Source organism: Mustelus asterias, chromosome 19 (assembly GCF_964213995.1).
Source record: "Mustelus asterias chromosome 19, sMusAst1.hap1.1, whole genome shotgun sequence".
Classification (NCBI taxonomy): domain Eukaryota; kingdom Metazoa; phylum Chordata; class Chondrichthyes; order Carcharhiniformes; family Triakidae; genus Mustelus; species Mustelus asterias.
Window position 1 is genome coordinate 44,991,905 of NC_135819.1, and position 72,089 is coordinate 45,063,993.

Here is a 72,089-nt window from a genome sequence, read left to right on the forward strand (position 1 = left end):
ACAGAAAATGCTGGATAAACTCAGCGGGTAAGGCAGCATCTGTGGAGAGAAACACAGTTAACGTTTTGGGTCTAAATGACCCTTCTTTTTTATGTATATTATATATTTTACAAGCCAGCCTCTCATCCTGATTCTATTCTCTCCCTTTGACTATTGATAATGCTTCCCATTTCTGATGTTGCCTATCTTTTATGCGATCCCACAGACTCCCTTTATCTTTTCCTTGATATTGCTTTCTGGGCAAAGATGTACATGCTTCTTTTGTTTGCATCAATAAAAGCAGTATCCCAATAACCTACAGTACAAAATGTGATGCAGAAACCACTAATGGCCAGATATATTCATTCATAGCTGTAAACAAGTTGATGTTTCTACAAGGACCTTAAGACAAAGCTGCCACTAGTATTTTTTAGAAGAACCGTGCATGTTGCTATCAGTTTCGCGCTACTAGGGGGCTGGTGACACTCCTCCAGCTGACAGGAATGAGAAAATAAAACAAATACAAGACCTCTATTGAGAGAAGTGTGTGTAAGCTTCTATTCTTAGTAATACAGTCCATGTATTGTCTGGCTTTTATATCCCAGTGCCATGAAAGGGTGGAGTGCAGTGGAAAGCTCTCCCAAATATAAACCCTTGAATTAATTCAAAATAAAGTCAGCTTGAATCTAGTGTCCATATGCAGTGACAACAACCAGGACATTTCTTTCCTGAATAGATGGTACAAGTTGTACAGTTCCATAAACAAGCGTGTGGTTTTGTTACTATTCAATGCGCATTTCTTGTGTGAACTTTAAGTAAAAACAGAAAAATGCTGGATAAACTCAGCAGGTCAGGCAGTATCGGTGGAGAAAGAAACAGAGTTAATGTTTTCAAACTTAAAACGTTAACTCTGTTTCTCTCTCCACAGATGCTGCCAGACCTGCTGAGTTTTCCCAGCATTTTCTATTTTTATTTCAGATTTCCAGCATCCGCAGTATTTTGCTTTTATGTTAACACATAGGACAAGATGAGGTTATGATCTAAAGTTGTTGAACTCAATATTGAGTCCAGAAGGGTGCAGACTAGAGTGGTGAGATGAAAGATGAGGTGCCGTTCCTCAAGATTTTGCATTAAGCTTCATTGGAACACTGTAGCAGGCCAAGGACAGAAAGGTCAGAGTGAAAGCAAGGTGGAGAATTAAAATGACACACGACAGGGAGCAGTGTCATGCTTGCTGACTGAACGGGCGTGTTCGAACAAGCAGTTATCCAGTCCAGTCATGGTCTCCCCATTGTAGAGAAGACCACATCTTGAACAGCAAATACAGTATCATAATTGAAAGAAGCACAAGTAAATTACTGCTTCTCTTGGAAGGAGGGTTTGGGGCCTTGGATTGTGAGAAAGGAAGAGGTGAAAGGACAAGTGTCGCATCTCCTGTGCTTGGATGAAAGATGCCATTGGGAAGGGACAGAGAAGGAATTCGAGGTAACTGAGGAGTTGTCAAGGGTGTCACTCAGGGAGTGGTCCCTAGAGAACAACTGATGGCAGAGGAAGATGTGTTTGGTGGCGACATTGCGTAGAGGTTGGTGAAAATTGGTGGGATGTTCCTTTGCTTACGGAGGCTGGCGGAGGTGAGGATGAGGGGAATCCTTGGATGGTTCTGAGAGGGAGGAGAAGGTATGAAAGCTGAAGTGCTTTCTGAAGTGTGACAAGTGGCGTTCCTCAGGGATCAGTATTGGGACCTTTGCTGTTCGTAATATATATAAATGATTTGGAAGAAAATGTAACTGGTTTGATTAGTAAGTTTGCGGATGACACAAAGGTTGGTGGATTTGCGGATAGCGATGAGGACCATCAGAGGATACAGCAGAATATAGATCGGTTGGAGGCTTGGGCGGAGAGATGGCAGGTGGAGTTTAATCAGGACAAATATGAGGTAATGCATTTTAGAAGGTTTAATAAAGATAGGAAATATATAGTAAATGGCAGAACCCTTAAGAGTATTGATAGGCAGAGGGATCGGGATGTACAGGTACACAGGTCACTGAAAGTGGCAATGTAGGTGGAGAAGGTAGTTAAAAAGGCTTACGATATGCTTGCCTTCATTGGCCGTGGCATTGAGTTTAAAAATTGGCAAGTCATGTTGCAACTTTATAGTACCTCAGTTAGGCCTCACTTGGAATGTAGTGTTCAATTCTGGTCGCCACACTACCAGAAGGATGTGGAGGCTGTGGAGAGGATACAGAAAAGATTTACCAGGATTTTGCCTGGCATGGAGGGCATTAGCTATCAGGAGAGGTTGGAGAAACTTGGTTTGTTCTCACTGGAACGACAGAAGTTGAGGTGCGACCTGATAGAAGTCTACAAGATTATGAGGGGCATGGACAGAGTGGATAGTCAGAAGCTTTTTGCCAGGGTGGAAGAGTCAATTATTAGGGGGCACAGGTTTAAGGTGCAAGGGGCAAGGTTTAAAGGAGATGTACGAGGCAGGTTTCTTACACAGAGGGTGGGGGGTGCCTGGAACTCGTTGCCGGCGGAGTTACTGGAAGCAGATACAATAGTGAGTTTTAAGGGGCGTCTGGACAAATACATGAATAGGATGGGAACAGAGGGATATGGTCCTGGGAAGGGTACGGGGTTCTGGTTAAGTCGGGCAGCATAGTCGGGTGCAGGCTTGGAGGGCCGAAGGGCCTGTTCCCGTGCTGTAATTTTCTTTGTTCTTTGGATGGCGCACAGTGGAGGGTTCTGTCAATTAGCTCTGGTGAACGATAGAGTGTGATTAATATAGCAATGACTGTACAGGGAGTGGCTGATGGACTGTTAACGGTAGGCGGCGGCGCTTTGTTGGATGGGCTGCGGTTTGCTGAGCGCTGGGGGAAGCCGGGCGGTGTAGCATTTGTCTGTTACCATGGAGACAGGCCAGCCCGGGGCTGTCATGTGACCCTCTCTCCTAGCAACAATGTAACCTCCTCAAGCCTCACGTCACATCCGTCAACAAACAGGCCGAGCGGAGGAGCTGGCGGGCCGGGCAGGGGGAGCGGGAGCAGGAGCAGCAGACTGAGTGGCAGCAGCCCGCACCGCCAGGGTAAGAGGGAGCGGAGCAGACCAGGGGGGCTGAGAGCCAGGGAGGGGATTCCCCCAGAGACAGGCAGCAACAGCGGGGAGAACACTTTCAACCCGGAGTGACAACCCAGAGTCCCCTTAACCCGGAGTGACACAACCCGAGTCCCCTTAAACCCGGAGTGACACAACCCGAGTCCCCTTAAACCCGGAGTGACACAACCCGAGTCCCCTTAAACCCGGAGTCCCCTTAAACCCGGAGTGACAACCCGAGTCCCCTTAAACCCGGAGTGACAACCCGAGTCCCCTTAACCCGGAGTGACACAACCCGAGTCCCCTTAAACCCGGAGTGACAACCCGAGTCCCCTTAACCCGGAGTGACACAACCCGAGTCTCCTTAAACCCGGAGTGACACAACCCGAGTCTCCTTAAACCCGGAGTGACACACCCCCCTGTCCCCTTAAACCCGAAGTCCCCTTAAACCCGGAGTGACAACCGGAATCCTGGTCTCAACTTTGTCCAGCTACCTGAACCGGGATTGGGGTCTGTGTCCCTATTTTTGCAGCAGCTGCCTCGACTCTAACCCGGGACTGCAGAGTTTCACCGGCTCCGAAAGCAGAGGCTCTGTCCGGGGAATGTGATTTGTGTTTGAAAAGTGAGTTTAAATCCCCTCGGGTTAGTTAGTGGATGATTTCCCCTCCCTTGCCCAGTCTATGGAGGTGCTGATCTCTCTCTGTGTTTTGCTTCTTGTTGTGGTCGCTCTGATCACATGAGAGTCTACGTGACGTGGGAAAGAGGAGCTTTAAATGCCAGCATCAACTCTGCCGAGCCACCCATCTATGGCCGTGTTATTGTGCAGGAAGCGGTGGGCGAGTGCAGTCTCTCTCTGCTAACCTTTCTCCGGTTACTCCAGGATTGCCTCCTGTATTGGAACAGCCGTGCTGTAGCAGTGTGTGAGCTCATCCGGACTGCGGCGTTCTAGAAGTCGAATTTCTTGAGTTTCTACCAAGAGATAAAAGGTCATGCATGACTGAGTGAAAGTAAATATCTTTAAACGGCGGAAAGTGGATATTTCTCATAACTGCATGTATTTACTTTGTTTGCGTTACTCGAATTTCAGTGAAGTGCAGTAATGGACATGTTTCCTGTAGATTAGCACTGAGTGTCAAGGCTAAGTGTGCTTCTCAGATTAAGCATGGGTTACCGGGACGGAGAGTAAAGGGACCTGGGTGTACAAACACACTTCAGTGCCCATTTTAATGTCCCTAGGAATTTATAACATATACAACTAACATGTTTATTATCCAGAGTGTCTTGTAATTGCACACTCCTGCCAGTGGCTGCACTCTAGCACTTTAACTAGGAGGAGGGTCCAATTGCAGAGTGACATTTTCATAGGCAGTTAAATATATAAACATGGGAATCTATGATGGAAAGTGTATAGAGTGAGTGCGTGCCGATGCAAGATACTTCGTTCAGTTTCTACAACATGGATTCAGTACTATTAATAAACTCCAGAGGCAAAACACTTGAATCAGATAATTCTGCAGTTGAAATGACTAGATATGTCTAGTGAAAAGAGTTGCATACAGAAAGCCTGTTTGGGGGAAATGGTGTTGGGTATTCATGCTCAAGTGAAATTTGAATTGCGGTTTAAGCGTGCTCGGAAACATACACCCAGGACTAGAATAGTAAGCTGTCACTCCCTTTTTTAAACTGGGTTTGACCTTTTATCGTCACTTGCATATAAAGTCTGTTTAGAGTCATAGAGGTATACAGCACAGAAAAAGGCCCCTTGGCCCACTGTGTTTGCGCCAAAGACAAACCACCCAATAATTCTAATCCCATTTTCCAGCACTTGACGCATAACCTTGTATGCCTTGACATCGTAAGTGCACATCTACTTAAATACTTCTTAAATGATATGAGGGTCTCTGTCTGAAAGGGTGGTGGAGAAAGTCAGTTTCAGACTCCCACCACCTTTTGGGCGAAAAAGATATTGCACACATCCCCTCAGAACCTCCTATGTTAAATCTGTGTCTCTTGGTCATTGATCCCTCCACTTAGGGGAAAAGTTTCTTCCTGTCTACTCGATCTATGCCTATCATAATTTTTTACATCTCAATCGTGTCCCCCCTCCATTTCCTCTGCTCCAAGGAAAACAACCCCAGTCTATCCAATCTCTCTTCATAACTCAAACTCTCCACCCAGGCAATGTCCTGGTAAATCTCCTCTGCATCCTTTCCAGTGCTATCACATCCCCCCCCCCCCCCCCCCCCCATAGTGTGGATTCAAGAACTGCACACAATATTTTAGCTGTGACCCAACCAATGTTTTATATAATTCCAGCATAACTTCCCTGCTCTTAAACTTTATGCCTTGGCTAATAAAGGCAAGTATACCATACCATATGCCTTAACCACTTTTATCCAGCTGTCCTGGTACCTTTTAAACTATTGTCACTATTAAACTGAGACGTGGGATATGCTGTCTCCCAGTTCCCTCTTAAAAGATGAGGAGAAAAGTCAGTGGTTGTCTTATAAAAATAGAAAGATTCCAAGCTTGATTCCTGATTACTGCTTTAATAACTGAGTTCAGTGAGGCAGCAGTAAAGATCATACCATTTGCCTTCATGCCCATGGGGTGGCCAGGAAAGGATTGGCAGGGTATTGTTTCTGATTGATGTTCTGTGACCCTATTTGGAAATGTACAGATCTCAGTGGAGAACATTGTGAGATAATTATAATGCCTCAGTGGTTGAATTGTGGGTAAATCTGGTTTGCCTTGATGCTTCCATAGTGAAATAGAGTGCTAATGTTCATGGTCAAAATTCATGCATGACTGGTGTTTGTGGAACATTACTGGAAATTGGGAGAAATTTAGTATCAAGATCAATGCTGAGACGACAGAAAATGTACAAGCCTCTAATGAAAACCCAGTTCTGATGGAGATGGGGGTGTGACTGAGGCATCAATATATGACAGATGCTGCCATTAAATTATTATTGCATAATCTAAAAATTAAAAAAACTTGCATTTATGGTAGCACTTTTTATGATCACAGCATCCCAAAGTGTTTTTCAGCTAATTAACGTCTTTTGAATGCTATAATGTCAAAAACACTACAGCTAATTTGTGCAAAACAAGCTCCCACAAATAGAAACGTGATACTAATTGGATAACCTGTTTCTGTTTTGTTGAGTGAGAGATAAATATTGATCAGAAATAACTCTCCTCTTCTTTGAAATGGTGCCATGGGGTCTTCCATGCCCACCTGAGAGGTGTTTTAACGTCACAACCAAAACTCACTCCATCTGTACTGCACTGGAGTGTCAGCCCACATATTTGTATTGAAGTTCTGGAGTGCTGCCAACTGATGCACAGCTGCCACAGCTTAATCTAACAGACAACTATATCCAATCATGAATTAAGCTGGACACAAACATGGTTTATTTAAGATCTTCCTGGTTTCTTCATTTTTCATATTTTCAAGAGTCTTTCAAATCCTACCCATAATTTTAACTTATTGGAACTCATTGAGTAATTCTCCAGTCCACACTTAACAGTACTGTGTACGGTTTTAGTCTCCTTTATATAAGGGATATACTTTCATTGGAGGCAGTTCAGCGATGATTCACTAGGTTGAGTCTTGGGATGAAAGGGCTGCCTTACAAGAAAGGTTGAACAGGTTGGGCCTATATTTATTGATATTTAAAAAATGAGAGATTATTGAAACAGACGCTTCTAAGGGAATTTGACAGTTGGATGCTAGAATGATGTTTCCCTGCATGGTGGATGTGTCTTGAGTGGCATAATTTCAGAACTTGGGGTCACCCAGTTAAAGACAGCGATGAGGAGGGATTTTTTTCTCTGATGATTGTGTATTTTTGAAATTCACTAACCCAAAGAGCTGTGGGGACTAATTTCAATTTCATCGTAAATTATAGGGGAATCAAGGGTTATGGGGAAAAATAGTAAAATAGAGTTGAGGCTAATATCAGATCTGCCATGATTTTTATTGAACCGCAGAGCAGGCTTGAGGGACTGTCGGGCCCCCTCCTGCTCCTATTTTGTTATGTTCTTGTGTTGTATTCTCTATGGTCAAATGCAATATAAAAGTAAATCCTCTAAGTTTGATTTGTTTCAAAAAGCTTGCAAGTTTGATCAATTTTTCATTTATTTTTAAGGTGCACTTCAATTCATACACTTGAGTGATTTGCGATCCTGTTGTAAAGCTACTAAATTTGAAAGGTAAACAATATTTTTATTTTGGAGGGGAAAGGCATAACAGATCGTATCGCACAAATAACTTTGTTTTTCCTGCATCAGGTGTCCCTCCCACCATTGAGCAGATAAATCATAGAATGATCACAGCACAGAGGCTATTCAGTCTATTGAGTCCATGACAGCTCTCTCTGCAAGAACAATTTAGCCAGTTCTAACCCACCCCCCTTTCCCTAGAGCTTGTTTTTTTTTGTCTTTAGGTGCTTATCCAATGCCGTTTTGAAAGCCCTGATTAAATGACAGTGCATTCCAGCCCCTAATCACTAACGTGTTTAAAAAATGTATTTTCCTCATGTTCTGTTTGGTTCTTTTGGATCTGGGTCAGAAAGAGAAGTTAGTTTTTGGAGAGTTGTTGAGCCTGCTTCCGTATTCTCATGAAGAATATGGGAACTGATGAATCCATCTTTCATCCAACCACCCCTGTTCACCACGTGCACACCTATTAACTGTGTGTCATGGATCCCTCTTCAATTCTGACACTCTGCTGCTTGCTTTCTTGTGTGACTCTTTAGTCCCATCTCCAATCTTTCAAGATGAGACAAGTGCTATCTGCCACAGACCCATTGTGAGAGAAAAGAAAAGCTGTGATGCTTGAATCACACTTGCAACATTATTTTGCCCCAATCTATGCACCTGAGAAGCAAGCGTGGAAGTGTTTTTTAAAAAAAAATCATGACTAATATATACCAGAATGAAATGGGAGAATGACTGAAACTGACAAATAGCAGGAGTGACAATTACTTCACTTTCACTGTTACAGCCTCTTTATCAAATATCATGTTATTAGATTAGCCAGGACTGCTGCTGCTTGGAGATGAGATAAAATTAGACTAGACTTGTAGGTGGGGAAGGGGGTGTGATGGTGTCAATGTGAGGAGAGAGCGAGCACAGTGTTGTAAATGAAGATCAACAGAGAGGGAGATAGGTTTTTTTTATTCATTCATGATACATGGCTGCCACTAAGACAAGCAGTTATTGCCCATCCTCCAATTGGTGCAGTCCTATCTTGGAAGGTCAGTTAGTTTTGTCAAGAAAAGTATAGTTTTACATTTTCTTGTACTTTTGCCCCTCTTTGACTTGGGGGCATGTGATCAATTTTCTGTATTGCTACACATTTTTTGTTTGTATACTGCTCAGGTTTATTCAGGCTTTAATTTGTTTTAGATTTAGAAGTCTACTAACACCCCTGGATCCGATAGGAGATTGCTTGTTTTTGGCTGAGGACCACACAAAGACACTTGGCATTTTTGTTCCTACGTTGGTCTATTATTTCAAATGCTCACTGTTTCTTTCAAGTTATTCTACAAAATCCCAGTGAAATGTATTGAAGATGAACCCAAAAGACCAATCGGCAGTTTCCAGACATGGACTTCAATGTTAGTGCATTTTGTTTTTTCAGTGAGAAGATGCCTTTCAGTAATGAGAAACATTCCTTGAATGATGAATCGTTAAACAGTGACACTGAATCTTGCGAGCGATCGGATAGTGTCAACTCTTCCAGCGACTATGAATATGCTCGACAAAGCTTCAGCAGTGATTCTTCTAGCAAACCCAGCTCTCCAGCCTGTAGGTCTTTTGAACTTTCTTTTTCTTAAAAAAAAAAGTTACATTACCTATCACAGAGTAGATGTTGTACCTTAAGCCATCATACCACTTTCTGCACAGTATTTGGTGGAAAGCAACCTTGCTTTATTTTGCTATGCAAGAAGCTCCTAATGTTTGGCTTAAGTACAACCGAGTAGTGTCTGCTTACCAAAATGTTTTTTTAAATGTTCAAATTAATAAGATTGACATAGTATCTACATGACTACTGAAAGACCCATTTGGATTGGATGGTTGCATGTTCTAGCCATTGGCATTATTTGCATCAATTAGTTCACATGGTTTTAAAATAAATTAAATTTGAGCAGGAGTTTTGACTTGCTTCTCCAAAATACCAGCTCGGGGTTAAAATATTCTGTGACTGGGGTTAAAGGAACAGTGAGGTGGCTAATATTAACATTTTTTTTTTGAGCACCTGTTTACTTCAGAAATTTACCCCACTTGCTTCAACCCAGTATTGGTCACCAAACCAAGAAGCTGAAGGCAGGCACAAAATACTGCAGATGCTGGAAATCGGAATGGAAACCGAAAATGTTGGGAATGCTCGGCACATCGAGCAGCATCTATCGAGAAAGAAACACAGTTAACATTGCAGGTTCACGACCTTTCATCAGAACTGCATGAACGATAAAAGTAATTGACCTGAAACATAGATGCTGAGTGACGTGCCGAGTACCTCCCACATTTTCTGTTTTTATTCCAAGAAGCTGACTGCTTATTTGTCACTGAACAGCATTCAAAGTCCAAATGCTGACTATATCGTCATAACAAAGATAATCCATCAGTTCTTTATTTGTCTGTCTCTCTTACCTCTTGATGGGCAGGTGGTGATGCCTTCTGCAGAGCAGTGTTCACTGAAAATGCATGCATGTGGTTAATGATGTCTGCCACATTATTGATTAGGATAGTAAACTAAGTATATTTACCTAAAATGTACTTGAATATGTGTAAAGTAAAATGAAGGTTTTCTTTGGTCCAATGTTTACATCGTCCTGAGGATGTCATGCATCTAATTAGTTCTTTTACAAGAAAAGATCAATTTTCCTTTCTTGGTCAGAATGATGCATGCCAGTAAAAGTGTCAAATACCAAGGGCTGCTGCTGTGGTTTCTACGAGATATCAAGAGATGTTTCTATACTATGAATTTGAGAATAATAGTCAGTGGTCAGACTTGCTCTTAATCCAAACTGGCAATAGAAGGTGATTTTATTTCAGCAAAAGTTTCTTTTTTCAATACAATTTCTTTGGACTTTGGCACTATTGTCTGAAGATTAAAGGCCAGTGTCATTAAAAGCATGAAGTTGAAATCAATGGAGAAATAAAGAACTCAGACAAACTAAACATAGGGTGAGGGAGGCGATTTAAAAGTAAAGGCTAATTCTTTAGATTGAAATACTGCCTTCTCAATGCTCTGAGAATATTTCATACCTTCTGAAATGAAATCCAAGTTTGAACATTGAATGATTGTGTCCAATCTCTTCTAAGCGGTGAATTCATTCTCCTGCTCATTAAAGTTTATTTATTATTGTCATAAGTAGGCTTACATTAACACTGCAATGAAGTTACTGTGAAAATCCCCTAGTCGCCACAGTCTGGCGCCTGTTTGGGTACACTGATGGAGAATTTAGTATGGCCAATGCACCTAACCAACACGTCTTTCAGACTTGTGGGAGGAAACCGGAGTATCCAAAAGAAATCCATGCAGACATAGGGAGAACGGGCAAACTCCACACAGACAGTGACCCAAGCTGGGAATCGAACCCAGGTCCCTGGTGCTGTGAGGCAGCAGTGCTAACCACTGTGCATGATAAAGGATATCCAAAGTTTCACCTTTTATAGCATTTGCCAAATACAAAATGAAGTGCCTTTTATTTCAGTTCAAGATGCCTCAACTTCAACTTTACAGGAGTAGCATATACTATGCTGGTGTGATATTTATTTCTCATATCAGTGTGGCCTTGTGGTCTTTTTGAACAATATTCATTTTACATAATTGAGAGCGGTCTTCTGATATGGATAGCTAGCAGTTAGTTACTGCATTATTTCTTAATACTCATTTAAATTGTGACTCCATGTAGGTGGGATTCAGATTCCTGTTCCAAAGGAAAAAGGATATTCCTTAATCCACCCAGTTATTCAGCCTCCTTGTTTTTTAAATTAGATTAGGAAGATGAGCATTTCAGTATAAAATGGTCATTGCTGACACTGAGTGGGAATAGAGCTTTGGGAAACTAGGGAACATGGGAAGAGTAAAGATCTATCTGTGGAATAGTGAATGTAAACTGGTATGTTGGCACATGGCAGGAAAATGTTAGTATGTAGTTTTGGAAGAGAAAAAAATAAGCTTGAATTTTGACCACACTTTCCTCCCCACCTGACTTTGATGGTAAGTACTAAATAATAGATGTGAACAGGTGAAGTAAGATGTCTCTTCACTAATACAAGTGGTAATTATGAACAGTTGCATATCTCTACTGAAGACTTTCCTGAGGATGAGTTGCCAAATCTATTATTTGTTTTTGTCACTCCAGCAAGTCCTCCTAAAATGGTTTCTTTTGATGACCTGATGGAGACTGCAAAAGGATTGTCAAATATGAGTCTGGCTCATGAAATAGTCATGAATAGCAACTTTCAAATGAAACAAATTGATCTTCCTCCGCAAAGGTAAGAAAAATTACCAGGTTTCAGTGAGTTGGGATGATAGATGTATAAACATGTTCATGACCTCCACTTGTGTTGTAATTCAGCAGGTAAAAGATGGAGATTAGTTATGTTCAATGTTTAGTCTGTCCAACTTGCCAATGTTGATTCAGCTCTTCACTTGCAACTGATTTTGAATGTCGGGCACAGCTCGCAATGTTTCAATACAGAAAATCAGGCTCTCTGTTTTTGATTTTAAAAATGCCATCAAGAAAGGACAATCAAACTTCAATGTACTGTTTCTAAATTTGTTCTCTCAAAATCAAGACAGTTACAAATGGAACAGGATTGGAGGGAGGGAAACAAAATGAATGAATTTTTTTAGTTAACTGGAGTCTAATTTAAGGTAGAAATGCACTTCTGTTCATGGAAAAAGAAGGGTATTTATGTTGCTCTGTCTGCTTTATAATTTGATATGTGAACACTGGGTTATGACAACTCATTTAAATGATGGAGTATTGGACTCCTGGTCAAAAAGCCAGATTCATATTTTGACTCTAAAGGTTAATATTTCAAGTAAGCTGAATAAATAAATAATTTCTAATGTGAAGTACATCCACCCCTCAAGTATATATGTTACTCTAAAAATCTTCTAACAGTGAGGTGATACTTGCAATCCAAAAATAAGTTGATCGAGATGATACGTTCCTCAGGAAAGGCAAGAGTTTGGAGGTAGTTATTACAGCCCATTCCCACAAGTGTGGGTCTCATGCAACCAACTTCAAGCAATGTTGAAATACTGCAACAGGCTAAAAATGTGCTGTCTGCCTGGCATCCAAGTTTAGGGCACCCATATCTGTTTCTCCCTGAGCTTGTTACTGACCACACAGGGCGCACACTAGTGTCACCTGGAGGCGTAGCTCTAGTGAAATGTAAAATAGAGTATAATTTTTTCCTGAAAAAAAAAATGTCTGGAAGATTTTAGAAAGTTGTTTTGTGATCTATTTGAATTTAAATCCCTTGCATGGTAAATACGTTGGGTTTTTTAAGTACTGCTCTCCTGCTAATGGAGCCTGTTTCATTTTATTGACTTTACTTTTTAAGAGGACTGAGTACAAACCTTTAAACCTAACAGCATGGAACAGTTTCACTTCATTTGTTTAGCTTTATGATGCAATGAAGCTAAAGTCAAGTTTGAATGTACATTCTTTGAAAACAACACTTAGAATAACAAAATCTCGAGTGCGTTGGAATACTCACTTGCTGAGATTGTTGAGACCTGAACAATACTCTTAGCTTGGTACAATCCACAACAAATGCATTATTAGTGTCTCTCACTACACCCAATATTCAGCTCTTGCCAGCAGCACACTGACTGCAGTATGAAACAGAACAACTCAATAGGACTACTGTAACAAAACCTCCTAGCCACACAATTGTAACCACCACGGATGATATCATGTATCAACAACATCATGGGAACACCAGCACCTGCAAGCTTCCTCTACGTGATATTCAACATTGAGCAGTACAAATTCATCATGAGGAGCAGAAGTGATGGTGGGGTCGGTATAGGCTAAAATTTCTAATCAGTAGGTGGTTTCCTAAACTTCCTTTGATTTGAAGCTGTGAAACTCCACGAGGTCCAGAGTATATGCTGAGGGCTCCTACCAATCTTTATAACACTACCCTCACCTTTGAGTCTATCCTACTAATGGAGGAGGAATATATCTCTAGGACTCTAGCATTTACTGATGTGTATGTGTTTAAGACATCAGACCTTTGCTTGACTAGTCTGAGTCAGTTCTCCTAACTTTAACATCAGTTCTCAGATGTTAGGGAGCAGGTCTTCGCTGAGTCATGTACTGATTAGTGCCTAGGTTGCAATTGATGAGCTCCATCTACTATTTCTTTGTGTTCTATAGGAATTGTTTTACAGCTGAGTGACATTGACTGACTGTCAACTGAATATTGTGGGACGCAGACCAGATAAATGCCTTCATGGCCACTTCTACGGGTGCTAGATTTATTAGCAAATTTATCATAATGCAACTTGCCATGGTGAAAATTTGAAGTGGTCACCACCACATGGCTAGTCCAGTACCAGAGCGACTACACTATACAATTGTGTGTTCCTACAGGAACTTGTTGCGAACATTAATAAGAGGAGGGTTTCGTATGATGGAGTTCAATGCCTCTGTAGTGTCATTCCTTTTTATAGAAGCTTACAGAAGCAATTCTTCCTTGGTTCTGAGCCAGCGGACACCAGGGATTAAATGTCTCTTCTTTCTGATGACCTTTCTGGGCTTAACCAGTAGATAAACATAGTTCATCCTCTGCAACATTCTTGAGATACATGGCTGGGTGCCTGCCTGTAAGACCACAATCAACAGAATTAAATGAGTAACCAGGTCCTTTCTCCCTGCTGACGAATTAGGTAGCATATTTTCCCTCTACACTCAATTTTTATTTTTACTTATTCGTTTGTGCGCATTGCTGGCTAGGCCAGCGTTTATTGCCCATCCCTAATTGCCCTTGAGAAGGTGGTGGTGAGCTGCCGCCTTGAACTGCTGCAGTCAATATGATATAGGTACACCGACAATGCTGTTAGGGAGGGTGTTCCAGGATTTTGACCCAGCAATGTGGGTGAAGGCAAATCAAGAAATCGACTCTCTGCTTCCTGTCTATTTACCAATCTCTGCCAATATAATCATCCATGATGTGGAGATGCTGGTGTTGGACTGGGGTGGGCACAGTAAGAAGGGACCCGGGTTCAATTCCAGCCGCGGGTCACCGTCTGTGTGGAGTTTGCACATTCTTCCCGTGTCTGCATGGGTTTCCTCCGGGTGCTCCAGTTTCCTCCCACAGCCCCCGGGTGTGGGGGTTAGATTGATTGGCCATGCTAAATTGACCCTAGTGTCAAGGGGATTAGCAGGGTAAATATGTAGGGTTACGGGAATAGGAACTGGGTGGGATTGTGGTCTGTGCAGGCTCGATGGGCCGAATGGCTTCCTTCTGCACTGTAGAAATTCTATGATTCTGTAAGATGGCAGACTGGTTTTCAGTATAGCAAGACAATACAACTGGTTCTCCTGGGGTGGGGGTGTCGGTGTCATGCCACATGACTCCCATCTCTCCACTTTGGCTTCAACAAAGGATGTATATTCTTTTGCCTGAGTTCCCAAGATTGTTAATGTTCCAACCATAAGCATTTGAAAAAAGGTTGCAAAGTTCTTTGTCCAAGCAACTGACTCAGCTCCAGCTGGCCAGGTTTGGTTTATGAAATGAAGATGGCCTTTGTATAATTCCCTTTGAATTTGGTCTCTGCAGTCCACCAGGGTCATTATGGCTCTTCAGAGATAATGAGATACACATTTCTCTGATACTGCCAGACGTGGTTTGTCATTTTGAAAGGTCTTGATGATTATATATATAATATATATATTATTTTATTAGCATTTTGGAGTATAGTGGATAAATGGGAACCAGTAATTGTAGTATATATTTGAATTTCTCAAAAGCATTTGATAAGGCACCATACTAAAGGTTAATACACAGGATAAAGGCTCACGATGATTATATTGTAAGAATTGTCACAACGCCAGATTAAAGTTCAACAGGTTTATTTGGAATCACGAGCTTTCGGAGCACTGCTCCTTCCTCATTTGTTGAAGGAGCAGCGCTCTGAAAGCTCGTGATTCCAAATAAACCTGTTGGACTTTAACCTGGTGTTGTGAGACTTCTTACTGTGCCCACCCCAGTCCAACACCGGCATCTCCACATCATGGATGAGTATATTGGCAGAGATTGGTCAATAGACAGGAAGCAGAGAGTGGGGATAAATGGGTTTCAAGTTGACAGGCTGTGACTTTTGGAGTGCAGTAAGGATCAGTGCTCGCGTCTCCGCTATTTACAGAGAGTAATATATCTGAATTTGTTACATTACAAAGCTAGGTGGATATATCAGTTGTGAATAGGGTGCAAAGAGCTATAGACAGGTTCATGCTGGTCTTTATTGCAAGGGGACTGGAGTACAAGAATAAAGAAATCTTTCAACAATTGTGCAAGGCTTTGGTGAGACCACACCTAGAATACTATGTGAAATTCATATTTGAAGAAGGATATACTTGCATTGAAGGCAGTACAGTGAAGGTTCACTAGATTGGTCCTTGGGATAAAAGGGTTGCTCTATAATTAGAGGCCAAGTAAATTGAATCTACGTTCTCTGAAGTTTAGAAGAATGAGAGGTAATCTCATTGAAACATATAAGATTTTGAAGAGGCTTGACAAGGTAAATAAAAATACATTGTTTCTCTTGGCCAGGGATCTAGATCAAGGGGTATTGTTTCAAGATAAGGGGCTGATCGTTTAGGACGTGAGAAATGAGAAAAAGTTTCTTCACCTCAAAGGATTCTGGTTCTTTGGAATTGTCTACCCCAGTTGTGAAAGCACTATCATTGAATATATTTAAGGCCAAGAAAGACAGGGAATCAAGGGATGTGGGGGTTCAGGTGCTAAGGTGGAGTTGACGCTGTTATAATTCAGGTCCGAAACTCCAAAGTGTTTTATGAAGTCCGCCTGGATCATAAGTTTTGCAATTTAAATTTGGCTAGGATAAGCATGAGATGTTTCACTTTGGGTATGATTCAACTGACCCACTAGGGAGCTTTTATCAAACAAAGTTTATTTAAGAATACAGTTAACATGTATAGAATGAAAATTAGCAATAACATTTAGCAATTACAAACAAGAAACAAAAACATGATATTGTTTAAACCTTAACAGTTAAATACCATTCCAACCAAACCAAATCCCATAAACAAAACCCTTGCCACAGGTTTAGCACAGAAAATACGAATGCTCACGTGATGCTGGAACTTACATCTTTAGTTGGATGCTGCAGTTCTCTTAGTACACACACACAGACAAGCTTGAAGTCAGAACAGCTTCGCAAAACACCAGGGGGAGAGAGAGAGAGACTCGCCAACAGCAGGACTTTCACTCCAGGAAGGCAAGAATACCTGCTTCCAGCTAGGCAGCTAGAATTTTCAATTCCAGGAAGAGAGAGAAAACCTACCTGCCACTTGACAACCAGAATAGCTTCTGACTCTAAACCAAAACTGAAAATGAATCCTTGGATTCTTCTGGGGAGGAACCACCTGACTTTGACTTGTCAATCAATTCTCCTCCACCCCCCCCCCCCCCCCCCACTAGCAATGCAGGGTCATTAAAAAAAAATCCCAGAAGTACCTGAGACCCTGAGTAAAAATAAATGAAATTCATTCAAGCCATTGAGGCAGCAATAAAAGGACTTCTAATCAGACAGCCCAGTAATAATGAAAAAAAAACCCAAAGCTGCTTAACTGCAGAGAATTTGATTTAAAAACAAACATTTCTTAAAAGCACACTAACGTCACAAAGCCTATGATCATACTGAATCGTAGACCAGGCTCAATGAGCCATATGGTCTCCCCCTGCTACTTATGTTCTTAACACTTGCTACTTAAAATAAAAACTTCAACTCTAATTTCCATAGTGGATTCCATTTTTAATAGTTCTTTAGTATTCAGACACCCCATTTTTGATTATTTTCTGTGGTGCATGCCACTATTAAATCTTGTACATGAGAGGTTGTGGATCTATTAATACCCTCCAGATATAATAATTGTCTTACGACACTTAAACAAAATCATGCACTAAACATTTGGCCCATTATTTGAATTTGACTTTGAGCAGGATATCTTAAAACCATTTTTTTCTCATCAGTATTCTCTGGGTCGTTCCTGAAGGTGTGACTTGTGCAACGAGTGAGTTGCCTATCGTGTTCCAAATTGCTATCTTTTATATTGTCATTTCTGTTGTGTCTGATGCTTCTCAACATGCTTCTACTATTATAGCCTTCTACTGTTATCATATTTAGTGTACCATTGAATAATTAAAGTGTAATGTTTAAGTGTTAACTAATCCATCTGAGACCATCCTGATTTTTAAAAAAATATAGTTTACAAAGGAAAGTGAAAGAAATAGTTCACAAAGCATTTTGGGACTGCCTGGAGGCTCAGTTGAACCAGGATCCTCCTGAATATCACCACGCTCTCGTGCTTTTGGGAGAAATTAAAGAGGTAAAAGAATGAATGTTTTACTACAACTTGTAATTTTTAAACTTGGGTTGTATGCACCACATTGGTTTTAGTCTTTTTGTCTTTTTTCCCCTCCAGATCTTTGCACGGGATATTGTTTGTAATAAAGATGAAAAAAATTAATAATTTTTTCTGTAATTTGCTTGCATGTTCTTTTTCCTTCTTCCCTTTTAACAGTTCTATCAGACTGAAATGGAAATGTACGGACTTTTTGCATTAGTAGACCATTTTCTTTACGTTTCAAGTGTATCAGTTTAGTCACTGTTTCTGGAGTAGCTACTCTAACCCGGTTATGGTTTTTTGCGATTTCAGCCACTTCGACAAGACATCTAAGATGGTGATCATTTAAATTAACAAGTGCAATGAGTTATACAGTAATAAGGCAATGTGTACTATAGATGTATGGTGCCTCAATCTTTTAGAAGCAATGGACAAGATTTTAACTCATTCAAAACTTGCCTACTTTCACAGAGTTAAAATCAACACATAAAACGTGTTGAAAATTTCTGATGCTTTGCTCTTGTTCTGCACTTTCCCCTTGAGTTCTTTATATATATCCTAACTCCAGAATTATATCCTCCCCCCTCAGAACTTGCATCCCTTTTTGTTTCTCCCAGACCCTCTTTTTCTCAATGGTTTTTCATGACAGACAAACTTCAGAAAATTAAAGTTTAGGGTTGTAAGTGCATCCAATTAATTCACCAGTCATCATCCTGTGTACTCTGCCGGATGGAAGGTCCTTGACTCAGTGGGTTTTCCATTTCTCTCCATCCCTTTTCATTTACCAATAACTTCCTTCAATTTTCCTTTCAAGCCATTCAACAAGGATATTCTCCTCTTTCCCCTTCCTCTTTTTTTCTCTCCCTAAAGCCTCTTGCAAGTTATTTTCCCCTTAAGATGTGCCCTGTTTGTCCCTAATTATGTTAAGAATTTTCTTTGTTCGCGCACTCTCCACAGCATTTCATCAGTTGTTACTTTTTCTATCCAATTGACCCTTTGCCCCTCCAAATCCTTATTTTAAAGCTATTTAACCAGTTGGTCTCCTTTCCATAAGGTCCAAGTCTAATGCTCATGCAAAGTAACACTCCTGATCAAGTTCTTTTTATGAATTGTTTCTTGAGTTGTTTAATCAGCTTTCTCATTTAACAGCCATCTCTTCTTGTCAGACTTTTCCCATTAGTATTCTTATTTCTTTGTGCCTTCTATCTGCAGATATTATGTTTCCTAAATACATTAACTCTTGCACCTGTTCTAATTTCCTTTCTACACACATATATGGAATATTTCTTGGTGAATATGGGCTATGCACCACTTTGGTTCTGCCAAAGTTCAATTTCATTCCAAAGTTCATGGCTGCTGTGATTAATCTGTCTACTAATCCTTCTGTGCTTGCTACAAGTGTTAACTGATGTTATTCATTCATTCCACTCCCCAACCTTAATACCAGATTCTATGTTTTCAAATGCTTTCTTGGTCATTATTTTCTTCAATATCGATGCAGAAGCAATGATAAACAACAGCCATTCAAACTCCCCTTCCCATTATACATGGTTCACACTCCCCATTGGTTACTTTCACTATTGCTGTTTATCCCATGTACAGATTTCTTAATATAAATATAATTCCTGTCCTAATTCTAAACTGCATCTCTCATCCCTCTTTCTTCCTGGAATCCAAACTGGTTTTCTCCAATGTAGTTCTCTACCTTCCCTCCCACTCTCTTTTTTATTACAATTCTCAACATGTCAGCATGCCTTTGACTTAATTCTTTCTCACAGTGATCATTATTGTCTGCACAAAGTCCTCTGACCATTTTTATGATAAGTAAATACTTTTATACAGCTAAGTCATCAAGTCTGCAGGTATTTCAGCCACCTTTCCAGTTTTTATCTCATTCATTGCTGCTATTATCTTGCTCTCTGTGACGTCAACATTACTTTCTTCTTCTATCTCGATCATTTAGTTTTTTTCGCTTTCTTGCATTTGTTTTTCAATATGCTCTTTCCATCTTTTTCTTATTTCATCAGGATTTGTAAAGAAACACTTCCATACTTTTTATATTGCTGTTGTTTTCAATCCTTTTATCCTGAATACCATCAGGTCTACCCTTCTTACACACTGGCCTTTTAACCATTGTTCTCATGCATTTTCTGCCTCTTTACTCATCGTTTGAGTGTCTGTCTTTCAGCTTGCCACCTTCAGTACTGATATTCTTCCATGTTTTCCATTTTTTCCATGGTTTACAACTTTGCAGTTGTAACCCATGCTTTCTTAATCCTTTTTCCTCTTTAAAATCCATAGACTATTTGCCCCTCCTTCCTGGTGGATTGTTTAATCTGTATCCATTGCTCATTTGTGCTTGTGGTATTCCTTATCTTCTCCAGCTAGTGTTTCATTTACTTAATCTACTTCTTTTAGTTTCTCTAGGTTCCACTGTTTTCTGTGTATTCCATCTTGGATTTTTTCAGTTGGTATTCTATTTCTGTTTTCACCAAGATTATGATTGACTTCTGCCTGAGCTTTTGCATTCTTAACACTAATTCCTGTATCTCTTGTCTCACCAGCATATAGTCCAGTTGAAATCTCTTCCGTATCACCAAACGTTTTCCATGTATAATATCTTCTACTTATGATGCCTAAACCATGTGTTTTATCGTGTCTTCTGCAAAAATAGACCTGTTTCTGGCCTTGCTCATTTCTTTTTTCTAGACCATATCATCCTACTTCTTTGTAATCTCTCTCTCCTCCAACAATACTGTTCCAATTTCGCATAACAATCACATAGTTCTTTCCACTCTCTTGGTTGATTTTGTTTTTCAATTCTATCATGCGTTTCATTGACCTCTTTGTCTACCTAGGGGAAGATGGTAGCACAGTGATGATGTCACTGAACTAGGCTAAATATTCTGGGAACAATGTGAGCTAGTGGAATTTGAATTAAATTAATTAATAAATCTGGAACTGAAAGCTCGTCTCTCTAATGGTGACCATGAAACTATCATTGATTATCATAAAAATTCATCTGGTTCACTCATGTCCTTTAGGGAAGGAAATCTGCCATCCTTACCTGGTCTGGCCTATGTGTGACTCCAGATCACCGCAATCTGCTTGATTCTCAACTGCCCTCTGAAATGGCCGAGCAAGCCACTGTGTTCAATTAGGGATGAGAATAAATGCTTGTCAGCATCGTCCACATCCCATGAAACAGTTTTTTAAAATGTTCACTTTTGGACATTATATACTTGAATGATGGTGCTGTTCACTCCTTTAATTTCACTAGCATGAGTCCGTCTGAATTTAATTTCACTTTATTCATGCATTTAGCAACCACCTTGTCTAGCATTACTGTTGCTTTTAATTTCCTCATGAGTATATCATTCTCCTGTCACTCATGAAGTGTCCCCCCCACTTTGTCCACTGCACTTCATGTAACCCTAGCATGTTTAATTATTTTTCCTATTTCAATTTCATGCGTTAGGTTCTGTAGCTTTCCTTTCCTGTTCATTGTTTGTCTATTCCATGTTCCTATTCTAAACTGACACCATGATGCAAGCCAATGGCAAACCAGCACTAAGTATACGAACGTGGAACAAAAGTATTAAATCTCAGTTTAATTGTCAGGTAAGACACTGAAGACACCTAAATGAGCCAAAAAAAGTGCAGTGTCTTATCAGTAAATCTAATATTGCAGATGACACGATACTAGAATGCAAGCTTTTTAATTTGTGTAACTTTTGTTGCCATTTAGATACTACTTTCATTTCTGATACCTGGCCAAAACAGACTTCGGAATCAGATCTCCGAGGTCCTGGATTTAGATCTAATCCGACAGCAGGCTGAACACAATGCTATTGACATTCATAAACTGGCTGCTTACATAATCTCATTAATGGGAAAGTTCTGTGCCCCAGTTCGGGATGATGATGTCAAAAAATTAAAATCGATTACTGAGATAGTGCCACTGTTCAGGTAAATAACTTTCCTGCATGGTGGTTAAACAGCAGAGAGATTTACAAGCTGCTATTTTTGAAGTTGCGAAGTTTCTTTAAGAAATTGAAAACCTTCATCTTTGCGATTAGTATATAATGAATTTTAAAATGAGGACCCAACCCTTTATACATTTGTGAGCAGAATGTTACTTTTTCTGGCATACTTTATATATAATAAAACATTTTCAGTGCACTTTGTATTTCTTCATTAGAGAATTATTTCATGTCCTTGATTTGATGACTATGGATATGATAAACTTCACCATTCAAAATATCCGACCTCACATCCAGCAGTGTTCTGTTGACTACGAACGAAGCAAGTTCCAGGATTTTCTCAACAAACAGCCCAGTAAGTTTGGTAGATTTCATGGCATTTAAACAAGTAAACTTTTAATCAACAGTTTTTTTTTGTTGTAAGATGCAAATCAAAAGGCACACTGCCTACTCTGGCTCTTACTAATATCATGCAGAATTAATTTTTCATTCTCTGGGAGATCAAGCAGAATGAATAAATTTGGGATGTGGCCAGATTCATCCCAAGAACAAGGCATTTGACATCCTCCGGATATGAAATAGCAGCTGCCTTTTGAATGTAAATAAATTTTAAGGTAATACGGAATGAAATTAGAAACATCTGGGGTGTTAATTGGTAAAGGTGTAAGTGACAATATCCCACAGAATGCAATAATCTCTGTGCCGCCATGAGGTGCCATTTCCGATAAAGGATGATAGACTATATTTGAGTAACGAGGACATGGGATGTATAAATATTCAGAAAAGTTGTTTTGAGCTTTCCCTTGAGATTAAATTGTATGGAGTCTGTGATGGTGTAAATTTTAAACAGTTTATAATCAAGTGAATTTTAGTTGAGTGGTTTTTTTCGTATTCTATTTTTTCATTTATGTATAACTTGGGAAATGCAGAAATTGGCTGAGGCCCAGTAAAAAGAATGGCTGTATTATTAACCCATTTGAATTGAAATGGTGCTCGTATTTATGAAGCTGGAAGATTTCTTTTTACTTTTTAAAAGTAGTTTCAATGCTGCAGGATATGACATATATTTAATAACTAGCCTATTTTTGGACAAAACTTTACTCTTCTAAAAACATGAATGTTTCTGTTTATAGATGCTCTTGATTATACAACTCAGTGGCTAAAGGAGTCTATTGCTGAAGTTTCAGCCTCCGTGCCCTCCTCAGACACATCACCCTCTGATGCTGACAGGAGTTCCAGTCTTTCCCTAAGCCCATCTTCTGTGCTAAACAATGGTTATTTAAAATTCTTGCAGTGGGACTACGACAATAAGCCAGTGCCTGAGGTAAATGCTAGATTTTTGTACAAAGGATCCTGAAATTCCTGTAAGTATGGCGATTCTTCTCCCAACTTGCAGCAAACAATTAGGTTCCTCCAACCAAAGTGGAACTCTGGAGTTCTCCAGGAACTTTCCAACTGAGGTTACTTTTTAGGGTCTTAATGATTTAAAGTGGGTTGGAGGGGGATGGGAATAAGTTCATTCCGACAGCTACTAACTCGTTCTTCTGGAGAGTTATTTCAACAAATTGAGTACCCAAGTAGTTTTGGGAAGAAAAAAACTGAGCAGCTGAAGAGGCTGCTCTTCTTCTGACAGCAGAGGTGCAATGGTATTTTGAATGGGATAGAATCTGAGAGTCTATCATTACTCTTGGATTGAAAGCAAAATAAGTTAATGTGGAAAGAATCAATTGTCATTAGAAAATATTCTTTCTGATCTGTGGTGTTGCAGGAACTGGACTTTCTCCTTACTGTCTTTTGTGTTAGCACAACTTCACCTATAGTCATCTTCCATCCATTACAATATGGGAACAAATTGTCAAATCTTGACCTGATGGAATGCATCCTAAATAGAAACATTTTACCGATTCACTCTGATGAACACTCTGCAGAGAGAAATATCTCATCCCAGGCCAGTGTATTTTGAAAACGTTGGATCCTCAGCCAGTTAATTCATTTGCACAGGTTGTAATCAAATTGAGAAGTAGAATAGAATTCTTTCCCTCCACACACAGCAGATAACATTATGGATTAGAAATTTGTCTCTGACATATTAGATCAGCCACCCATTGTACACAGCACTTGATATTCAGTTCCATTACGACCTGTAAATTAAATATTGGGGCTGTATACAATGAACAACTGATTCGATATGTCCTGTTTTGTGCCATTGTCTGAGATGAATTTCTAGCCCTATAAGTCTGTTGAATGTTAGATTTCTGAGGAAGAGAATAAAGATTTAGTTATTCCACCTGTTGAGATTTGAAGATTCTTCAGAATATCCGCATAATTAAAGTAATGCTGACTCCATTTACAAAGGTACAACTCATGCCAAGATGGTGAATTAAAAGTAATTTGCCTTTTATGTAGAAAACATAAAATAGCCAAGCATTTCTTGACACTTCATTGCAGGAGACAAGAAAGGGAATGACAAGGGAATCTTTGCTCTTCAGAGGCTGTTTGCATTTTCCTTTGTATTACTTTGTGATGTCTTTGTGTTTACAATGGTAACTAACCATGATTGTCATCAAATCTGAATGCCTCAGACTATCATTAAAAATCCAACAAATTTATTTGATAGTTTGGTGGTGTATATAGTTATTAGGCCTCACCCAAATTCACACTAACTTCTGTTGCACTCAATTTAATCTTTCTATTCTACTACAACAAAGTCCCTATCTCCTTTGGTCCAATCATGTGACAAACCAGTCAAATTGTGTGGCAGGTTACCCCCAGTGTCTGTAGAAACCTAATGAGTTGTATATGCACATTTGTGTTACGCAAAGTGCAGCAGTGGCAATTTTAAAAGAAAAAAACTTAAGCGCACCTGATGAGATGGCCAGGACAGCTAAAACAGCAAAAAACTGGAGCAGCACAATGGAAAAAGGTAACCTGGGGGAGTCAACCTTCCACCTGCTGAATGGGGGCTGGTACCCAGGTTCCCTAGAGTCATAGAGGTTTACAGCATGGAAACAGGCCCTTCGGCCCAACTTGTCCATGCCACCCTTATTTATTTTTTTAAACCCCTAAGCTAATCCCAATTGCCCGCATTTGGCCCATATCCCTCTATACCCATGTAACTATCTAAATGCTTTTTAAAAGATAACACTGTACCCGCCTCTGCTACTACCTCTGGCAGCTTGTTCCAGACACTCACCACCCTCTTTGTGAAAAAATTGCCCCTCTGGACACTTTTGTATCTCTCCCCTCTCACCTTAAACCTATGCCCTCTAGTTTTAGACTCTCCTACCTTTGGGAAAATATATTGACTATCTACCTGTCTATGCCCCTCATTATTTTATAGATCTCTGAGGTCACCTCTTAGCCTCCTACGCTCCAGAGAAAAAAGTCCCAGTCTATTCAGCCTCTCCTTATAACTCAATCCATCAAGTCCCGGTAGCATCTTAGTAAATCTTTTCTGCACTCTTTCTAGTTTAATAATATCCTTTCTATAATAGGGTGACCAGAATTGCACACAGTATTCCAAGTGTGGCCTTCCCAATGTCTTGTACAACTTCAACAAGACGTCCCAACTCCTGTATTCAATGTTCTGACCAATGAAACCAAGCATGCCGAATGCCGCCTTCACCACTCTGTCCACCTGTGACTCCACTTTCAAGGAGCTATGAACATGTACCCCTAGATCTTTGTTCTGTAACTCTCCCCAATGCCCTACCATTAACTGAGTAAGTCCTGCCTTGGTTCAATCTACCAAAATGCATTACCTTGCATTTGTCTAAATAAAACTCCATCTGCCATTCGTCAGCCCACTGGCCCAATTGATCAAGATCCCGCTGCAATTGGAGATAACCTTCCTCACTGTCCACCATGCCACCAATCTTGGTGTCATCTGCAAACTTACTGACCATGCCTCCTATATTCTCATCCAAATCATTAATATAAATGACAAATAACAGGGGCCCAGCACTGATCCCTGAGGCACACTGCTGGTCACAGGCCTCCAGTTTGAAAAACAACTCTCTACAACCACCCTCTGACTTCTTTCAAGAAGCCAATTTTGTATCCATTTAGATACCCCACCCTGGATCCCGTGAGAGGATCAGTGCAGGATCATCAAATAGAATCCCTACAGTCCAGAAGGAGGCCATTAGGCCCATTGAGTCTGCACTGACCACATTCCCACCCAGGCCCTATCCCCGTAGCCCCATATTTATCCTGCTAATCCCCCTGACACTCGGGTCAATTTAGCATGATCAATCCACCTAACCCGCACATCTTTGGACTGTGGGAAGAAACCAGAGCACCCGGAGAAAACCCATGCAGATACGGGGAGAATGTGCAAACTCCACACAGACAGTGACCCGAGGCCAGAATTGAACCTGGGTCCCTGGCGCTATGAGGCAGCAGTGTTGGCCACTGTGCCATCGTGCCGTCCAGTAAGAGGACTTGATGTATGTGGAGTAGATACAAAGATATTCCATGTAAACCAAGGGCTCAATAGAACAGAACAATATAGCACAGGGACAGGTCCTTCAGCCTACGAGGTTGTGCCAAACATGATGCCAAATTAAACTAATCTCTTCTGCCTGCCCTTGGTCCATATCTCTCTATTGCTTGCATATTCATGTGCTTATCTAAAAGCCCGTTAAACACCCTTATCATATCTGCCTCCACCACCATCCCTGGAAATGCGTTCCAGACACCTATCGCTTTTTGTGTAAAAAAAAAACTTGCCCCTCACATCTCCTTTGAACTTTCCCCCTCTCACCTTAAGTGCATGCACCCTAGTATTAGACATTTCAACTCTGGGAAAATGATTCCGACTGTCAACCCTATCTATGCCTCTCATAATTTTATAGATTTCTATCAGGTCTCCCCTCAGCCTCCGTCGCTCCAGAGAAAACAACCCTAGTTTGTCCAGCCTCTCCTTCAAGCTCATACCATCTAATCCAGGCAGCATCCTGGTAGACCTCTTCTGCACCCTCCACAAAGCCTCCTCATCCTTCCTGTAATGTGGAGACCAAGCGTGGTCTAACCAAAGTTTTATAGATGCAATTTTTAAAAAAAAAATCATCTTTTCAAAGAATCAAAAAGACTAAACTAATGATGGCATTATGTTTGTGCATGTGTACATAATATTTAGAAAAAGTATTTTCCCCTCTCTGTTCATTGTGGAAAAGGAATGTGTTTCAAGCTTGCTATCTTTCCCAATATGAATTTATTGCTTCACGGTCATTCCCAATGATGCTGATGTGAACTGCTTCCAGGTCCCTGGCAATAGCACCTTGTAGTCATTGGGAGATACTGTTGTGAATATCTAGTTCATAATCTATGGGTTTTAGAATATAACTTTTAGGAATTAAAGTTTTAACTATAGATAAATCTGATTGACAAGCCAATGAACAACCCCAAAGTAAATGCAATTCAAACAAATTTGGAGTTAATCACAGTTAAAAACTAACCTGTGTTTATCTTGCATTTCTCATCAAATAAGCTTGTATGTTTTTGGGATTATGTTGGTATTCTGCGTAGGTAAGCAAAGATGTGTGCCTGCGTGTGCAGGGTTAATTAAGCAGGGGGAAGGTTACTAGAGACAGGTTGTCTGTGAGGGCTGAGAGATAAAAGATTAAAAATGTTAGGTTGATGCATTAGTAATGAGAAGTCATGGTGAGTTTGCATAAACAAATTGGATCTAAAATTTACATTGTGAGATAAGTTGGAAACTTAAGGTAGTATCGTCTCAGAAACTGGCAATGTTTTTGGGTGGGAAAGCAGCATTTAGCCTGCCGAAAGCAATGGAAGCTTTTTCCATCATATTTGGAAGCACTTGGTGAAAAGAATTTGCAGGTGTGGGTTCCATGCCATATCGCTGCGGGCAGCCACTGATTAACCTGTCCTGCTCTTACCTCTGTTTCTATTATCCAGATGCGATATTTAAAGGCTGCCCCTGTGCACAGTTAGCATACTTTGGAGATAATACATTTAGTTCCCTCTTCCAAATCATTAATAATGTGAATAGTTGGGGTCCTAGCATTGATCCCTGTGGAACCCCACTAGAACTGACTGCCATCCAGTGCTACAAGAGGATGAATGTTCTTCTCCATTCAACCAGGATAAGTCTCCCTTATGACTTACAACACAAACTCTGAGACCCATCACACCTCTACAGGGATCAATGCCAGCTCGAGGGATAACACAATTCTCCCCCAATGTCTTCATCTCCCCTACAGATCACGTCCTCTTCACCTTCCTGGTCCCACTCGCCATTTGCGCATGCCTGGCTTCCTTATCTATAAAGTAAATAAAATAAAGTTTATTTATTAGTCACAAGTAAGACTTACGTTAACACTGCAATGAAGTTACTGTGAAATTCCCCCAGTCGCCACACTCCAGCGCCTGTTCAGTTCAATGCACCTAACCAGCGTGTCTTATAAACTGTGGGAGGAAACCAGAGCACTCGGAGGAAACCCACGCAGACATGGGAAGAATGTGCAAGCTCCACACACACTGACCCAAGCCAGGAATCTAATCCAGATTCCTGGTGCTGTGGGGCAGGAATTTCACCCACTGCCACCGTGCTACCCTCTACTCTGGCATGTGTTCTGCTTGCACCTCTCCATCTGTCTTCATGCAGGACAAGCTGGCTCAGAAGTGGGAGAGATCCCAGACTGGTGGAGGGGTCTCTCCCTCTTGTTGTGATATGGCATGGTACCCATAGCCTCAGTCCGATCGCCTTCATACTGAGGTGATTGTGCCAACAGGCCAATGCACCAAGGCCACTGCTGTTGAGGTAATGGCTGCCATGCAGATTTTGATCCAAGACTTCTGTCCTGCACTGCTGCACTCCATGGCAGAGGCACTTGCTGGTTTCCACCGGTGTCTACGCCGGAGGGATGGAGGGATTGAGCTCACTCCAGCTGCCCCTCCCTCTCAAACAGACAACCAAGGGCCCTCAGACATCCATAGGTCATCACATGCAACAGGGTGCAGCAGTCAGCAGGTTTCCTCCACCTCCACTGTGGATATTTGGGATGCACCAAAACGTAACAGCTGAGTAAGGAAGGTTAAGAAGTTGTAGTTGCACTGTGTCAGTACGGGTGTTAATCACCTCTGTATAATGTTCACGATTGTAAATAAACCTCGACTATTTTCATCTTTTCTATGGCTCCTTGTAATGATGAGCCGTGTTGCTGTCAGTCTGAAGTGAAAACTTGATTCCTGCACAAGGTAAAGGCAAAGTTCTCAGTCCAAGACTTCTTCATCCTGTGCTTTGTTCAACTTTCCCAGCATTTAGATGGTGTTCCTTCACAGTGACTGAGGTACATGCATAACTGATGTATTCAATGGGAATTATAATGACTGTTAGAATGTACTGGGCTGGCAACATAGTTCAGTCAATCTCTGCTGTGCTCTCTGCACCTTTAGGATGCAGCTAGCGCAGCATCCCATCAGCCGCCGGTGACAGTGATCCTCAAGGGTTTAGCCCATGAAGAGTGCTGCAAGATCAGGAGAGATTAAATTTTCTCCATTGCTTCACCACGTTATGACCCTGGTCATTGAGAGCAAACGCGCTGCCATCAGCAGGAGTCAGACATTTACAGAACCTCTGAGGATCTATGCACTTGCCCCCACGGCAAGTTGTACCATCCTCCTGGAATGGAGGGACTATGGACATCCGCTGGGTCTCCATGACAGGAAGCTTATCACGGGGGGTATATGTGCTGCCATCAGTCAGACTTGAGTGCAATTCTCACAGGTGCAATGTGAAATTAATGGGGTGACTCCACTGGATACCATCATCCCTCGTGTTGTCCCCATGAATCTAGTGGCAATCAGTGTATCCTGAGATTGTCTGCCTCATTTGGACATCACCATGGCCTCATGGCCAACATTATCGCCCTCGAGGACTTCTCTGCTTCTTTCCCTTTGATATCCTCCTCATTGGAGGAGACGCGCTGCACCTCCATCTCCTCCTTGGGCTGTTCCAACCCCCCCACTCCTCTGACTACGTGGAACCTTTAGCCCCTGCTGACTCCTGACCTCCACCCTTGCCCCATCATAGTGAGGCCTGTGCCCCAGGCTTCTCTTCCCTTCTGTCTCTCCAGCCCTGGGGCACCACACCAGAAATTAGCCTCAAATATGCTGCTGTTCAGACTTGCCTGTGACCCCATCCACCCTAAAGATCATACTGCTGTGGGTGCCTTATTTGACGTAGAGGTATACTGTTGGGCAGAGGGGACGATCAGATCTTGTATTTATACTACCAGGAAACACGTCTAAGGTCTGAGACCAATTCGCGTGCGTGTGCATACTGGTGTGTGTTACATGCTGCTGAGAAGCTGTGAGGAAATGTTGGCGCAATCGTGATGTGTGGGGATTGTTCTATAAGACTGTTTTAACAGTCCAACTTTAATCCTGTGTGCTTAAGTTTTTCTTTTTCAGTAGACCACTTAGTTTTTAAAATTCTAAAGTTGTTACTGGAGTTCCAAGGTTTTGAGGTCAGTAGATCTTCTCATTTTCACAATTTTAAAAAAAAACATTTGATTAGTGAGAAAACCTCACTCTTGGGCCTGGTGTGCTCAGCAATAACATCTGCTGTGATCATAACAGTCATGGGTAGAGTTGTGAAAACAATAAACATTAACAGGTTTTCTATCTTAGCATAGTAGAGCCAGGATGTCTACCCTTCAATAAAGGTTTAAATTTTGAATGTAGTTCCTGGATCAAAAGAAAATAAATCCAGATTTTAAACAAGAGAGTTTGTTAACAGGACCAACAATTCTTTGAGAGGAGTTTGTTCCACTGACAATATAAATTCATTATATAGGTTATAGAATGAAAAGTGTAGCATTTGTTTACTTTTCTGTTTGAGAGCATCAAAGAACATGCCACATCACAATGGAGTAGGTGAAAGTTTTCTTTGTTTAATTTATCTGTGTGCGCTTGCTAACAGAAACAGACTGTTCAGTTTGGGTTTTGTGAGGGAAAACAGCTGAAAGATTTGCTCTAAGCTTGTGACAGAAAGCAGTCAGTTTGAATAGTTACTTTAGAAAGAGCTATACAGAAGCTGTGGACACAAATTGATAAAACGTTCTATGTTGGTCCAAGGCTAGAACAAAGAGCTAAAGAGTCCATAGTCACAAGGTATTTAAAGGAATCTGGGGGATCGCTCAGCCAAAAAGTAACGGAAGTATGCTCATGTAATTGGTACCTCAAGAAATAGCTGGAAAATTAAGGAGAAGTAAATTCCAGAGGGCTGTGGCATACCTTTTGGGTTGGTCCCAGGAAAAGTGATTGAACTGTCAAGATTTCATAAGCTAAGGGAATTCTTGGTGGGGGCGGGGGAGTAAAAGTAGAACTGAATTTGTAGCACAAGTCTTTATATGCTATATTGTTAAGTTAGCAGTGCTCACTTCAATTTCTCTTTTAAACAAAAACATTTCATTGTATATATCTTGTGACATTACATTATTCAGTTAGTTAATTGCTGGGTGTTCAAATTCTGTCCCTAATTATTAACGGTCCCTTTATGGATTGTAACAAGATGGAGACTTTTAAAAACATTCCTGTATCTCACCTGAATGCACGGCAAGTTCAGTGTTGGCTATGTGGGAGTTGTGGGTATTGACCCTAACTCTGAATGGCATGGTGTTTTAGACCATAAATTTGCCATTTGTATCAAGTCAGTGTATACTGAAAGGAGGGAAAATCACAAGCTTGCGCATTGCTACGTGACTGGTTCAGGCAGCAGTGGTATAGGTTCAGAGGTTAGTTCTTGGGCTACAGTTAGCGAATGGCCTGGTAATATCAGGAAATGGGAACGAGAAAATAAGTTTGAAGAAATATGCTCACCAGAAGCATTCAGAGTTACGCTAAAATGTTGTTCGTGGATATACAGGATGAAAGTACTATATTGGAAGAGTATCTTTTGTAGGATCACAAAACCATAGAAACTAATTGCAACAAAACATTCAAGCTCATTGCATTCAAACTGCTTTGATTTTCTTTTAGACTCTGATGACTGATCGATCACGTCTCCAAGAACTGCAACAGAAGCTGAACCTGCAAAGACTTGTGGCCTATATAATGCTGATCATCTACAACATGATGGGAGCAACCATTTCAGGCCTACCTGAGTTTGCTGACAAATTAAAGCGAGTTATTGTGGTCTTACTTGAGGGCATGCATGACAAGTGAGTTTGATTTTATTTTTATTTTCCTCATACTAGTGTAGTATTTGCTTTTGAAATCAATGAGCTACTAAAATTAAAGGTATGCTCCTTGATCAACAACTAATGGATCGTGCCAGGCTAAAGGGTGTGTGCCTTGGTCAGTCGTGGCCCATGTCAGGGATGTGAACCTGCTTATGCACTATTGAATTAAAATTCTCAGATGGCTACCTACAGTATTTAGATGTGGTGGCACAGTAGCCTCATAGTGCCAGGGACCTGGGTTCAATACCAGCCTCAGGTGACTGTGTGCGTGCGTGTGCGCAGTTTGCACATTCTCCTCGTGTGTGCATTGGTTTCCTCCCACACTCCAAAGATGTGCAGGTTAGGTGGATTGGCCATGCTAAAATGCCCCTTTATGTCCCAAGATGTATAGGTTATGGGGATTAGCAGGTTAAAAGCAAGAGGTTATTGGGATAGGTCTGGGTAAGATGCTCTGTCAGAGAGTCGGTGCAGACTCAACGGGCCAAATGGCCTCCTGCACTGTAGGGTTTCTATGTTTAGGTTCTTGATATTTTTTTTAAATCCCAAATGCAAGACATCTGGGCTGGAGTGGGTAGGTTACTGTAAACTTGCATTGCTGCCTATGAGGAAAGTATGATTCATATGCAGTGCTTTTAATAAATAAACTATATATTATGACACTGGACTATTCCTTCAGTAAATATTACATTCCAAAGTGTTTTCCATTTCTTAGAATCATTAAGCATAGAAGGAAGCCATTCAACCCATCACGTCTTCGAAGAGATGTTCCTACTCCCCTGTTCTTTTCCCATATTTGTATAAATTTCTCAAGTGGATATCTAATTCCTTTTTAATGTTTTTATATTGAATCTGCTTCCATCACTTGAAATAAAGTATTTCAGAGCATAACAATTTGATTACCAACTCTCTCTTGGCAGTTGGCAGTTTCCCCTAGAAAAGCCCCTCAGAATTATTACTACTTCTATTAAATCTCCTCTTAACATTCTCTTCTTCAAGAATAATCTTGGTTTCTCCAGTCTCTCTCCTTATAACTAAAAATCCTTGTGCCTTTCTTGTAAATCTTTTCAGCTTCTTCAAGGCCCTGACATAGTTCCCAAAGTTTATGGCACCCAGAACTGGACAGTACTCTGGCTAAGGCCTAGTCAGTGATTTATAAATGTAAACCATAACTTCCATAGTTTTAAATATTTAAGCTCCAAAAAAGTTGCAAACTACTATGCATGGTGCATTTATTTATAAAAACTTTTTTTTCAAATAAAGCATTATTCTAAATATATACATGTCTTGGACATGTTAAAAACACCTGATAATTATTCAGAAGTGTTCTTGTAGCTCCATAGATTGAATGTATCATATGATTATCGAGCAACAGAGAACACTGTGGTTCCAGGTACATTATCTGGTCTGCTACTTTAGCTAGCTAATCTTGGCTATGGTTGCATTGAATGCGCCACTGTTGACCTCCATGCCCAAAGTTTGAGGGATAATAATTTGAGATTCCAGCTTCTGAAGCTTGACCACTCTCCTGTTGAAATTGCATGTGTGTGGATATCTGTAATGTAAAAATGGGCTTGCATAATGACCCCTAAATCAGTATTTATTGTACAGTTTTGGATGAAAAGATGCCAGATGGCTGAAAGTAATCACTAATTAATATGATTAAAAACTATGATTTTTTTTTTGAAACCTGAACATGAACAACTTTAAATTACCAGCGTAAGCAAGCTGTTAGATCATTAAATGTCTATAATTTGTTTGTTCAAATAGTGTCAGTCTGGTCATTGCTCCTGCATAGTAAACCATGACCTGAGTATAGGGTTTGCGATCCTGGTACTTTAATACTCTTTTTCTCAGTCTTCCAAAGACTGAGCTGCCACAATGGAAGCAATGATGAATTCCACCTTCTGTTGTGAGAATTTGTCAAGAGGAGGCTCCCATGTCACAGAAAATGGTCCATATTTTCCAGAATCATAATCAATTGAGGTAGGTGCTCTGCTGTGAAGCTGGTTGGAAGAGAACCTTAGTTTTCAGGGTGTGTAGTGAAAGACCCACTTTCTCAAATATTTCGGAGGAGGGTTAGCCATGACCTGAGGTTAATTTTCTGTGTGAGCGTGCACACAAGCATCATCTGCATACTGAAGCTCTGTGTTCTCCGAATTCCCTGTGCTCTTATGTGCTTTGGAGACTTTGGTGACCTATAACAGGCACCTTAAAGCTCTGGAGAGGTACCATCAGTGGTGATTTCACAAGATCCTCCCAATCCGATGGCATGAAAGGCAGTCTAACAACAGCACCTTTTCCAAGCCAACTTGCCCAGCATCAAGGTACTAATTACTTAAAACAGCTGTGCTGAATGGTACGGGTCATTTATATATCTGACACCAGTCTCCTCAAGCAATTTCTCCGCTCAGAACTCGGTCGTAGTAGGAGGCTCCCAAGAGGACAGCAGAAATGCTTTAGGGATGTCCTCGAAGGATTCCTGAAGAGGTTAAACATACCCATCACTTGTGGAAGACCTGGGCTTGTGACCAACCAAAATGGAGAAGGCTTATTTGGGAAGGCACTGAAAACATCGAGGCACTTTGTCGTAAACATACGGTGGCAAAATTGAGGCTTCAGAGGGAGCACAAACCAAGCAACACTTGTTCCATGTGTGTCACTCTGCAGATTGCTCATTAGACTCATCACCCATCTCACAACTAATTGAACCAGATTGTAAGTTCCAGATCCTTGATCCGGAGGGACTTCCTAATAAGAAGGCAATGACTCTGGTTATCAGTAGCCCTGCACTTTTAGATAGATAAAATCCACTTTAGCCTTCTTTAGAGTGCTGAAAACGCTGCTTAAATTCTTGATATTATTTACATGTTTTTTCTTTGTATAATTTATCACTCACTCATTTTTTACAAAACTTGAAAGGAATCTCTCACCGTAGGTATGAAGAACGTGTCCGCCATGGCTCAGTAGTTTGCACTCTTGCCTCAAACAGTTGTGGATTCAAGTCCCACTCCGGAGACTTGGGCAGCAAAGTCCCATGCTATGTTTTGGATCGTATGTTAAACTGAGGCTCTATACCTGCCATCTCTCAGGTTCACATGGCAGTATTTTGAATAAGAACAGGGGAGTTATTCCCAGTGTCCTGACCAACAACACTAACGACAAATTACCTGAACATTGTCATTTTTGCTGTTTGTGAGATCCTACTGAGCACAAATTGCTGAAGTTCCTACGTTACAACAGTGACTACCTTTCTACAAGAACTTAATTGGCTGTAAAATAATACATTGCAATGCCCTGGAATTGAGAAAGATACTACATAAAAATCTTTTTTAAAAATTCTTTTTCCCCTAATAATTGCCTTTTAAAATAATTTGCATTCAGTTTACAACTTTTTAAACATCCAAATGCAAATAATTTAAACCTGATTTGCTAGAATGACAGTCCAGGGAACAACTCACAGATCTATAGGATACTACTGCATAGAGGGAGACCATTCAGCCAGTGGCAACTCGTTGGTAGAGCTGTCCAATTATACTCCACCCCCGCTCTGTCTCCATAGCTGTTTAAACTATTTCCCAACCAAGTATTTATCCAATTCTCTTTGAATTTTACAATTCAATGGGCGGCACGGTAGCACAGTGGTTAGCACTGCTGCTTCACAGCTCCAGGGTCCCGGGTTCGATTCTCGGCTCGGGTCACTGTCTGTGTGGAGTTTGCACATTCTCCTCGTGTCTGCGTGGGTTTCCTCCGGGTGCTCCGGTTTCCTCCCACAGTCCAAAGATGTGCAGGTTAGGTTGATTGGCCAGGTTAAAAATTGCCCCTTAGAGTTCTGAGATGCGTAGGTTAGCGGGATTAGCAGGTAAATATGTGGGGGTAGGGCCTGGGTGGGATTGTGGTCAGTGCAGACTCGATGGGCCGAATGGCCTCCTTCTGCACTGTAGGGTTTCTATGATTCTATGAATTGAATCTACTTCCAGCACCCTTTCAAATAATGCATTCCAGATCACAAAACATGCTTTGTTTAAAAAATAAAATAAAACAAATGATTCAAACATTTGAGCTTGAAAATTGAGGAAATGTGACCAATTTGATTTTTCTCTCATCATTCTGGGTCGTACACTACTTGCAGCTCACAGCTGACTATGCTTTTGAGTTGTCTGTGGGGAAGTGCACAGCAGTGGTGAGGGCATGGCTTCATCCCCATTAGCTGCCTGTTCATGTCCTTGTTGTTACAGAATGAGTGTGATCAATATCTCAGTATAAGAGTGTGCAGGTTTAATTTCCCTTGAGCTGTTGTGTCTCAATATGTTATCTTCCAACAAACTGAACCATCACACTGCTGGGAAATTATCCCATCTGAATTTTTCTTCTTAATTGGTACTTAACATTATGAAATATTGAAAAATTGGCATCTATCTCTATCCTGCTTTAAATATTTAGTATGACTGAAGTAAACTGAAATGTAACAATTAAGTCTGTAAAACAGATCTGGGTTTGTAATAAAATGCCCCCATGATTAAATGCAGTGTATTATTTCCTGTACAACTTTATGGGTGAAGAGATGGTGAATTTGGTAACTGAGGATACATATATACTACCATCGTGGAGTTGGAATCTGGACTCCACTGGTGAGAGAATCCCTAAGGGAGAGCACTTGGGTATGACAGCACTATTATTTAACATAGTGTATGATGCTGAAACTAATTTACAAAGGGTTCCTTGGGCTTGCTATGGACTTCATTTTTTTTCAAATGCACTTCTTAACCATTATCATTTTAAATGCTGCAAGGCACTGAATTTCTGCACATAAGGATATCTTCCGGACAGGAGTATCAGTTTAAACAAGATGATTTCATCAGTTACAATCGACCAAGGATGACAAATTAAAACTCCTGTATCTGTTATACTCTCTACAAATCCTGACAAGTGTCGCACCACTTGTGTCGCCCTCTTCCCCATATTGTATCCATATTTATAATGGGAATTGCTTATGTAAACCTGTCACAATGTAGTTGCACCTTCCTGGACATGTTGTTTAGTAGCACTCTTGTCTCCATTTAAAGAAACTATGCTTTAACCAGCTTTTTCGATCAGCCTTCCAAATTGCTTATATGTTTTGCTATTATTTTAAAAATCAAAGTGTTATATAAAAATAAAGACCAAATATTGGCTTGCTCTGCTCCAGTTATTTTATAAATCTTTGACTGAAGACTACATTTTGGTCTGGCTCACTGTATGGAACATTAATGTACCAAATACTAACCTGTCTATTCTTTCTTTTTATTGGTTATACTGTGAAGAAATTTCAATATTGAAGAAACACTTAAGACCATAAGTGTAAAGGTTTGTTCTGAAATAAACCAATCCTTGACTGAAAGGGGTTACCCTGTGCTTAATAACGAAAATCAGACCAATCTCACAGGACAGATCTGCAGCATTGCGGAAGAGAGCAACCCTGTCCGTACCCTGATCAGTAAGTACTAAAAATTAGCTGTGCTTGTGTGCTTAAATTTTTTGCTCCATTACCTGGCATAAATATGAAGATTTTTCTGGAAAATTTTATTCTCCAGCCTAATAGTGTCCAAGAGTTTAGTTGAAAGTCGACGTGATAACCAAAGCAAACACATTTTTGCAATCAGGAAAGGTGAATTCCAAACAAACTTCTGACATTAAAACAATTTCATACTTAACCCATTGTTGTTTAGGGACTGTCAGATGACAGTAAATCATAATTTAGCAAGGTGTAATAGCCGGTTCAACAGATCAAAATAATCAGGAAATAGTTTAGCACCATTTTCCTGATATTCTTGGTGGTTGCTCGTGGTAAGTTGGGATGGTGTGATGGTGGAGACAGTGCAAAGTTTGACGCTCAACTCAGAATTTACAAAAAATATAACTGATTCACTTCTATGACTCCAGCCCCATAGACCCGAGCAAAATGGATGCTTGAATTTCATGCTGTGTCTAGATCTCCTGGCAGGATGAGTACCATCCACAATAGCCAAACTTTTGCAATGCAAAAAAGGGGGATTAGCTGCAGTAATTTCATGATTTCAAAGACTGCTGTCCAACGAGTGTTTACACTATTAGAAACTCTGAAGAGTGGGGAAACAAGTTAGAGCTGGAGGATTTCATTCATGTTTGGGGAAAATAACTATAGTAGCAAGTAGGTGCCCATCAAAAAGTGAAGGGGAATGGAAAATGATAACAATTTGAGCCCCCTAGAGTTTTGACTTTGGATGAAGAGGGGGGAGAAAACAATTGGTCAGTATTATCACTCGTAAGAGTCAATCTTTGTGCTTGGTGGCCAGGTTCAACCGATACCAACTGCATTCTAGTGGATTTGTGATGGCTGAATCACTGGGGACTCTTTTTCAGAAGTCTTTGAGGGATGAGACAATCCAAATTTTTTTCGCACTCCACCTGTCACGTTTCTGTCCACTGGACTCTAACTTTCCTCCAAGATGCCTGCCTCTCCATGACTTAAGGGCCTTCCTTCGTGCTCGCCCTTGATCTCCAGGGTTCTCACCCCCACCTTCACTCCCAGGAACCATGTTGATGTTCCCAACATCCTTGTCCTTGGTTGGACCCAGCGCTTCCAATCTTATCTCCCAGCCTGTTCACAGGCAAATGTGTGTTCTGTACTCTGATTCCTACACTCCTAAGGACTGCCACACTTCTCTATACTGGACCATGCCAACTTGGTATTCACCCTTGTCAAGGACAGAAGATCGCTGAACATTTTCCAGCACAATATCCATGCACGGCACATTATGTCAACGCCCACTGACCTCAGTAGTAACTTCTGCCCAGGCCGCCTTGGTTTGGTGGGGTGGCCTCCTCTTGCCATCCCACAGCATAAGTATATCCCGCTCTCCATGAGAGCACACAGGCATGAAGCCTGACTGCCCAACTGCATTGCCCTCCTGCCTCCTCCCAGGTGCTGCTGGAGAGCTCCCTGTACATCCTCTGAAGTTTCCTGCAGTCTGCCACTTTTAAACCTCCTGCTGGGTCCCCATTGGATCCAGACCCGTGTCCAGGTATGTTTCACACTGACCAGCCCTTAATTGGCCAGTCAGCGTGATATTGCGTTTTTTCGGTCAGGCTTGGAAGGGAGTGGAAAATGCCACTTTTGTTCACACCTGTGCGTGCCCGACATGTAAAGTTCAGGTTGATGTAAACTTGCATATTTTGCATAATAACTATTGGGCTTGATTTTAATCTGTACCTAGTCAGTGAATGCAAATTGTGGCTCCGACATGACTTTCAATATGGTACAACCTTCTGTACTCCCTTGATATTCAAGATGAATGTTTGGATTAATTTTCAGATAACCGGATTGAACAGTACATAAGAAGCTTGCTCAGCGTTCCAAATCTGCAAAAGACGGTTTCAGTTGTTCCAGGAGGTCTTGCACCCATTCAAGCCGAACTAGAGGAGATTGGATCCCAGTATGTTTGTATAATTAAATACAACATTCAGGTGTATGGGCCATTTTACTCTGGTATTTTGCGAAAACTGCTGTTCAACAATCTAACATCAGCAGGTACATCACATTCTACTTGAATGAAGAAGGTTAATAAAAGGGAGCACACATAATCTGGCTTGTCGTGGTTTTTTTGTAGTGTTTTTTTTTGTATTGCATCTTTGGATGTTGACTGTATATCATAGTCTGCTCATCACTTAAATGCAGTTTGATAATTGCAAATATATAAACGTTTACTGTGTTGCAAAGCCAGCCAGTTATATCATATGAACTTATTTAATGACATTTGAAGCTAAATTTGTACATTGTATTTTTACTAAATAATTGCGGCCACACTAGAATTTTTAAAAATTAGCCGTAAGTTTTAATTTGTGCCCTGATTTTAAAGATAAACGTTAACAGGATTATAAAATTGTTTTAGTATTTTTCTATTAAGTGAGAATCAAAACATTTGTCTTTTTTTAAAAAAAGTACATTAATACTTTTATATATGATGCCAACCTCCAGAAATAGTTTGCAAAGACTGAAAATAAACAGTTTGGTTTAATGACTAAAGCAAGAATCCCCAATCCAATTGGGGAAAGAACTTAAAATATCTGCACCAACTCGTTGTGCAAGTTGAATTTATTCATTGGTCCTCAACATTTTGCTGTTCACTTTTCTGTATTTGGGGTTTAATGGTGCTTAAGGAGCAGTCCATGGACATTATGATCAGTTGAAACTTGAAGGTAGCTTCAAAGTAATTTTGATTTTCAAATGTAGTACTAATTGTTTGTTGTATTCTTTAAATGTATTTACCTGTGTGTTTAATTTGGGCTTGTTGCATAAACCTTTATTCTGTAAATGCAATTTATGGTTCCACTTGCTTGGAACAGGACCTGTAATGCCAATTTACAATATGTAGTTAGTGCACACCCTTGCTGTAGATGTATTTCCCTCATTACAGGAGATGGAGCTGTACATTTTTAAAAATTTGCTTCGCATGATGCATAAGCTTAGTGTTGCACAACTGTATTTGTTAATCTTGTCATTTGTATTGCAGGCTGCTGACTGCAAAACTGGTGCTAAGTTTATTGTTAATCGACATGAGCAGTCTATTAAGTCAAACACTTGTATTTTTTGCATTTTAGAGTAGTAGGTTTGGACCCAATAACCAGGAAATTTTAAGTATGCAAGTACTTTTTGGTAGGAACTAAACTTGAGTAACATTGGCTGTTGTTCATCTATGGCTTTTCTTCATTAACTTTCCTGACCAATGTAAATGTGTGTTCATCACTCCCTGTTGTCACCACTCCCCATACCTCCACTGAATACCTGTAGTTCATTTGTTATGTAGTCTTTAAGTTTTCGGTCGTGGGCAGGAGATTCATATATACTGTATTCAAAGTTTTTTAAAAGTTGCGACTCCATTTAATATCCACCTATATTCACAGGATAGAATAGATTTTCATCTTCATTACCTAGAAATTAAGCATCAACTTGATGGCATGCAGTGAAGAAAATTAGACTGCATGGTTATACTGCAGCAACTTAATATAAATAAAATAAATTTAAGTAAAAGATGGAATCCGTTATGGGCATTCAATTATACCCACACTTTTTTTTCTCCTCTATCCCATGTGCAAATATTAACCTAAATATATCCCATTATTTCTTGGACTGGATGGAATTAAAATTAGCCCTCAACTTGATAATATGTCTAGCTTTTATTTTTGTGAAAAATAAATAACAGAAATGGCTGCAGTTATACTTTTGTTTATCAGACCCCAAATTCAACTCGAAAGAGGCCAATTCCCCCCTCCTCCCCAACAGATTTATACATTACTGGTATTCATTTCAAGGCTGAGGTAGTAACAAAATGAATTTAAATTGGTAAGATGGATACCTGGAAATGAAATTTAAGACTTGTTCAATGCCAATCTGAAGGACGTCAGTAGAGGAAAGAGAGCTGATAAGTCTGTCAAATTGAGAACAACAAAAATAAAGAAGAATTTCCAAAAATGGATGGGAAATGATGGTGCTGTTGTACTATTTGCTATAACATCTCAATGCTTCATTATTGTTAGTAGGACTGATAACTGTATAAAAATGAGATTATATCCAAGTATGAAGTTTTATATTTAATAAAAGTTTTAAATGAATCTGTTTTAAGATCTATATTTCATTATCTTGAAAGTTTTCTCATTTCAAATATAGGCAAACCAGGGAACACCTGATAACTTATGAATTTCATGACATCTGCATCACACTTTAAAAATTGTATAAATATAAACCTTTCATAATACTACATCCTAAATGACTTTGTAGCTAATGAAGTATTGTCATGTTGTAATGTAGTATTGCATACTGCAGGGTCCCACAGCAATGTGTTAATCACCAGATAATCTGTGTGATGTTGATTGAGGGATAAATATAGGCCAAGATGCTGTGAATAATTCCCTTGCTCTTCCAAGAAGTGCCATGTTCTTTGACATTCACCTGAGAGATGGCACATGGGCCACAGGTTAACATTTCATCCAAATGGCGGCACTTCCAACAGTGCCGCACTCCCTCAGGTACTGCACTGGAGAATCAGTGTTGACATATGTGCTTGCGATTTGAAACCATAACCTTTTGATTCTCGGGCAAGAATGCTACCAGCTGAGCCCAGGCTAAGATTAATCGGCTAACTGTGGCTAAACCTCTGCTAATAACATTTGGTTGTTAAGAGGTAAGGATCCACAAGGTGACAGTTTTTATGAGTTGATGTATCTAATCTATCTCTTCACATAAGACCTTAAGATATAGGAGCAGAATTATGCCACTTGGACCATCGAATCTGCTCTGCCATTATTTCATGGCTGATATTTTCCTCATCCCAGTAACCCCTGATCCCCTTATTAATCAAGAACCTATCTATCTCTGTCTTAAAGACACTCGATGACCTGGTCTCCACAGCCTTCTGCAGCAAAGAGTTCCACAGATTCACCACTCTCTGGCTGAAGAAATTCCTCCTCATCTCCGTTTTAAAGAATCATACCTTTAGCCTGAGGTTGTGCCCTCTGGTTCTAGATTTTCTTACTAGTGGAAACGTCCTCTCCCCATCCATTCTGTCCATGCCTTGCAGTATCCTGTAAGTTTCAATAAGATCCCGATCCGCCCCCCCCCTCATCCTTCTAAACTCCCACTAGTACAGATCCAGAGGCCTCAACCATTCCTCATATGACAAGCTTTTCATTCCAGAGATCATTCTTGTGAATCTCCTCTGAACCCTTTCCAAGGCCAGCACATCCTTCCTTAGATACGGGGCCCAAAACTGCTCTCAATACTCCAAATGGGGTCTGACCAGAACCTTTATACAGCCTCAGAAGTACATCCCTGCTCTTGTATTCTAACCCTCTCGATATGAATGCTAACATTGCATTTGCCTTCCTAACTGTCGACTGAACCTGCACGTTGCACCACGAAATAGAAAGGGCATGTCAGAAAGGCAAGGTCACAGTGATCATGGGGGATTTCAATATGCAGGTGGACTGGGTAAATAATGTTGCCAGTGGACCCAAAGAAAGGGAATTCATTGAATGTTTACAGGATGGCTTTTTGGAACAGCTTGTGATGGAGCCCACGAGGGAACAGGCTATTCTGGACTTAGTGTTATGTAATGAGCCAGACGTGATAAAAGATCTTAAAGTAAGGGAACACTTAGGAAGCAGTGATCATAATATGGTAGAATTCAGTCTGCAATTTGAAAGAAGGAAGGCAGAATCAGATGTGAAGGTTCTACAGTTAAATAAAGGTAATTACAGGCGCATGAGGGAGGAACTGACAAAAATCGACTGGAAGCAGAGCCCAGTGGGAAAGACAGTAGAACAGCAATGGCAGGAGTTTCTGGGAGTAATTGAGGACACAGTGCAGAAGTTCATCCCAAACAAAAGAGAGGTTATCAGAGGGGGGATTAGGCAGCCATGGCTGACAAAGGAAGTCAGGGAATGCATCAAGGCAAAAGAGAGAGCCTATAATGTGGCAAAGAGTAGTGAGAAGTCAGAAGATTGGGAAGGCTATAAAAACAAACAGAGGATAACAAAGAGAGAAATAAGGAAGGAGAGGATCAAATATGAAGGTAGGCTAGCCAGTAACATTAGGAATGATAGTAAAAGTTTCTTTAAATACATTAAAAACAAACGGGAGGCAAAAGTAGACATTGGGCCGCTCCAAAATGACGCTGGTAATCTAGTGATGGGAGACAAGGAAATAGCTGAGGAACTTAAGTACTTTGCGTCAGTCTTCACAGTAGAAGACATGAGTAATATCCCAACAATTCAGGAAAGTCAGGGGGCAGAGTTGAATATGGTTGCCATCACAAAGGAGAAAGTGCTAGAGAAACTAAAAGGTCTGAAAATTGATAAATCTCCGGGCCCAGATGGGCTACATCCTAGAGTTCTAAAGGAGATAGCTGAAGAACTAGTGGAGGCGTTAGTTATGATCTTTCAAAAGTCACTGGAGTCAGGGAAAGTCCCAGAGGATTGGAAAATCGCTGTTGTAACCCCACTGTTCAAGAAGGGAACAAGAAAAAAGATGGAAAATTATAGGCCAATTAGCCTAACCTCAGTTGGCAAAATTCTAGAATCCATCGTTAAGGATGAGATTTCTAAATTCTTGGAAGTGCAGGGTCGGATTAGGACAAGTCAGCATGGATTTAGTAAGGGGAGGTCGTGCCTGACAAACCTGTTAGAGTTCTTTGAAGAGATAACAAATAGGTTAGACCAAGGAGAGCCAATGGATGTTATCTATCTTGACTTCCAAAAGGCCTTTGACAAGGTGCCTCACGGGAGACTGCTGAGTAAAATAAGGGCCCATGGTATTCGAGGCAAGGTACTAACATGGATTGACGATTGGCTGTCAGACAGAAGGCAGAGAGTTGGGATAAAAGGTTCTTTCTCAGAATGGCAACCGGTGACAAGTGGTGTCCTGCAGGGTTCAGTGTTGGGGCCACAGCTGTTCTCTTTATATATTAACGATCTAGATGACGGGACTGGGGGCATTCTGGCCAAGTTTGCCGATGATACAAAGATAGGTGGAGGGGCAGGTAGTATTGAGGAGGTGGGGAGGCTGCAGAAAGATTTAGACAGTTTAGGAGAGTGGTCCAAGAAGTGGCTGATGAAATTCAACGTGGGCAAGTGCGAGGTCTTGCACTTTGGAAAAAAGAATAGAGGCATGGACTATTTTCTAAACGGTGACAAAATTCATAATGCTAAAGTGCAAAGGGACTTGGGAGTCCTAGTCCAGGATTCTCTAAAGGTAAACTTGCAGGTTGAGTCCGTAATTAAGAAAGCAAATGTAATGTTGTCATTTATCTCAAGAGGCTTGGAATACAAAAGCAGGGATGTACTTCTGAGGCTTTATAAAGCACTGGTTAGGCCCCATTTGGAGTACTGTGAGCAATTTTGGGCCCCACACCTCAGGAAGGACATACTGGCACTGGAGCGGGTCCAGCGGAGATTCACACGGATGATCCCAGGAATGGTAGGCCTGACATACGATGAACGTCTGAGGATCGTGGGATTATATTCATTGGAGTTTAGGAGGTTGAGGGGAGATCTAATAGAAACTTACAAGATAATGAACGGCTTAGATAGGATGGACGTAGGGAAGTTGTTTCCATTAGCAGGGGCGACTAGGACGCGGGGGCACAGCCTTAGAATAAAAGGGAGTCACTTTAGAACAGAGATGAGGAGAAATTTCTTCAGCCAGAGAGTGGTAGGTCTGTGGAATTCATTGCCACAGAGGGCTGTGGAGGCCGAGACGTTGAGCGTCTTCAAGACAGAAATTGATAAATTCTTGATTTCTCGAGGAATTAAGGGCTATGGGGAGAGAGCGGGTAAATGGAGTTGAAATCAACCATGATTGAATGGTGGAGTGGACTCGATGGGCCGAATGGCCTTACTTCCGCTCCTATGTCTTATGGTCTTATGGTTAACCCTAAGAGAATCCTGAACAATGACTCCCAAGTCACTTTGTGTTTGATTTCCTAAGCATTTTCCCACTTAGAAAATAGTCTATGCCTCCTTCCAAAGTGCATAACCTCTCACTTTTCCACATTGTATTCCATCTGCCACTGCTTTGCCCACTCTCCTAACCTGTCCAAGTCCTTCTGCAGCCCCCCTACTTCCTCAAGACAAAGAAACAACATACGCAAGCCAGCTGTGCAAGATTACTTATCATGATGAATGTGAAAGTATTATTAAATTTGAAGTTACTCATATTGAAATGATTTTTTAGCAATAGAGATGGAAGACATATGATTGTGTATCAATAGGAGAGCGCACATACAGAGGGGTGGCACAGTGGTTAGCACTGTTGCCTCTCTGTGCTAAGGACCCAAATTCGATTCCTGGCTTGAGTCACTGTCTGTGTGGAGTTTGCACATTTTCTCCGTGTCTGCATGGGTTTTCTCCAGGTGCTCCAGTTTCCTCCCACAGTCCAAAGATGTGCAGGTTAGGTGAATTGGCCATGCTAAATTCTCCCTCTGTGTTCCCGAACAGGCACCGGAGTATGGCGACTAGGGGATTTGCACAGTAACTTCATTGCAATGTTAATGTCAGCTGACTTGTGACTAATAAATAAACTTTAACATAGTCAAGGAAAGCCTCAAATTATTTGTATTTGGACCTTTCCAGCTTTTTTTTTGTAGGCGTTCCCATCTCTGTAAAAGCAGTGCCTAAAAATAGGGATCTAGTTGGAGATCTCTGAAAACTTGTAACAATTCTACTGAGATTGACTACAAGTATACCTAGATCCTAGCATTTTTAAAATTAAATTGGGTTTCATCAAGGTCAGCAATGCAACTGCCTTTTTGCTTTTGTACTGAATATTTCTAAGCATAAGTAACAGTGAAATAAATCTTAGTTTGTCACCTGTAACAGCAGTGTTTTGCTTTATTTTCTCTACATCCTTTTTTAGCACCAAATTATGGGCAACTTCATATACAAATATAATATAAAGTTTCCATTTTAGCTAACTGACATGGCAACTGCTTCAGGGGACTCCCACAATGCATTAGTAAACATCATGACAACCACACGCACACTGAACAACACATTTATAAACAGAAATAAATCAAAAGGACCACAGACTCCATTGCAAGATGTCGAAATTGGTTTTTAAAAAAACTGAGTAATTACTTGTTGCTGGGGAATGCTCACTTCTCCAAAGATTAAAAACAAGATGAGTTTTCACAATCTGGTACAATAAAGAAGTAGGAGTAGAATGAATCAATATGTCTATGTACTTTCTTAGGTTGTATGGGTGCAGAGGAGAGAAACTTAAGATGTAGAATATGCAGGGAACCGGTCTAATAAACAAAGTAATATCAGATGGAAGTAAAAAGTGAAACAAAATGCCAAATTAAAAGGGACATCAGACAAGACAAAGTGAACCTGGGGTTTTAAAAAAAAGACAACTTGTGTGGCTAGGGCCTTTTCCTGTCAGCAGGCATCTGTGTAGAGTCTGAGTGCCATCAGCTTCTTAGAGTTGATTGCCTGTCCAGATGTACCCTTCAGACCACATCAATGTATAAAATGAAGCTGGTTATTTTTGGAGGGCTGTGAGAACTTGTTCCATAAATTGCCTGCAGCGTTTCAAATACAGCAATTAATAGGTTTGTAAAAACTGCTCAGATATAAAGCTATTCCTGGGCATTTTCCATGTTAGTGCAACATAATGAAATTCAAAGTTGGATTTCCTGGAAATGGCTCTTTCTCTCTCTCTCTCCCTCTCTGATAGTTTCCCTTTTTCTCGCACCCCCTTTCTCTGTCTCTCATATTATCCAATGCGCCCATTATCCAACTGCTTTTTAACTCAGTCCATTTTAACCGATTGGTTTACTATTCACTTCAGTTTTAATCGGAATTAAACTCCATCTTCTGATTAATTTGGGTGGAAGTTATTGGCAAATCTTCCCCAGCAGTCAGGCTGAGATACTATTTATTTTAATCTGGTCCAGAATTAGTTGGTGCTCAGTTCGATGTCAGTGAGAAACGATCACTGATTCGTTTCATGCACTTCACAAATTTAGTGACAAGAAGGGAAGCACGTTTTACCTGGCCCAATGTGTGTAAAAGCACCTCAAAGCTGCTATGCTGTCAGGAGCATTGAGTTTACCCAGACTGATCTGCTTCGTTTTTGGCTAAAGCTGTTTTGACAAATTGTGCCTTCGGTCGTTGACAATATATAGCACTGCATTGCACACATTTATTTTAAATGCGCTCCAAAAAGACTCTCAGAAACAAATATTTCAGCTTCAAAATGGAAAATAAAGGATTCAGTAGTCAGCTCACACGGGGAGCTACCTTGGAATATGTAAATACGACCTCACTAACTGAATATTCCATATTCTCCGCTGTGAATTATACAGCACCCAGCATGAATTGGCAGTATGATATATGCACAGTAAGAAGTCTCACAACATAGGTTAAAGTCCAACAGGTTTATTTGGTAACACAAGCCCCAAGCTTTCGGAGCGCTGCCCCTTCATCAGGTGAGTGGGAGTTCTGTTCACTGTCCTGTTTGTGAACAGAACTCCCACTCACCTGATGAAGGGGCAGCGCTCCGAAAGCTTGTGGCTTGTGCTACCAAATAAACCTGTTGGACTTTAACCTGGTGTTGTGAGACTTCTTACTGTGCTTACCCCAGTCCAACGCCGGCATCTCCACAGTACGATATATTGCAGATCCATCTATAGTATTGATTGCAGTGTCGTAAGCACCTAAGTTTCATGCCCTTATTAATAGATCAGTGTAGCGCATCTTGGTGAAATAGTGCAGACCGCAATACATGTTTAGCACATTAGAGTGTATATCATTGTCAGGAAATGTGCCTTCTTCAGTGTATGTTGTTACTGATGATTATCACAGTAAACGGCACCATTATTTCCAATGAATTTGAAGTATCCAATTAAACCAAAGCATTTTAGTCAATCTTTGCTTTACAAATGGCGCATTCGGCTATATTTTAGAATACCAATTGCAGCTGTTTAATCGTATTGCTATACTAAAATGCCAGCTTAAAAGGATTACCAAGGATGTATAACACATTTAACAACCTATTGTTCCATTGGCCTGTAGCCTTGTAAACCACAGCATCCAATTTATGTAAAACTTAAAACACAGGAGGTCATTTGGACCCATTGTGCCTGCATCGCCTCTTTCAAAGAACTAACCAGTTAGCCCCACTCTCTGCAGTTTCCCCATAAACCTGTAAATGTTTCTGAGACTATATTTTTGTGAGCTGATATTAATCGAACAATGAAACATCTGTGTCTCTCACTTATTGCTTCTGTCTTTCATTATTTCTCTCTCGCTCCGCCGTTCTGTCCCTCTCTGTCTTCCAGATTCCCTATTTGTTTCTCCATTTAAAGATTTAGAGGGGAATTTTCCCCTCCCATCCACCACGGGAATCCGCGAGTGTGGCCGGAAAATCCTGCCCTTAGTTTAGAATAAGATGACGAACTGTAATGAAATAGGCTGTTAATTTAAGTGGCGGAAGATGGGTGGACAATTAGACCCCATCTCCCTCTTGCTACTTCCAATTCTGTGTGTCCATGTTGTTGAGAGATGTGGAAGGAATTGGTTGTTTGACTGTGGCCTGTTCTTGTCAGTGGGCGCATGTGTAAAGTCTGTGAATGTTTTCTCTTTGAGATATTAATACTGCAGTAATGCTTATCTCTCTGGTAGTCTGATCAATGAATATCCCACAGGTTTTGATTTGATTTATTATTGTCTCACATATTGGGATACAGTGAAAAGTATTGTTTCTTGTGCACTATATAGACAAAACATACCGTTCATAGAGTACATGGGGGAGAAGGAAAGGAGAGAGTGCAGAATATAGTGTTACATTCATAGCTGGGTGTGGAGAACGATGAGCTTCATATATGATAGGTCCATTAAAAAGTCTGATGGCAGCAGGGAGGAAGCTGTTCCTAAGTTGGTTGGTACATGAGCTCAGAGTTCTGTATCTTTTTCCCGAGGAAAGAAGGTGTGGGGTGCTTTATTATGCTGGCTGCTTTTCCGAGACAGTGGGAAGTGTAGAAGGAGTCAATGGAGGGGAGGCTGGTTTGCGTGATGGATTGGGTTACGTCCACAACCCTTTTATAGTTTCTTGTGTCAGAGCAGGAGCCACATCAAGCTGTGATGCATCCAGAAAAGATGCTTTCTATGGTGCAGCTGTAAAAATTGGTAAGAGTCACAGCGGACATGCTGAATTTCCTAAGCCTCCTGAGAAAGTAGAGGCATTCTTAACTATTGCATCAGCGTGGAGGGACCAGGACAGGTTATTGGTGATCTGCACACCTTGAAACTTGAAGCTCTTGACCATTTTCACTTCACCACCTTTAGTTAGACAGGAGCATCTTCTCCACTATGCTTTCTGAAGTCGATGACTATCCTTCATTTTACTGACATTGAGGGAAAGTTTATTGTCGTTGCACAATTTCACCAGATTCTCTATCTCCTTCTTGTACTCCGTCTTGTCATTGTTTGAGATCCAACCCACTATAGTGGTGTCATCAGTAAACCTGAAAATGGAGTTGGAGCAGAATTTGGCCACACAGTTATAGGTGTACAAAAAGTATAGGAAGGGGCTGAGGACATAACCTTGCGGGGCCAAGATGTTGAGGGTAATCGTGAAGGAGGTGTCATTGCCTATCCTTACTGATTGCGGTCTGTGGATTAAGAAGTCTAGGATCCAATCAGAGGGAGGAGCCGAGCCCTAGGCCATGGAGTTTGGACATGAGTTTAGTTAGGATAATCGTGTATTGGTAATAATAATGGTAAAATTACTGAAACAGTTTGATCTAAAAATATAATCATGGTTGTCTATAGAAGCCTGCTGTATGAAATTTGCTACATATGATAATGTTTGAAAATAATTTATGAGTAAAGTTACAGTTCGACATAAATCTGTGGGTGAAAACAGACACCCAATTTCAATTTTGCTTCAGTATTATGTGGTCCCTGGGGTATGAAGAGGGGGTTGTGGTGGAATGCAGTCCTTTCATTACATTCCGACTGCCACCAGCTGTTCAAATGTTAAAAATTTGGTGCCTGGTTAAAGCAGGAAAATTTTATTTAATTTCATAACAAACTCCAGAAAATGTCCGTAAGACTGCAGCAAAAGCCAGAAGCAATTTATACTGCTGTTCATGTTTTGAAAAATGATTTTTGGCTGTTCAACCTAAATAGTTTATTTTCAGTAATGTATTTTTTATGTATTTCTCTGGTGACTCAGTGGACAATAGCAGCATGGTAAGGTTTTAAATTCTAGTCACTATCCGCAACAAGTTAGTGCAAAACCAGCCACTATGCCAGTTTCTCATTAGGTTGGTGTTCTGAATGGATCTATTCCAACCATCTATTCCATCCATCTCTCTCCCCTTCCCTCTCTCTCTTTCTCTCTCTCCCTCTCTCTATCGTTCCTACTCTCTGCCTTGCAATTTGCTTCTTTTTTATTATTTCGTTTAATTTTGAAATGTGACAAACATGAATGTAATGTGTTGTTATTTTAAATGATGGAGGGTGGGTGGAGAATTCGATCCCATCTTCCTCTTGCTCCTTCCAGCTCTGCATGTGCACATATGTTGTGATCTTTGGAGGGAAATGTCCTGTTTGACTGGGACCTGTTCTTGTCAGCAGATTCCTTTATACAGTCTGAGCTTTGTCAGGCTTGAGACATTAATGCTGCAGTAATGCTCATCTTTCTGATATTTTGATCAATGAATGCTCCTCATATAATATTACTGAAAGGGATTTACCTGAATATTTTCTCATGGCTGTTTGTGGAAGCCTATTATGTGCATTTTCCCTGCTGAGGTTGCTACCTCATCTCGGCGAATTTGGTGAGGTGTGTGGTGGCGCAGTGTGGGTTTTGGGTGTGTAGTGGGTAGGAAGGGTCAGGGGATCTATTCAACTCAAGCTATATCCATCTTTCCCTCTCTATCTCTCTTATCTTTCTTTTAAATGAACATTTAAGCGTACAAATGTCAAATAAAATGAGATATATTAATTTAAAAGGGGAAAAATGAAGTAAAGAATGAACCCAATTTCCATCTGATCCTTGCAGCTCTGCCTATGACCTTTTGGTGGGAGCTGTGGTGGGATCTGGCCTGTGTGACAGGGGGCTTTTTCCTGTAAGTGAGCACCCATGTAGAACCTGTGAATGGTGTCAGCTTCTTAGAGTCTAACACTGCAGTAATGTTCCTCTCCCCGATCTCATCACATACGTCACTGTATAAATTTAAGCTGAAAGCCAATGTTATTGCTAGGTGTGAATTCTATTGACTTGCAAAATGTTAATTTTCCATGAAAAAAACCAAATTATGATGAAACCAAATTATGAAAGGAAACAAGAACATGTTGCATTATACAGTTATACCCCTTGGGGACAGGGATATGACATTGCTGGGTGCGGGGCAGAAATGAAGGTGAGCACAGGGCCCTTCAAAGAGTAAGTCCAAGTCCACCACTGAGCTAAGGATGCAAAAATTTAGTTCTGGCATTATGAAGCTAGATACAAGAGCTACATAGGCAGACAGTGAAGGAATCTTTGAGGATGAATATCATCATAGTTCAGTTGATAAGTGAATCAAGTAGGTAATTTTATTGCTCAGATCTTGAGCGTGAACATTCAGACTTTGGCGATTAGTACAATGGTTTTTTTATGACCAAAACATGCATGCTGAAAGAAGCGAAGGTAGTGAAGCGATTAAGGTCCCTGAAACCATGAACAGATGACAGGTATTGCCCAAAATATTACAAGATCAAAACAAGGTCCTAGAAGTAAAGATGGATTAAGCAAACTTACAACTTGGAGAAAGATGCACTTTCCAGTTCAGAGAGATTTTAGCGAATCTTTATTCGGGGAAATGCGTGGCTAAACAGTGCAAAGCCATTACAAACATGACTATGAGCTGATTTCCTGGAGCTAGTATAATCTTACATTGAACAGTTGGAATTAATACTGAAAGGGGAAAACAGGGACCAAGTGGTAGTTTTTCACATCGGAATAAATTACAAATATATGAGCTCTAAAAGCCAGGAATTAGGATTGGTTTAAAATTAAAAGGGCATACAAATCAACATCCTCTGGTGTTCATGTATGACAGCTATGGCTCAGTTGGTGGCACACTTGCCTCTAAGTCACTCAGTTCCAGATTCAAAGAGGGAGTAATGCACTGTCAAAGGTACAGTTTTTTAAGTGAGACATTAAGTCAAGGTCCCATCTATCCCTTCAGATGGATGTAAAAGATTGCATATTAAACTATTTTGAAGAAGAGCAGGAGAATTACCCTCAGTGCCCTGATCCATATTTCATCTTCAATCAACATCACAAAAATAGATTATCTGGTCATTATCACATTGCTGGTTGGGGGAGTTTGCTGTACACAATTTGGCAGCCGTTTTTTTTGTATTAAATAGAAACATAGAAAATAAGAGCAGGAGTAGGCCATTCGGCCCTTTGAGCCTGCTCCACTATTCATTATGATCATGGCTGATCATCCAATGCAGTAAACTGTTCCTGTATTCCCCCCATATCCTTTGATTCCTTTAGCTCCAAGACCTATATCTCCCAAGACCGAAATCAAACTCCTCCTTGAAAACATACAATGTTTTGGCCACAACTACTTTCCGTGGCAGAGAATTCCACAAGCTCACCACTATAGATAAATACATTTCTCCTAATCTCAGTCCTAAATGGTATTAAATTTATTTTAAGTTTATTTATTAGTCACAAGTAAGGCTTACATTAACACTGCAATGGAGTTACTGTGAAATTTTCCGAGTCGCCACACTGCGGTGCCTGTTTGGGTCAATGCACCTAACCAGCATGTCTTTCAGACTGTGGGCAGAACATGCAAACTCCACACAGACAGTGACCCAAGCCGGGAATCGAACTTGGGTCCCTGGCACTGTGAGGCAGCAGTGCTAACCACTGTGCCACCGTGCTGCCCCATATCCTTGGTTTACCCCATTTTCTTGGTGATCCCTGGTTTTGGACTCCTCCACCATTGGGAAAATTCTTCCTGCATTTACCTTGTCTAGTCCTGTTTGAATGTTATAGGTTCCTATGAGATTTCCCCCCTCATTCTTCGAAACTCCAGTGAATATAATCCTAACCGACTCAATTTCTCCTCATATACATCAGTCACGTCATTGCAGGAATCAGTCTGGTAAACCTTGCTGCACTCCCTCCATCGGAAGAACATTCTTCCTCAGATAAGGAGACCAAACTGCACATGATATTCTAGGTGTGATCTCACCAAGACCCTGCGTAATTGCAGCAAGATATCCCTGGTCCCGTACTCGAACAATAATGACTACAATTCAAAAGTACTTTGTTGGCTGTAAAACACTTTGAGATGCCCTATGGTTATGAAAAGCACTACATAAATGCAAATCTATAGTATTTGGCAAATGAGAGCAGATCACAAAAATATTTAGAAGGTAAATGGATGGTTGGAGAATGGCATTAACACAAAAAAGCTGCCTTCATAAAAAGTTGATAGATGAGGGGTGGGCAGGAAACACACGGCAACTCAGAATAGAATAAAAGATATCATGTAAGTAGGAACACATACATAAACCAAAAGCAAAATAGAGCAGGTGCTGGAAAAAAAACTGAAAATGCTGGAAATCTGCAGACCATGCAGGTGGTGCAGGATGCAGTGAAGATACAATGCCTCTTAATTGCCGCAATTTGTAATTATGCTATAGCTTAAATCTGTTTGCGTGAGGAATTCCTATTATATCTGATTATGATAGTATTTTCAATGACAGATTACTTAGCATGTTGACATAAAAAGAATGATCAAAATTCATGATCAAAGGTAGGGAAGTTTGCGCACAGCAAATGTCTGTACTCATTTTTATACACTAGATTATACAGCAGTGGTTTTATTGCAAACACATATTCATGTGATTACAAAACAAATACATCTTGGGCCTTAGCAATGTATTTTATGAGACATGACAATTGTTTTAGTACTGCTGTTGCCAAAGTTTGAATATTTTGCTGTGATATGTTTTCTACTATATACCAAACAACCCATTTTTCCATGATTTATTTAATCAATCCCAATATTTGCAGTATAACAAAGCTACTGCAAATAAAATGAGTTAGATATTCCTGCTGCATTTCAACTGTCTGCATTGTTACTAAAATTCACACAGAATCTGAATGATGGAGCATCGTACTTCACCTACATTGGTTTACCATTTATTATCCAGAAAACCCTTGAATGTGTTCTATCTTTTCTGGAACTTCATGTTTGAATCCTTCTTATCAGGTTTCCGCCTCAACCACAGGACTGAACCAGTTCTTATCAAGGTCAAAAATAACATCCTCTGGGACCATTACAAAGGTAAACTTTCCCTCCTTGATCTTCTTGACTTGTCTGCAATCTTTGTTTGATATGGTTGACCATACCATTCTTCTCCAACATCTCTTCATTCGCATCTGGCTTTGTGGGATTGGACTAACCTGGTTCTGATCTTTTCAATCTAATCTTAGAGTATCACTTGCAATGGCTCCTCTTCCTGTACCATTACTACTGGCCATTACCAAGGATCTTGTAGCTGGATGGTTAACAGCTAAACATCCACAAAACACGATGGGAAAAGTAGTCAATCTTACACAAGCAAGAACTGTGAGAACAGCTGTAGTTGCAGAATCAGCCTGCTGAGTAAGCAGTGTGTGTGATAAGATGTATTCAACATAAGAGTTGTTGTCCTCTTTTTAGGTCAAACCAAACCAAGTAAACAAACTCAGATTAAATCAGGACAAAGTAAAAGGGGCAGCTCCCCAAAAAGGAGGAGGAACAGCCGGAACAGAAATCAAAGTACAAAGGAAACTTAAAAACATCAAATTAAAATGTGATTATTGGGGTCAATAATGCACCCCAACCCCCGCGGTGCCCAGCGGGCGCGGAAAGCGTCAACCGCGCCCGTGGACACCGCATGCTCCCTCTCCAGGGACACCTGGCCGCGAACGTAGCCGCGGTAGAGGGGAAGACAGTCAGGATGGACGACCCCCTCGATCGCCCGCAGCCTGGACCGGTAAATTGAAGATTGCTAGGCAAGGGCAGTAGATATGTCCTATTTTTGCAATTGGTACTGGGCAAATTGATGACCCCAGGTCACAGGTTTATGTGGCTAAGAACATTCTTGATGCAGGAAGAAATTAGATAAAAAGGGAGAAGTTAACAGCGTCAGCCGTATGGAGGACCAACTGCAGGACCATCGTGAAGACTGCCCTTATATGGACCTACCATATATTAAGCTGATCTTTCTCTACACCCTAGCTATAAGTGTAGCACAATTTTCTGCACCCTCCTTTCCTTCTCCCCTATATACTCTATGAACAGTATGCTTTGTCTGTATAGTGCACAAGAAACAATACTTTCAACTGTATCCTAATACGTGCCAATAATAAATCAAATCAAGTCCTGTTTCTCCAATCACACCTGTGCTTGTTGACTTACATTGCCTTGCTTTTAAAATTCTCATCCGCCCATGACCTTCCCTATCTCCGTAAACTCCAGCTCCATAATTCTTCGAGATACGTGTGCACTTCCAATTCCGGCCTCTTGGGCATCCCTGATTTTAATTTTAGGTCCATTCGAAAAGTCTGATGGCAGGAGGGAAGAAGCTGTTCTTGAGTCGGTTGGTGCATGATCTCAGACTTTTGTATCTTTTTATTTTTAATAGTCTTTTTTACTAGTTTCTTTTTAATAGTCTAGCGATGACACCACTACGCCATCGCCTCAAGTGATATCTTTATCAGATCAGTGTGGTTTGTGGATGTTGGGGAGTGGGCCAGAGTCAGGCTGTACATGGGGGGGCTGTTTGGGAGGGTCTCCAGTGGAGATGAGCTCTGCTGCCTGTTGGGGGGGGGGGGGGGTGAAGAGGAGCGGTAGCATATGCGCATGGAGGCAAGACGACCGTTTGCGATGCTTTCCGTTTGAAGTTTGTCTTCCACAGCGGATCAGCGCGAAACCATCAATTAAAAATCATAAATTAAACAATTCTCAAGGCGGTATTCGACAGGAGCTCTCAACCTGCGCCTCTCCCTGGACCTGAACGATTGTCAACCTCCTCTCAGCCACATTCTGCGTCCGGCCGTCTCCTAGCAACCAGCCGGCGCCCTCTCTCTCCCTCTCTGTGTGGGATCCCTCCGCCGCACCGCGGAGAGCGGGGGGCAGGGCGGAGGGAGACGGCGGGAGAAAGATGAGTGAAGCGTTCTGGCCCCTCTCGGCGGCGGAGGATGAGGCAGCAACAAGGCGCTGTCAAAGCTGGACTGGTCACCTCTGTGTGTGTCTTACACACACTCACCAGCCAAACCCTCAGGTAAGGGGCTGGGGGCATTCCTCACCTTTATTCTCAGTGGCCGTGAGGATGCATGATGACTAAGAGACACCACAGTGTTAGTGTGTGATGATATCCACATTGACACAATAATTTATTGCAATTAGAGTAAAATATAATGCTTAATTTAATTACTAGAAATGAACAGTTTGAGCAGGTTATCTCTGACCTTTACAGTCAGTTCTGGATTTTAATCGTTTTATTTTAATCTTTCTGCATAGAGCTTGAAGTTACATATATACTTTAATATTTTTATATATATATATAAAGAATCATAGAATCCCTACAGTACAGGAGGAGGCCATTCGGCCCATCGAGCCTGCACTGACAGCAATCCCTTCCAGGCCCTATCCCCGTAACCCCACGTGTTTACCCTGACACTAAGGGGAAATTTAGCATGGCCGATCAACCTAACCTGCACATCTTTCAGACTGTGGGAGGAAACCCGAGCACCCGGAGCAAACCCACGCTCACACAGGGAGAACGTGTGAACTCCATGCAGTCGCCCAAAGCTGGGAATCGAACCCGGGTCCCTGGCACTGTGAGGCAGCAGTGCTAATCACTGTGCTACCATGCCGCCATAAAGTAGATTTGTTCAGCCACTCTATATAAATGCACTGATCGAGTATCAACTATGAACAGATTCTTGTAGTGTCATTTGATTACTGAGCACTATATTTATTATCACATTACCAGATCAATTTTGCACTTCTTAGAATATCAGAAACATACTTTACAAAATAAATAGTGATTTTTGAAAAGGCGAGAATAAAGCACAAACAGCCTAATGGCACTGCACATTGTTGGATAGCATCTTTCTTATCTTGATCTACAGGTTCATGAACTAATTTTGGAGGCAGGATTGCAGGGTTAGTTGTTTCAAGTAATGTGTTTGCACATTTTACTGTTCAGCTACAACACTTGCATTGAAAGTACTCGACAATGTGGAAAATTTGCCCAGGTGTGTCCTGTCCACAAAAAGCAGGACAAATCCAATCCAGCTATTTATTGTCCCATCAGCCTCTTCTTGATCATCAGCAAAGTGAAGGAAGGGGTCGTGGACAGTGCTGTCAAGCAACACTTACACCACAATAACCTGCTCATTGACACTCAGCCAGGTCTCCTCATTACCATAAGACAGTAAGATATAGGGTCAAAATTAGGCCCAATGGCCAATTGAGTCTGCTCCCCCATTCAATCATGGTTGATAAGTTTCTCAACCCCATTCTCTTGCCTTTTCCCCATAGCCTTTGTTCCCCTTACCAATCAAGAACCTGCCTCTCTCTGTCTTAAATACACTCAATGATCTAGTCTCCACAGCCTTCTGTGGCAATGAATTCCATCGATTCACCACCCTTTGGCTGAAGAAATTCCTCCTCATCTCGGTTCTAAAGGGTCGTCCCTTTACTCTGAGACTGTGTTGTCGGATCCTAGCCTCTCTTACTAATGGAAACATCTTCCCCACCTCTATCCAGGCCTTTCAGTATTCTGTAAGTTTCAATAAGATTCTCCCTCATCCTTCTAAACTCCGAGTACAGACCCAGAGTCCTCAAACGCTCTTCATACATCAAGCTGTTCATTCTAGGGATCATTCTCCTGAACCTCCTCAGGACCCTCTCCAGGGCCAGCACATCCTTCCTTAGATACAGGGCCCAAAATTGCTCACAGTATTCCAAATGTGGTCTGACCAGAGTCTTATAAAGCCTCAGCAGTATGGCCCTGCTCGTGTATTCTCGTCCTTTGACATGAATACTAACATTGCATTTGCCTTCTTAACTACCAATTCAACCTGCAAGTTAACCTTAAGAGAATCCTGAACAAGGGCTCCCAAGTCCCCTTGCGCTTCCGGATTCTCTCCCCATTTAGAAAATAGTCTGCACCTCTTCTTCCTACCAAAGTGTATAACCTCACACTTTCCACATTGTATTCCATCTGCCACCTCTTTGCCCACTCTCTTAACCTGTCCAAGTTCTTCTGCTGCCTCCCCATCTCCTCAATACGACCTGTCCCTCCACCTATCTTTGTATCATCTGCAAACTTAGCCACAATACCCTCAGTTCCTTCATCTAGATCTTTTATGTATAAATTGAAAAGTTGCGGTCCCAACACTGACCCCTGTAGAACTCCACTAGTCACTGGCTGCCATCCTGAAAAGAAATATTTTATCCCCACTCTCTGCCTTCTGCCAGTCAGTCAGTCTTCAATCCATGCTAGTACTTTGCCTCTAACACCTTGGTCCAAACGTGGACTAAACATTTGAACTTGAGGAGAGGTTAAAGTAACTGGCCTTGATATCAAGGCAACATTTGACTGTGTGGCATCAAGGAGTCATCACAAAACTGAAGTCCATGGGACCTTGTGTAGCTCATTCATCTGTTTCATTCATCGAGGCACTAGTCTTGTCATCAATGAACCACCTGTCCTGGAGGAACAGTTCAGTGGCATCATTAACACAAGGAAAGAGTGTTCTTGATATTTTGACAATTAGATCAATATGCCATACTGTAATGTATGCTGCAGTGAACTCAAGGAAAATTGTCCCTGTTTAGAACTGCTTCTTTTGGAAGCCATTTTCAATGAAAATCGTTAATCTGATAACATGTGCTTCTTCCTTGTTAAAAACCTGCTTGATCTTGTTGTGATAGTGTATGCATGCCAGTGCAGTCAATAACATGTACCTTTAAAAAGCTGCGTCATGACATGACTGTGATATCACCTTGTGTGCGACCGGAGTATAAAAAGTACAGCCTCCAGGTGAGATATTCACTATTGCCGGTGATCTTGTATCAGCAAGACTCTACATACATCTTATGAGTCAGGCATATAGTCAAGTAATCAGCCTATGTAACTGTTAGGACCCAGGCCTGATCAAGTCCTGTCCAGAGTTGTAAATCATTGTTGCTAGTAATAAACTTCAGATGCTTGTGTTTGATCAGAACCCTCATCAGTCTCAATATCTTACATAGTATAGATAACAGAGAGACAGATGATCCCTTGAGATCTACATCGAGATTCTCAACATGTAAGGTGGCAGCAGATTGTGACACACCACGTCAGGTCTGCACTCAGGATGTTCTCCACTTCTGGTTGTTCTGCTGTAGAATTAGGTTCTCTACCACCTTAAGTAGAATGATAGCAGGGATCATTGTGGATCTTTGCCGGCTTTTGGGAGACTGATGACTTTAGACATGCTCCAGGATTTTGGCAGTCTTCGCTTGCACTTAACCCTTGTAAAGAACTTGGCCAATCATGAGCAGGCCCAAGATGTTTTAGGTACTTGGGAAGGCTGTATCATAACCAGTAGTTAATGAATAAATAATGAGTTAATAATAAGAGTGGCAGCGAATCAGCATTCTCGTTGCACCACCCACCTTACATTGGGGAAGCCAATGATCCTCTGAGCAAACAAAACTCACCAAGCCTACACTTGAAGAACACCGGTATTGAAACCAGAAACCTCCAGCAATATGAAATCCTTTTAAGTTGGATAGAGTTCAGATGTGATGATTTTGGACAATAGTCAGACAGTGCAGTTGAAGGTGAGGATAGTGAAGGGTAGTTACAGCTGAGTGTCACCAATATACATTTGGAAGCTGACTTTACCCTGACAAATGTTGTGAACATGATGCAAGATATTTTACATTTTTTAAAATTGCCAAGTTGCAAAATACATTTGGATTATTTTCTTTTCGATAGTGATTTCCTACAATGAAGACTAAAAATCTCGGTGTAACAATTATGGAAAATAAAAGCAGCAGGCTATCAAAAAGATATGGTTTACACTCTATGGTGCGTAGCACAGCTGCAGCTAAGGAACTCCACCAAAGATATAAAGACATGCTGGAACCTCTGAGTCTCTTCACGTCTGGCACTGAAGACATAAAGCCGCCAGGTACCCCTACATGATATTACAGCTTAATGATCGTTGGTCTCTGCAACTGCTTAATTTTATTACATCAATCAAAATTATTTGAAATTATCTTTGTGCTGGAAATATATTTTGGCAGTAAGACAATTTCTCTCCCGCGCGATGCTGTGGGGAAAAAGGGTGAGGTTAGAGACAAAGAAAGACTAAACTTAATTTATAAAGTAGCTTTCAAATGATTTCTGGATGTTCCAAAGCACTTTACAGCCAATGAAGTGCAGTATATTCCATCTAAACTACACTGGACCCAACGGTCTGCTGCAATCCAAAACCCACCGTGCGGGGAACAAACAGCCTGCACATAAGAAGGTTCTTTTAAGATGTGTGCACATGCTGCCACGTAGCAATCATTAAGGAACTGTGCAGTGCATCAAATGGGTCACACATGGTGAAGGAAAAATTAGAAGGAACGTTGTTTGAATATTGGAAATGTGCAGCCAATTTGCATGTAGCAAGATCCCATAAACAGCAACGAGATAATGATGAGATCATCCATTTTAGTGAAGCTGTTTGAGAGAGAAATGTTGGGCAGAACATTTCAGAGAAGTCCCTTTTCCTGCTTCGCAAACAGTCCTCATTTCTTGTACCAGGTGCGTTTATGTGAAAACAATTTGCATACCTTACACAATCGGCCGCCTGTATAATGTAATCGTGTCAGAAGAATTAAAAATAATTTGTTTGTTGCCCTTGAGTGGCTGCTGAGCAAAATTCATACTTTAAAATTAAGAGGAATTGTTTTGGGAAAATAACCCAAGCTATTATCAGGCAATTTTAGGGCTGCTGTTATAGTGGAGTGCAATATACATTTAGCAGACCATCCACGAGTTAGAACATAGAACATAGAACAGTACAGCACAGAACAGGCCCTTCGGCCCACGATGTTGTGCCGAGCTTTATCTGAAACCAAGATCAAGCTATCCCACTCCCTATCATCCTGGTATGCTCCATGTGCCTATCCAATAACCGCTTAAATGTTCCTAAAGTGTCTGACTCCACTATCACTGCAGGCAGTCCATTCCACACCCCAACCACTCTCTGCGTAAAGAACCTACCTCTGATATCCTTCCTGTATCTCCCACCACGAACCCTATAGTTATGCCCCCTTGTAATAGCTCCATCCACCCGAGGAAATAGTCTTTGAACGTTCACTCTATCTATCCCCTTCATCATTTTATAAACCTCTATTAAGTCTCCCCTCAGCCTCCTCCGCTCCAGAGAGAACAGCCCTAGCTCCCTCAACCTTTATGTCCCCCTGTTAATAAAAGCTAACACACTATAGGCCTTCTTCACAGCTCTATCCACTTGAGTGGCAACCTTTAGAGATCTGTGGATATGAACCCCAAGATCTCTCTGTTTCTCCACAGTCTTCAGAACCCTACCTTTGACCCTGTAATCCACATTTAAATTAGTCCTACCAAAATGAATCACCTCACATTTATCAGGGTTAAACTCCATTTGCCATTTTTCAGCCCAGCTTTGCATCCTATCTATGTCTCTTTGCAGCCTACAACAGCCCTCCACCTCATCCACTTCTCCACCAATCTTGGTGTCATCAGCAAATTTACTGATCCACCCTTCAGCCCCCTCCTCTAAGTCATTAATAAAAATCACAAAGAGCAGAGGACCAAGCACTGATCCCTGCGGCACTCCGCTAGCAACCTGCCTCCAATCCGAAAATTTTCCATCCACCACCACCCTCTGTCTTCGATCAGACAGCCAGTTACCTATCCAATCGGCCAACTTTCCCTCTATCCCACACCTCCTCACTTTCATCATAAGCCGACCATGGGGGACCTTATCAAACGCCTAACTAAAATCCATGTATATGACATCAACTGCCCTACCTTCATCAACACACTTAGTTACCTCCTCAAAAAATTCTATCAAATTTGTGAGGCATGACTTGCCCTTCACGAATCCATGCTGACTATCCCGGATTAATCCGCATCTTTCTAAATGGTCGTAAATCCCATCTCTAAGGACCTTTTCCATCAATTTACCAACCACCGAAGTTATGTGCATGGAACCCTACTCCCTGGATAATATCTATTCATAAAAGCACAGACCAAGGCCAGATTTTTGCAGAGTTGGGAAGAATCCACGGATTTTAAAAAATGGTGGTGAGGGACCGATATGAGAAGTCCAGCCCCCATTTCTGACTGATCTAATTTTTGTCAGCATGACGAAGGATGTAGGGTATGAATCACACAGGAGGGAAACCAGAACTCAGCAAGGCCATTTGAATTATGTGCTGTGTTCGAACAGACCCCAATCTGGCTGTTGCAAGGGACTTGAGTGCAGTGTTTGAATTCACAATTGATGGAGTAGATGTAAACTCTCTTGAAGAATGGATAAGCTCTATTTAAATGTCATGGACTAGATTCTAGGTTATCCGGTCAGGTGCGTTTTCAACAGTGGGGTGTGGCACATAAAATATGATGGCTGGCTATCCCGCCCGCTGCCTTCACTCCCAACCTGTCCCATACCCCAAAGTGTTAAGCGGACAGGCACCAAAAGCAGCAGCCGTCCCACCATTTTGAAGGATTATTAATGGGGCTTGTTAACAAGCCTATTGACCTGAATATCACACTGCACATGCTATAGTAAAGTTAGCATGGACAGGCAGTTGGGAGTTTAACAAAACTAATTAAGAGGCAGGAAAGTAGGGGTTACGTCCATCAGGGTTTGTGCACACCAGGGGCACTCTCCTCAAGATGCTACACCCACTTTGTCACTTCCCATTTGGCCACCATAACCCAAGCCACCTACCCACTAGCCCTCTCCCTTGGCTCCCTGATTCTTCCTCCCCCCAAACCCCAAACGTACCTGGATCTATGATCCATGTAACCTTCATCTATCTCATGGCCTACTTGCAGACCTAGCAGCAACCACAACTGAATTCTGGCATTGCTGGTACAGCTAGAGTTACTGACCAATCAGATAGGCTAGTAGCTCTTTGAGGTTGGACTTGCACTAAGAGGTGGAAGTCCCACTGTGAGCTTGTTTAGGTTACACCCATTGTATTATTGTTGGGAGGCAGCCTTTTTTAAAGTGGTAAAGTTGGTCCATTGGGACTGACCTTTCTTCCGGGGTGGGGATGGGGGCATGGGGGATTGCAAGGAGTACGTCATCCCATAAAATTCTGCCCATGATCTGAAGTTTTTTTTTAGTTCCCTGCTCTTCAACCATGAAAAAATAGGCGAAGCTATCAGTGAAAATTAAAAAAACCTCTGCTGGATTGCTTTGATTGACAGACTATCTGGGGTAGGATAGAAAAAAATCATCTGATTGTGTAGTTTCAACACAATCCTTTGTTGACATTTCTCCAACGGTTGTTATTATGACATTATGAAGGCTTGGCTATGTTTCAAAAGCTACAATTATCTGAGTCCTCAGTTTTATTGACAGTTCAAGTAGCCCACTAAATGATCTGCCTTTGATGTGGGGTCCAAATCGAACTGTTTCTATGAGAGAATAACCAATTGAGGATATTTAAAATCTTTGAATGGGATGAATGGGAATGTCACGAGAGGCCACAGGTTTAGGGTGCTGGGGAGTAGGTATAGAGGAGATGTTAGGGGTAAGTTTTTCACTCAGAGGGTGGTGTGTGCGTGGAATCGGCTGCCAGTAGTGGTGGTGGAAGCGGATTCGATTGAGTCTTTTAAGAGACTTTTGGATAGGTTCATGGAGGTTAGTAAGATAGAGGGTTATAGATGAGCCTAGAAGGTAGGAAAATTGTTCGGCGCAACTTGTGGGCCAAAGGGCCTGTTTGTGCTGTAGCTTTACTATGTTCTATGTTCTATGTTTCTTGAGTTGATGTTTTTCATTATTACATGTGTAGAAGAGCTGTCTTCGATTGTAGAAGTTTACTTTTATCATCTACACATAGCTCCTGAGGTCTGTCTATAGTAGATGTTGAGCAAGTGGCTATAGAGATAACAAGAGCATATGGGGGCCATGGGGAGTGAGTGGGAGCATGAGTTGGCATGGAGATGCATGTGAATGAGGGGATGTGAGGCCTGAAGCCAAATGGCCTAACGGTTTCTAAAACAACTAGGTCAAAGTCCTAAAAAACCTGGCAAGCTTTCTCACACCCTACCTTAACACTCAGCTGCCCCGGAGCCTTCTGACCACCCCACCTTGGCACTTGGTCACCCCAGAGCCTTCTAATCACTTCACCTTGGCACTCGCTCACCCCAGCGGTCACCTAGGATCTGTTTCCAGGGTCAGCAGGCATGTCTGTGTCTATGTTGCCCTGCCTCCCCAGAGTGAAAATTGGATCTAATGGGGCCCCTTAAACCAAACTGTCTGCTGAGTCAAGAGCTTTCCTCGGTACGATGGTATGATCTGGCTCCAGTTGTCCACTTTCTTACAGCATTTTATTTAAAATTAATATATTTGTAACTGCCACAGAAGAACTTTCTGCATTGTTCAGTGCTCAGCAAGGTATTAACGGGAGACTCATTGCAATGATTATTAGAAAGATTGTTCAATTGTGGAGGATCACACAGCCAAGCTTGATCCTGAACTCATCTGACAATCCAGATGGTATAGGGCTTATTGTATTGTGAACAGAAGCAGGAAGCCTGGATAATTACTTTGTTGTTTGCTTTCAGAAAGTGTCTTGTGTCATTTGAACATTTGGAGCTGAAACTAATTTTACCTCTGAATCATCAAGACCACTTTTTAAAACAGTAAATCAATTCCTGGATTATGCTGTCCAGCAGCACGGAATAAATTAACCAATTATATCAGCAAATAAATACAATCTTTTGAAATTAATTAGATCACTGAAAATTTAAATCTAGTAATGAGAGTTCTAAAATTTAAGGATGTTTTTAACAAGCACATCATTTTTTTACTCTTAATTATCAGGATACTTCTGAGAATAGTTAATTAAATAACCAAATTTTAGGACACCAATCTGGTTTTCGTTGATAGAAATGGAACTGCATTGGGCCTAGTGTCATTGTTGCTAGACTATTAATCCAGAAACTCAGCTAATGTTCTGGGGACCCGGGTTTGAATCCCTTCACGGCGGATGGTGGAATTTGAATTCAATAAAAAAAATCTGGAATTAAGAATCTATTGATGGCCATGAATCCATTGGCCCGATTGGCCGAATGGGTCACATGACCTTCTGAGAACTTGCCCCTTAAAGGGGCATTGCACTATTAACATATTTGTACAATGAATTCCTACTACTCAAGAGCTCAAGGTCTAATGGCACTTGGCAATGAAATGCAGCAATGATATGAATACTGAGAATAGAACTAACTGCTTGGGAAAACTGGTAGCAGATTTACTCCAGGGGCAGGATTTTCCTATGGGCTCCTGAACCCCACTGTCAAGCAAAAATGAGAGTGAGAAGTCTGCAATGTGTGTGGGAAACCATCACTCAACTGTGAATTTCCCTGAACTGGCCAATTAATGGCCTGAGGGTCATCTAAAGCAGGATGCAGGACAATGGACAGGCTCTCGGCAGAGGAAGGTCAATAAGTGACTCTCTGGCTTGAAAGCAGCAGGTACGTGAAAGAGAGTGGGTGCCTCCAAATGGAGGTGTCATCTCTCCAACTTTTCCAAAGTTGAAATAAAAAAAATAGCCTTTGCAGTTGGGCCACCAACATGGAGGCCCACCACAGGGTGACCACAACTGCTGCTGAACCCTGGCACACAGGGAGGACCTCTAAGTTTGCCTCACTTGCTGGTCCCATGGTCTGCTGCTGTGAGGATGCCTCAAGGAAGTGTTGTAGGGAAATATCCCTTACCAGTGCAGAATAGAAGTTGAGTCGCAAATCAAGGTTCAAAGCGTGTCTTTATTGTACAATTACTGGGATCCCAGGGAGACCCCCGTAGCCAGCTCAGAAACAGTGGCTTGGCCACGTTGATCTCAATTAAATCACATCAGCTCTGGATCTTTATAGGGATCCAAAATTCGCGCGGGAACATTTGATTATGCCTTTTTTTACACAATGTATAAAGTGGTCTGTCAGTTTCAAAAGTCCCTAGGAAGTTTCATGGATTAGCATTTGTATGGTGTGTGTTCGTGTTAATGGGATTACTTGGTCCTGCCCCGGTGTCTAAATGCGTTTCCCATTACTATCTCTATGTGTCCTCTTATTTAAATTGGTCCTATTGTTCCGTGTCTGTGTTTCCTGCTTGTGAGATTGAGTGTTAATGTCATCCTGTCCTGTTGGGTGTCTGGGGTATTTCATTCTTAACCTTTTATCCTTATCTCTTAGTTTATCAGATTTTTATGTCTGCCTTGGCCGAATTGGTAATATTTCAGTGATAGCTTGGTTTTGATAACCCACTCTCTGTCTCGTTTCATAGGGATCTTGATCTTCCTTGGCCAGTTTAAAATGCAGCTATGCGCTGTTGCTAGGCAGATTAGGGATCTTCCGTAGTTTCTGAAATTCGTGAGTCTCTCAGCTGTGCAGGGGGAGACCCGATCGAATATCCATCCGGGGGTGCCCCTCTGCATTGTTGGCCCGTTATGAGTGGTGCCAATTAGTCCAATAAAAATATATTTGATGATACAAATATGGTTTTCTGGAAAATTTCCTCCTTCAGTCCCTCCTCTCGTCCAGGGGGTGCCATTCATGGCTGACCCCCCATGGACGACCTTCAGAGGAACTGTGATTTGTACAGCTGTTGTCCTTGCCGTTGTTCCTCCTCTTCTGGGTCGTTGTTAAGTTCTTGCATCTGGATACTGGCAGTGGGTAGCATTCTTGATGTAATATTTGCACATATCACTTTAATACAGGTTAGGCCAAGGCAGAGTGTGAACAGGATGGCTACCACTAGGATTAATCCCTTCATAATATATGCTCCCCAAACTGTGTTAAACAGCCATCCTAACCACCCATCAGTCCCTGTTAACCCCTGTTTAAAGTTATCCAATTGCTTTTGTATCCCGGACATGGCTGCTGTTATGTTTAGTGTCTTGTCGTGTACGTATGTGATGCATTTTTCCTTGATGATGGTGCATACCCCCCCTTGTCTGGCTAGCTGATAGTCCACCGCATATCTCGTTTGTTGTGTGTATAGTCTGAGTTCTGCGAGTTCTTGGTCAATTGCGCCTAATGCTTGTAGGGTGTTGTTTCCTAAAATGGTCAGTCCACATATGAAGAAGTTCCTATTACTGGCACTGATCACCCCTGCGGCGCCTCCCAGGGATAGTGTCCCCAGAAATCCATATCCTAAAGAAGACCCTAGTGTGACAGGGGCCTGCCAGTCGGAGCAAAATTCTGCGCTGATGGCCCTGGTCACTATGCGTTTCTGGACATGCCCTTCACTTGGGCATGGAACCGTGAGAGGTCTGATTGTCCCTACGGAAAAGAACCTTGGAGGCCTGTCTGTGGCCGTCATATATACATTTTTAAATAAAAACACGTACCCGTCTTTAACCCGATAACATGCATTACCCCGGGGTCGTTTGACCGCATGGCCCCATCTTGTGGAACCTTCCCTCCCCCTGGACTGTCCACTTGATTGTACCTCTTGGTGAGAATCAAATGGATATGTCCCTGAGGCTGAGCTTACGTGGGTGCTGTTGCACTTGCCACACATAAGCTGCCTGCCCGCGGTGACTGCAATGCATTTTTGTTGCTTGCAGTCACAAGTGAAGTGTCCTTCCCGGACCCGGCACTCCTGGAGAGCACAATGTGCCTCAGCGCATGAATCATTTTTAGGGACAAAGGCATGCACGCACCCCCATCCCTCTCCCTTAAAACATTGTGGGTAGTTCCCATGTGTCTCCTCCGGTTGGGGTCCCGTCCCCCTTAGAATTCCCGGCTCAGTGAGCTCTACACACCTTCCTTGTATCCCTTGCTTAAAGTACCCAATATGTTCTTTGCAGGGTGCCCCCGATGTGTCAATAGTGAATAACTCTTGTGGGAGCCACCCTGGTGTTGCGATGAATAGGGAGTTTACTGATCGCGCTGAGGGGTAACAAGCGGTCCTATTCCCATAGATCTGGATGTGTGTTTTCAGGAATAGGTTTCCTTCCATGATTGGTGGTTCTGCTCCCCTAACCCCCATATGTTGGAGTGTATTTACAATGGTCAGGGTTATTATCAGATATGTCCCTGTTCCCATATCGCTCTTTTTTTTTTTTTCAACAGTATTTTACAATTACAGTATATACAGAAAATAAACAGGCAATTAAATTAAAAGTAGTTGGTTCCGACGTCTTGATAGTAGATCTGGTCCTGGTTCCTGTGGAAGTTGAATGAGCAAAACGGTATTTTTTAGTTCATTTGTCCTCATATAGTTTCAATTGGGTCCAGTGTTTCCAGACCCCTTGTCCCCTTATATCTATACAGGCACAGGTATCTCCGCTAATAATGACCTCGTAAGGTCCGTGCCATCTTGGGGCAAATCCTGGTTTTGCAGGAAGCACTTTTGTTAATACCCGGCTCCCGGCTTTTGGGACTTCTGGTAATATTTCTGAGTCCCCCTCTGCGTCGACCTGTGCCTGATTAGAAATTACGGACCGGCGCATCCCCTTCAATTGGGTGCTAAGGTCTCGGATGTATTGTCGGATCCTATCTTTTATCGGACCCACATCTGTCCAGCCTGTAATAATGTTTTCGGGTAAGTGCATTGCTCGCCCGGTCATCAGCTCGTATGGAGTCAAGCCGGTAGTTCGATTTGTGGTCGCCCTAAGCCTCATCAGAACTGCAGGTAGGACTTCTGTCCAATTTCTACCTGAGGATTGCATTGCTTTTGCCATTGTTATTTTTAGAGTCCGATTCATCCTCTCCACCATCCCGGAACTTTGTGGGTGATAGGGGATGTGAAATTTTTGTTTTATTCCTAATAGTTGGCAAATGTTTTTCAGAACCTTTCCTGTGAAATGTGTTCCCTGGTCCGAATCAACTTGAATTGGCATCCCCCATCCATAGCAAGCTTAGTGTGAATTAAATAACACTTTGTACTGGCCTTTTTTGGCTGCAATTGGACATCCATTCATTTGTCTGTAATCTTATCAAAAGACATCGCTTTCCCCATTAAAATCACATGCCATACAGCTCCGATCTTTATATGATGTACTCTTACACTATCTCTAATTTGATCATTTGTTTGCGTGCAAGTGCCGCACCACAGTACTTCACAAAATAATTATGTCTTTATCAATATTCAATATAGTATATGAATATATCATACAAAGTTGGTTAAGGCTTTTCAGGATTTGATGTTATTCTTGTGTCTATATGGCAGTGCTATACTGTATAATAAAAATAATCAAGCGGCAGTTGTATCATACCACTTTACACATCGTACCCGTGATATCCAAACCCTTTTAATTTAAGCCGTTTCTTTTTTTAAACTGAGCTCCAGATCGAAACCCCCGCACTCTAGGAAAAGTAACAGGCGCCGAATCAAAATCAAAGCAGGTACAATACATACCAGTTATTTGATTAGGAACATTTTGGTTTCTTAACTGGCTAGGTTTTAAGCTTTGCAGTGCTTTTATATTTGGCAAACCTTGAACCTTGATGGCTCATGAAATTCCGACGGCAGTACATAATTTTAACTAGTTCAGAATACTAAACTATCTGACGTTCGCAAATCGCGATATTCTGCGATTAATACTGTATTTCACTGACTTGATACACTTTAAACTGATTCATAGACCTCAGTCTTTTGTTCCTGCTTTTCTATCTTTCCACAAAATAACTTATTTTCTTCTCTTAACTCCTCAACTAACTCTTATAATTTCTACTTCAAGACAAAGGAAAGAGCACATGCTTCCTTCCAAGGTTTAAATCCTTTCTTAACATTAAAACAAACAACAACAAAGCATCCACGCAACCACTTTGTTTAAACACACACAGACACACACATGGAAGCTTCCAAAAGTCATTCCACAGTACATCCTTTTTCATTCAAACTTATCATTTCAGACTGGGATGAGTGTAAAACATTCAAAGAGAATACTGAACATTGATTAAGACAATCGCTTTTATTCTTCTTTCTTCCAAACTGTAATTGACTCAAAGCAGAAGTAAATTCAAGAAATCCTATCACTTGAATCTTTACAGTTTTAACACTCTCCCAGCCCCCCTGAGGCTAAACCAAGGTGCAATGTACTGCACCCACTGCCTGTAGCAAACATTCCACAGGAACAAAGAGCTCCCTGCTCTCAATCTAATTACAACAACAACCACCTACATTCGACAAGCTACCAGATCTCACAAACACACTGAAATACAAAAACTAAGATCTCTCCTATCCATCTGCTGCCTTTCCCCTGGCGTAAAAGGCTTATAGGTTGCCTTTGGTTGTGCTAACGTCCCTCCTCTCGTGACTGGCGCTAGATTATAATTGTCTATGTTTTCTTTTGATGCTGGAGTGGCTGTATGTTTCTGCACTGACTCGTATGGGCGCCGAGGGTCCGTTTCCTCTGATCTCTGCGTTATCTCCGCAGTGTGGTTTCTGTATTCTAATTCCCTCACTCTCTCCTGTAATACTTTAATTTGCTCTGTCTCTTTGTGTCTCTCCTCCATAGAGGCATTTACTTCCTCAATTAGTCCAGCTAACTGGGTCACTAATATTACTCCCATTACTTTTGTTTTGTCCCGTTTAACTCCGTCTACCCACTTTCTTTGATCTTCTAAAGTTTGTGATGCGTTCCACCCATTCCGTTTCATCTTTGCAACAATCGCTTCTCTGGCTAACAGATACTTCAAAATGAGAGCTACTGCAGTTTCTCCCTTAACAACGTGGTCTGCCATTTTTCTGTCTAGCAGTCCTGCAACCCCCGTATGCTGGCTGCTACAGTAAAAGTGCCTCAACTCTCTCCCTTATCTCCTGTCACTGATACTGCCCCAGCACCGTCTGTATTGCTGTAGGTTCTCGTAGTGAGGTTCCAGTGGGTCTCTTTCCCCTGGGCTCCCCCAACTATTCCTGACACCTCACGCTTGGACTATTTTGTGTTGTCTTATTGGGATGTGTGCTGGTTGTTTAGTGGGTTTGTCCGCCCCTGTTCCCAGCCCCTCTAAGTACAACGCCTCCCGCTCGGCCACCACCCCCACTAGCAGGGTTGATCCGTTACCCCAAAACCGGGTATCCTGCTATGGGCTGTGGTGTTCCCTACAGACGAACAAGGTTATCAAACTCCGCCCGGGTCCCTAATGGATCCTCCGTCGTCGTGTCTCTTGGTCAGGATGGATCGGGTCCCCTTTTCCTCAACACTTACACACATGTATTCTGTTATCAAAGCCCCTGTTATAGTTAGTAACTGTATCGACTCTGAGGTTGTTCGTCCCTTCAGAGTCAGTGTTGTCACCCGATTTACACTGTCCGTGCCTTGCACCCTGAGTGCCTGTGCCTCTTAGCGCCCGCTTCAAAACCCAACCTTAGCGTGGGAGATTTCT

The 72,089-nt window shown here is 41.4% G+C and overlaps 1 protein-coding gene across 5 annotated transcripts; it reads left to right on the plus strand.

Annotated features, from left to right (window-relative positions):
* The first annotated feature begins 2,967 nt into the window (after positions 1-2,967).
* tcp11l2 (t-complex 11, testis-specific-like 2) lies at positions 2,968-41,961 on the plus strand. 5 transcript variants are annotated; one of them, XM_078235462.1, is made up of 12 exons: positions 2,968-3,064; positions 3,953-4,079; positions 7,226-7,289; positions 8,722-8,888; positions 11,456-11,588; positions 17,566-17,686; positions 21,453-21,673; positions 21,906-22,042; positions 22,821-23,011; positions 31,696-31,877; positions 37,199-37,371; positions 39,229-41,960. In XM_078235462.1, the coding sequence occupies exons 4-12, from the start codon at positions 8,729-8,731 to the stop codon at positions 39,462-39,464; spliced, it is 1,554 nt and encodes a 517-aa protein (XP_078091588.1). In that variant the 5' UTR covers positions 2,968-3,064; positions 3,953-4,079; positions 7,226-7,289; positions 8,722-8,728; the 3' UTR covers positions 39,465-41,960. The 5 variants fall into 5 exon arrangements, 4 of the variants coding, with proteins under 4 accessions (XP_078091588.1, XP_078091590.1, XP_078091591.1 ...); XR_013500169.1 differs by having other exon boundaries at positions 2,969-3,064; positions 37,185-37,371; positions 39,229-41,961; XM_078235464.1 differs by having other exon boundaries at positions 2,969-3,064; positions 3,953-4,058; positions 39,229-41,961.
* Positions 41,962-72,089: the final 30,128 nt, after the last annotated feature.

Coding starts and splice junctions, on each gene's coding strand:
- tcp11l2 (XM_078235462.1), top strand. CDS start 8,729: ATGCCTTTCAGTAATGAGAAACATTCCTTGAATGATGAATCGTTAAAC. Junction 17,687..21,452: donor TTTTGGGAGAAATTAAAGAG/GTAAAAGAATGA, acceptor GTTGCCATTTAG/ATACTACTTTCATTTCTGAT. Junction 37,372..39,228: donor CCCTGTCCGTACCCTGATCA/GTAAGTACTAAA, acceptor ATTAATTTTCAG/ATAACCGGATTGAACAGTAC.